Genomic DNA, 60,948 nt, shown 5'->3' on the forward strand with positions numbered 1-60,948 from the left:
CACGAACCGCGAGATCATGACCTGAGCTGAAGTCAGACGCTCAACCAATTGAGCGATCCAGTGCCCCTCTACCTGTACCTTAAATGCTGGAATTCTCCCCAAAGCGCTCTCCTTAGCCCTCTGCTGTTCTCTGGAGTTTACCCAAATCTATAGCTTCAACTGCCACTGAAATGTTCGTAATTCCGAATTTCTGCCCTATATATCACTAAAGCTTAAAAAAAAAAAAGTAGTTTTCTGTAAAGACCACACATATGTACATAGGAAAACAAATTCAAGGGGCGCCTGGGTGGCGCAGTCGGTTAAGCATCCGACTTCAGCCAGGTCACGATCTCGCGGTCCGTGAGTTCGAGCCCCGCGTCGGGCTCTGGGCTGACGGCTCGGAGCCTGGAGCCTGTTTCCGGTTCTGTGTCTCCCTCTCTCTCTGCCCCTCCCCCGTTCATGCTCTGTCTCTCTCTGTCCCAAAAATAAATAAATGTTGAAAAAAAAATTTTTTTAATTAAATAAATAAATAAATAAATAGCTGGTGAAGCACAAACCCTGCTCCCCCCCCACTTCTGCGCCTTTCCACGCCCTTCCCTCGGTGGTTCCCGGGCTCCACTGGCCCCTGGAATCCTCTGCTTCGGTTCGGAAGCGTTTGCTGTTTGTGAGCAAGGACAGGTGCGTCTGTTTCTTTAACGTGCGTTTCACTCTCCCCGCGCATGCTACCCCTCACCCAGTCCTGGGAAGGTGAGACGCAGAGGGCTGGACAAACCCTTCTCTGGCGTCTGGATCGGTTCCCCCCGTGGTCGAGATTGTCCGTGAGCCTCGGGGCTTGAAAGCCTGTCTCGGGGCCCCAGCAAGTCCTGTTTGCCTTGAAGGATGCATAATGCACGCATTTGTTCAGAGGTACCCAGTGAGGGAGCCACCATCACGATGCAGGGGGTGGAGTAATTCCATCGCTAACCCTTTTCTCAATCCGTCCCCCTCCCTCTGGACCCCCCTGGATTCGGGCAACCAACGCCCGATCTGCTTTTTGACTCTGTAATTTTGTCTTTTCTAGAAATTTATGTAAACGGAGTCATGCGGTCTGTGATCTCTTGTGTCTGACGCCTTCCGCTGAGCATCGTGCCTCGGAGAGCCCCCCACGTTTCCGTGAGTGTTCGTGGCTGGCGTCTCCCTGGTGCTGAATAACACTGCCTTGTGTGGATGCAGCAGAGCGTGATTGTCCACCCACCAACAGATACACTCGAGCTGTTTCCCGATTTGGGCTGTTACACATACCGGTGCCACGAACACGCGTGTCTTCGTGCGGCCACGTTTGCTCAGGGCTGGGACCAGGGTGAGGCAGGGAAAGCGTCAGGTGCAAGCTTTAAGGAGGCACTCGCTCTCGGGGTCTTGCAAGAGCAGCCCCGGGTGGGGGAAATTTCCCTCCCTGGACACCGATCTCGTCTCCGCTGGCCTCAGCCTTGGTTTTCATTTCTTTGGGAATAGGACTTTGGAGTCGACAACCAAGAGTGAGGTTTTCTGACTCATACAGTCCACGTGCATTTAAAATTATGAGAGACGGGACGCCTGGGTGGCTCAGTCGGTTCAGCGTCCGACTTTGGCTCAGGTCATGATCTCCCGGTTCGTGGGTTCAAGCCCCGCTCTGTGCTGACAGCTCGGAGCCTGGAGCCTGCTTCAGATTCTGTGTCTCCCTCCCTCTCTGCTCCTCCCCTACTCATTCTCTTATCTGTCTCTCAAAAATGAATAAACATTACCAAAAAAAAAAAATTAAAAAAAAAAGCTCCGGTTTGCGTGGCTCCATCTGTCCATAAGAGGTCCCTCTCTGCTGTGCTGTTCTTTTCGCCGGATCCCCAGGGTCTCCCTCTTGTGGGAACACTTTAGCTGCCAGGCAGGGGGTTGACACATTGCTTTCTGATTTGGGGTCTCAGTCCCTCTAGATTCTCACGCTTTCTGATTTTTCCTCCAAACTTCCAGCTGCTTGACAGCCCTGAACTCTGGCCTCTGGGACCTTTAGCGGCACGTTTGTGGGTTCTTTTGGTGTTGTGTCCCAGGGTCCAGCTGGGGAAGGGGCCACCAGGTGCCCTCGGGCCCAGTCTTCCCCTCCGGTCCTTCCCAGCAACCACAGGCACAGGCCCAGCCCAGGGTCTTGGTCTGCGGCTCCAACAGGCAGAAACAGGGGACACGAGGACCCTGCAGCCAGCACACCAGCAGAAATGCTCTGCTCCTCCTGCTGCTGTGGCATGAGAGGCCACGGCCTGGTGGCGAGTGACCTCGTAAAGCGGCCGACTGCCCTCTGCACCCCAGTTCGGAGCCCTCTGATCATCCCGTTCTCAAAACTGAGCTGAGGTTGGGGCAGGAGAGGAGCTTCTGGTACCTGGGCGTCTGAATAACCTGCCTCTTCTCCCAAACCGGAGCCTTCCAGACACTGAATCTCTGGGAAGGGGGGCTCCTTCCAGATTGACTCGGGTTTAAGTTTGCCTCTGCAGGGAACTGCGGGAGGACCCAGGTCATGGGAGAGCACCTGCCTGCTTGGGACAGGTTGAAACATTAAATGGAAGAAAAGTGATCACTGTGGAGTCCGGCACACAATAGTGCACCTGCTCCTGCCCATGCCGGGGGGAGGGGGGATGAGGGGTGGGGGGGCGGGGAGGGGGGGAGGGCGGGCTGGCTGGTCCCTGGCGACACAGGAGCTGCTGCTGTGGAGCAGGACGAGTGGCCCCAAACGGAAGGACGTGCACGGCTCCTCGTCCGCAGGGACAGCAGGTCCTCACAGGCTCTGGAAGAAGGGGGCCGTGGCCCCTCCGGTTCCCCCAGGCGTCACTGAGTCCTTAGTAGTTTCTCCCTCAGGGACCCTCTCTCCGCAAAATGTAGTGATCTCACCACCCAAATATGACGGGATTTTCCAGTGGATCATGTTCAGGGATGAGTGTAGAAAATCAGAAAAGAGAAAATACAAGCAGCTCGGAAACCTGGGCTCATGTTCCGAGTTGCTGGTGTTCTAGACACACAAGGGCGGTGAGTAGGGAGGAGTGTGAATTGTTCCCAGCATGTGCCTCGTCACTCACATCTGTGAATAAATCCCAAGGCGGAAAAACCAAAAATATTGGGAACAATTTATGCTCAAAAGTTGTCCACAGTGTTCTCTGTTAAAGACCCTCCCTTTAAAAAAAAAAAAAAAAGAATAAAAAATTAAATTAAATTAAAAAAGATCTTCCCAGTTGTGGGAATAATACAGAGAGATCACAGCATAAACCTATAGGGGAATGAATTAAAGAAACACTCCACATAAGCAGCAGGGGTCAGGACAGGGACGCCCGGCCCCCAGGAGTCTCCCTGTGGCCTCACGAATCCCAAAGTCCCCGTCCCCAGACGTGAGCCCTTGCCGCCTCTCTCCAGTTGGACCACCTCCGTAGGCAGCAGGAACGGGATGGCCGACTTGGCCTGTTCTGGGGGTGCACACGAGGCCGGTCACAGAGCCTGTGGTCTGTCACCTGTGGCCCCTCCCACTCGGATCCCGACCTTCTTCCCGCGAGTCCTGGTGAGGGTGCCGGCACCTCTGTAGAGCAGGTGGGGAGGAGAGAACCGCGGAGCCACAGGGGGTCCTGGAGAAGGCGCGGAGCCCCCTGCACAGGGCCCTGCACGCGGGGGACGCTCGAGGCCTGTGCCCCGCCCCCCTTAACATGACGAGGGCCGGGCTCCCCAGGAGGCGGGACGTCCCCACTCTGTCTGCTCCGTCTGTGGAACTGACCTGCTTCCCAGCCCCCTCCTACCACCCCTTCCCCCAGCGAGTCCGGGCCCCTTCCCCCGGGTCCCCAGGGCCACAGCTGTGTCTGCGGTCCACACGGCTCCCCTCCCGGGAGGCTTGCTCAGGATCCCTTCCAGGAACAGGACCAGGTTCTCCCAGGGGAGCCCCGCTCTGGGTCCCAGCCCGATTCTTCACCAGGACCCTCCCGGACAGGACGGGGCTGCTGCAGGTTCAGCCGGTGATTTCACACAAGCACGTGGGACAGGTTTAATCTGACTTTCAGAGGCAGAGGAATACGGAGGCTCTTGGGACATTTCTTCAAAGAAACCGAGGCAAGGACCGTGAACTTGGAAAGTGGAGGCAGAGGGAAGTACAGGGTGGGAAAAAGGGAAAATGTAGAGTCTGGACGGGGAGCTGCTGGGAATCTGCTCAGGAGTAAGCCAACACATTTCGGACGCAGGAGGTTTATCCTGGAGACGGGCATTCTGGATACAATTGGAGGCTTTCCGGAGCATTGATGACCTCACTGGCCCCACACAGTCCCGGAGATTAACCCAGTGACCCCTGGAGCGTCTCCAAATCCCTCCGTGTTAAGAGCTCACTGGCTCAGGTCCGTGGAGCCATTTGTCCCCAGACATGCAGGGAATGAGTGAAAAAGATGAGATTCTCACTGGGTCTGGTCCTAAAGCCGCTCTCCCAGCAGCTGACTGTGGCCCCGGCACGTCCAGGAGGGTTTCAAGCCCGAAGCCCTCGGGTCAGCACAGAAACCATGTTGCCCAGGGCGCATTCTCCAGCTCAGGGTCATGATCTAAATTAGCTGCTGCCAGTCTGGTTAGAAAGTTCCGGAAGCGGCTGAGTGTGGGAGAAGTAAGCCCCACGGTGAGCAGGGCTGGAGGCGCTGGCCCACCTGTGACGCAGGCAGTGCAGGGGGGTGGCTGTGGTCAGCAGGGGCCTCTTTGGACCTCAGATGCTGCAGGGTTCAGGCCACAGGGCCTGTTTCCTCTGCCTGGGGGTGTGAGAAAGGAGAGAGGCTGTCCGGGGGCAGGCCTGGACTCCCTCCCCCTTCCCCTCCAGTGGGGCTTCTGAAGGTCAGGAGGGACTGAGGTCTGGACAGACCAGTGGCCTATGAGCCTGAGATGTGGGCCTGGCCCCGCCATGTCCCGGCTTCCAGACCGTGGGCCCATCAAATACCCTAAATGGGCCCCGACGTCGCTCATCTGTAAAATGGACGCTAATCTTGATATCCGCCGCCTCTCGCAGGGACCGAGCCTGGGAACCGCAGAAACCAGACACGCTGTGCACGGGTGACGTTAGCTCTTGCTGGCCAGGACGGCGGCGAGTGACAGAGATCAGTATGTGGGGTCGAAATGTCCGTGGTGGGGTGCCGGCGTGGCACGTGTGTTGGCGGCCCCTCCCGTGTCCTGACCTGCAGCTGCTGGGGGTTCCCTCTTGGGCCCTGGGCCCCGCCCTCCACACAGTGGTTTTGGTGAGCAGACACTCTTCCCCCGAGGCGCTCCCCGGGGTGCAGGGACAGGGACAGGGGCATTGCCGACTTGCTCCCCATCACGCCGAAGTGACCAGTGGTGAGCTGCCCGGGCGTGGCCTCCGTCCGAGGAGTTTCTCACCGCGAGGCCAGGGACTGAGCCTTCTGAAGGACTGTCCCCCTTACGGGACAGGAGCGGGGGAAGAAGGCGGTGTTGATGCTCTCTTGTCCGAGAGCACAGAGCAGGTCGGGAGCCCAGAGTGGACGGGGTGACTCTCGGAAGCCACACGGTGGGAAGGGACGGGGCTGGGATGTTGGGCCTCAGAGATCACGGTTAGGAGTCCAGTTTCTGCTCCGCCCTGCTGAGTGACCTGCGATGGTCGTCCACACCCTTAGGATGGGCTTCCGCATCCCCAGAAGGGACTTCCCAGCCTATAGGCTGACTGCCTTCAGTTCGTGTCCCTGGCCATCCTGGGGTCCAGCCTTAGGATCCGAGGCTCTGAGCAGCTGGGGGGAGCCTCCGTGGGCGGGGAAAGGCCACGGCCGGCGGGGAGTTATGGGGCTGCTCCCCCCAGGGTCCACGGGAGACAAGGTTCTCAGAGGTCGTGGGGCCCCGTCTGGGGAGAAGAGGCCTGACCCTCAGCAGGTGGCCGTGAGTCTGAGGCAGCCGAGCCTGTGGACGGAGGAGCCCGTCCCTGCCCCCTGCCTGTGTGTGAGAGAGGGCCCAGGGCTGGCAGAGCCTTAGGGGGACGCGCTGGTGGGGTGCTGCCCTGTTGGGGGGGTTGCCTTGTGGGGGGGCAGGGCGGGTCCGGGTGCCCGGAGGGCCTGGGGTGCTGGCAGTAACGAAACGCCCCTGTTTGCACTGGGGTGTGGGGGGTGGGCCCTTCCCACAAAGCGCTTTGTTCTTGTGCTCAGAGCATCTTCCTTAGACACCCGACAGTTAAGTGCAGAGAAAATCAGAAAGGAGATTTGACTCGTTCAATGGTGTTAAGACAGAGGACAGGCCCAAAGCAGGGGCGACACTGTGTCCCTAGTACAGTGGTTTGTGCAACTTTGGGCCTGGCCATCGGCTGGCCCTGGGGAGCAGGGCTGCCTGGGTGGAGTGTGAACCCAGGGAAACAGGTAAGGGGTCCCAGCAGTGCCGGCTGCGGAGCTGAGATCACCAGGCTGGTCGTGCCCACAGGTCGGGGCGTCTCCCACACAGCGCCTCACCCAGGGGGGGTTCCTATGTTTATTACACCATCGTTCCCCGAGGGTCCCTGCAGGTGCCAGAGAGAAGAGGAAGCATCTGAATGGCTTATCTAGAGCAGCCAGCTTGTCCTAGACAGTTAGCTCCGCCCTTGGGGTGGGAAGAGCCTAAGAGTGTTCTGAGCAGAAGCTCGCCTCTTCTCTTGCCTCTGCCTTCTGGATGTTTCCTCCACGGCCAACTCGGCCCAAACCAAGCCTGAAGGAGGCAGCCTGTGATGGGAGCCCACTCAGAAGACCCCCACCTGTGCTGGGCCTCCCGGCTCCTGGGGTTCAGCAGCCTCGTCCTCAGTGAGTGGCCCGGGCTCCCCGGGTGGGAGGCCGGTGTGCGGGGCAGGGAGGCGGGGGTCCCGTGTGTCTGATGTCTGTGGGGAACAGCCCGAAATACCAACTCTGTCAGGGAGCCCGAGGGGGGCATCTGGCTCTGAGCCGGGACCCGCCTGGCACAGGGGGAGGCTGCCTCCGCAGCTGTGAGGGGAGCAGGGGGCCGACCCAGGGTCCCCGTCGGAGCTGGAGGACGCGGGTCCCGCTTCTGGGGCGAGAGGAGGGCACGGACACAAGGAACCAGGAAGGGAGGGCGGCCTCCGGAATTTGAGGGTGTCTGCGCCCACTTGCTGGAAGGGTGTGGATGGAACCGAGGGCGCTGATAATCAGGGCCCCGGGACAGGGTGAACGGGGCGACGGGAAGGGAAGCAGCAGGTCCCCAAAAGGGAACTGAGAGAAAGACTGTCCTGAGGAAACCCGGATACCCCCGTTCGCACTTCCCCCGAGACCATCCGCCTTCGTGAAACAGACGAAATGAAAACAAAGGACAAGACCGAGGTCTCGAGAGCCGTGGATTCCTGGGAATTTCATTTCCTGCCGTGTTTTGCTTGAGTGCCCTGGCCTGTCCGGGGAAGGGGGGTGCCGGGGTTCTAGGAAATTCCCGACTCCGGGGCATCTGTAAGCAGGGCGTTTCTCATCAGACGTGAGGTTTGCGGGGACCTGGGGGCTCAGTTGAGCGTCCGACTCTTGATTTCGGCTCAGGTCATGATCTCATGGTTCACGTGTTAGAGCCCCGCGTCGGGCTCTGTGCTTTGTCAGCCTAGAATTGTCTCTCCTCCCGTCTCTGTCCCCACTGCACTCATGCTCTCTCTCTCTCTCAAAATAAATCAATCCATTTAAAAATTTATTTAAAAAAAAAGAGAAGAGGAGCTTTGAAGGCGTTGACATCTCTCTGATCTCAGTATTTTGGCCACAACAAAGCGTAGGCTTTCTCTTTCTTTTGATTTTAATTAACTGGAAAAATACGTGAGATGACGTAGAGTTTTCTCTGTCAACATCTGGGTTGGAAGATTATGTAGGAAAGAAGGAAAGAGAAATGGAAGAAAGAAGGAGAAAGGAAGGAAGGGGGGAAAAGTAAAAATCTATGTTCACTGCTGAATATTAAATTTTATCTTCTTCAGGGCCTCCTGGGTGACTCAGTCGGTTAAGCTTGGGACTTCAGCTCAGTCATGATGTCACCGTTGGTGGGCCTGAGCCCCCAGTGGGTCTCTGTGCTGACAGCTGGGAGCCTGGAGCCTCCTTGGGATTCTGTGCCTCCCTCTCTGTCTGCCCCTCCCCCGCTCTCACTCTGTCTCTGTCTCTTGAAACTAAATCAATGTAAAAAAAAAAAAAACCAATAAAATAAAACAAATGTTATCTTCTTAAATAAATCCTGGCTCTCTGGATCACAGCCACCTGTGTCCCTGGCCATCTGTCTCTCTGTCCTTCTGTCCTTCCTCTCTGGGATTAGCACCTTCTGCTGATCTGAGAGCCCTCACTGCCTTCCTCCCAGCTTGAGTCGGCTTCCAGCCTCCTGAAGCCCAGGCTCACCATCCAGCCTGGGGGGCAGGCCCCCCCCCCTGCAGCCTGAGGGCTGAGCCTCCTCCCTCTCTGGTGCCCTCCTTGCCAGCAGGTGCCCGAGGTCTTGCCCTGCCCCAGGCGGACAGGTACCTGGGTGCCCTTTGCCAGGAGAATAGCTGGGGCGTGAGAGCCCAGGACTGCTGGGAGCCTCTGAGAGTGAGCCCCTGTGCAGGGCAGGGTAGGGTAAGGGGAGAGGTGCAGGCAGCTCCCTGCAGGGGAAGCCCTGGGCTGGGGGAGAGGGAAGCCGGCTCCATGGGCAGCAGCCCAGTGGAGAGAAATGGGGAGATGCCCCCACCATGTGGAGCCACAGTACCCGGCCCTCCCTCGTCTCTAGGACGCTGCCCCCCCCCTGCACAGGTGTGCTCAGTTTCCTGCTGCATGGACTTGACCGGGACCATGGAAACCAGCTGCCGTGGACATGGCTCTGAGAGCTTCATGGCTCTGAGCGGAAGGCCCCGGGGGGACTTTGGCTCCCGTGGCCGCCTGTGGGGTGGCACCATGGGTGTCTGTCTCCCGGGAGCCCGTCCCTGATCCCGGGAGGAGACCCCGAGAGGGCAGCTGGTGGGGAGCACAGGGCTCCATCCGGGACGTGGGATGTTCGGGGCAGACCCCAGCTGTGCTTGCCAGGAGCAAGCATCGTCCTGATGGGAACAGCTCATGCCTAAGGGAAAGCTCTCGCCTTCTGACACCCTGGCAATGGTTCCCTGTGGGGAGCACGGTCATTGTCTCTGCATCAGAGACTCAAGGAGAAGGCAGGGAGGTTACTTGACTGCCCGAGGCCACAGACTGCAGAGAGCGGAGGACTCCCGCCTACCAGACCCTGCCCCGGTCCTCACCTCCCTGCTGCAAGGGACCTCCTGTTCTGAGACCCAAGCAGAGTCCCTTCCGGTCACATTCACACACCAACACTGCAACCGCAAAAGTTCTAGGAGGCATCCAGACCGAGTACAAAGCACACCTTTGCTGGGGGGGTGATGTTTTCCGGCAAGACGTAAAACCAATAAGCCTTACACGTAACGGATACATCCAGCTTCTTGAGGCTGAGAGCAGGGCCAGAGTCCACAGACAGAGGTGATGTGCACGTTGGAGAAGAGTTACGTTATGTGTGTTAGAAAACAGGCTGATTCTCTTACGACAGGTGCGGCGGCTCCTCTAAAGTAATGGGACACAACAAGCCAAGGACACAAGCAGATCCAAACCACAATGGGACGCAGCAGCTGGCACGTGGGGACAGGGACCTGCCGTCCGGGCCGGGCAGCGTCAGGCGGGATGCAGCCGCCTGCTGTCGGAATGAGGGAGTTAGTGACGACATCATTGCGTAGAAGGATCTGGAATCTTCTACAAGCACTACTGGCCTGAGCCCTTCTCTGGGTTCTCTGCTTCCTAGGAGAGCCAGGAACGATGTGAACACAGCGAGGGGGCAGGCCCCGCGTGAGGACAGCTCACGGACCTGGAGAGGGGTCTGGGGCCCTGGCAGGCAGCGGTCCCCCAGGCGGTCCTGCCCTGCTGCAGGGGACACATGGGTCTTCCTTTCAGGACAAGGTCGTTCTTTGCCCGTCCCCTTCTTTCCTATCCCGGTCTCCAGAAGGACCCAGGGTATCAGGTCCCCTGGGCTGTGCCGCATGGGGCATTTTGGGGTCTGGAGGGGCGGCCCGGAAGCCCTTGCCTTCTGGTCACAGCTCTGCAAGAGGTGACTGAGGAAGGACATTGAGGGTGTCTCAGGGACCGGCTGGGGAAGCATGGTCTTCGTGGCAGGCACAGCAGAGCTCACCTACCCATCATTACTTCTCCCACATTTTCCAGTTCTGGGTAGGTAGCCAGGGCCCTGTGACTAGGTGGCCAAACCCATGAGCAGAGATCAGGCCACTTCTGGAGGGAGAGAAACCCCCAAAGGCGATTCCCCTGTATGCCTTCCCTGCTGTGGCCCCGAGAGGTGCAGCCACCAGGCCGTGATGACTCTACCTTGTGTGACAGGAGCCCCCTCAGTCTCAGAATCTCCCCTTGTCTCAGCCCCTGAGCGACTGGAGTGCGGGTTCCCGTAGCACAGCCTCCCTGAGCCTGACCTTGGGCCACTCCGCTCCAGAGCAAGTCACAGGGCGCGGCCCCCACTCCAGGGCCAGGGCTCCCACAGCCTGTGGGCAGCCACTGTGAACGCTGCCTCCTAGGCTGGGCACTTGGCATCAGCCCAGATATGCTCGGGGCTCTCGATCCGTGATGTCCTCATGTCCAGACTCTCAGAGTTAGGTGGCGTGGACACTGCGGGACAGCAGGACGGTACCGGGTTCAAGGGGACGCCCCACGAGGACCAGGACCTGATTCCAGCATGACTCCAAATTCTTGCTCTGTCCCGCCTCCCGGAGTCAAGGGAGTCTACTGGGAGTCTACTCATGAGCGCCATGGGTTCTAGGGTTTTCTCCTTATTCTCAATGACCAAACACTCACCGTGTCTGTTTCCAATGCCCTAGGCGCCTTCAGCACTGTGGTCAACGGTTCTGGAACTCATGGATCTCAAGTGGAGGATTCTGGAAACGTGGTTTCTGTGAAGGGAACTCAAGGAAGTTCTGTGTCGTTTCGTGTGACCCGAAGTCCAGAATCACTTCCAGGAGTCAAGCTGGAGAAGATTTCTTGGGGCATTAAAAACAAGTCCGACTACCTAGTCCTCCTGCAAGTGTCTCCTGGGGAAGATGTTCCAAAATGGGTCAACTTCCAGGACAAGTTCGAGAAGAGGGTCCATGTGCTCAACACCACGACCCTGAGGATTGACAACCTGACCCTTGAGGACAGTGGGCAGTACTGGGCTCGAGTCTCCTTAACAGGAGGAAGAGAAACTATCCGGTATTTCCACCTCACTGTCTACGGTAGGTGGTGGCTCCTCCCCCAATACATACTTACCCCTTTCTTTTGTCCCTGGGAGTGTCCCTGGCCCCCCTCGCAGGACCCCTTCCAGACCCCACACTTGAGGCTCTGGCTTCTCCCTTGAAACTGGACGCAGTGTGTTCACCACAAGTCGAGGCAGAGCTGAGATCACGCCTGAGGCTTCACGCAGTGGCTCCTGTCCTCATAGCCACTCGCTGTATATTTGGGTCAAGTCCTGTTATCTGTAAAGTGGATTCACCATCCTTGGGGGGAGGATGCCAGGGTGACAGTGAGATTCCGCCCGAGAAAGCATGAGGTGTGATGCTTCCCACTCACTTGACCCCGTGTCCTCTTGTCCCTCTGGCCCCAGAGCCCGTGCCCCACCCCCAGATCCTGGCCAAGACTCCATCCTTCACACCAGACTGGTGCAATGTCACCCTGGAGTGCCACGCCCCGGGAACCAGAGAGGACGTGAATGTGTCCTGGGAGAACAAGGGCCTCCCCAGGGAGCTGGAACAGAGAGGGGTCCCAGGACCGGCCCCCAACCCCTGGACCCTGGCTCTGAAGCTGCCCCTGAGCCAGCCCAGCCCCAACATCACCTGTGTGGTCAGCAACCCGGGGGACCGGAAAACTGCCACCCGGGACCTTGGGGAAGTCTGTGCCCACGGTGAGTGCATCCTGTCAGAGGGGTGGGGAGTCCCGGGGCTCAGGTCCCCCTGGGGGAGGGTTCCGGGTTCTGTCCCCCATGTTTAGGTCACCTCCTGCCACCCGTCACCCGTCCAGGAGGCTGGCAGGCACATCCCGCTTGCTTCTGTCTTTCGGTGTCTCTCTCCTGCTCCTCTGCACCCCTCACCCCTGCTGGTCCAGGCAGCCCCCTCGGGTACCTCACCCCTGCCTCATCCTTCAGTCCTTGTGTGTCCCGGGAGGTCTCCAGCCAGCGAGGGGGGAGGGTCAGTGGTCGGTGCCACCTGACGGAGGCCGAGCCAGCCGCTGCCTGCAGGGTTCAGGCGTCGGGGCTCGTGTGCCCGTCTCCGGTCTCGGGGACACGCTTCCCGCCCCAGTGGTCGCCTGGATTCCCGGCTGTGTCCTGGGCTCCCCAGGTTTTAGCCTCTGGCCAGGCTGCTGCTTCTTCCCCTAGACCTTCCAGTCCCGCGTCCTCCCCTTCCGCACTTACTCCCGTCCAGGGACCCCTTGCCTGCAGCTGCCCCACCGTGGGTGACCCCTGCTGGCCCACAGGAGGCCATGCTGGGGTCCCGTCCAGCAGGCACTGACCTCGAGCAGGGCTCCTCACCTCGTTTGCTCAGGGCCCTGCAGGAGCCCCTGTTGAGCCGCCCTCACCCCTCGCCTCCTCTCGGGAGCACAGGGGCCCCCCCACTGAGAGCTGATGCTGTGGCCAAGGGGACCGGAGTGGGGGGGGGGCCTTGGCTGCTTCTGACTTGCCTTCCTGTCCCACCTCGGCCTCCCCACCTGACTTGCTCACCGTCAGCGTGTCCCCGAGTGAGCAGTGACCGACTTCCCCATGTGCCGCCTCGTCCCTCCACCCCATTGTCCCCTGCTGCCTCAGCATCCCTGAGTCCCCGGGGAAGCTCGTCCCTCAGTGACCCCTACCCCTCTGGAGGATCCTCCTGCCTCCCACTCACCCTCCTCCCTCCGGCTCCTCCCTCAACTCAGTCCGGCCCTCCCCTCCTCCGGGAAGCCCTCCCTGGAGACCCGTGTACTGGCTGTGAACCTCTAGTGCACCGCCATGGCCCTGGCTGGCTGCCTTCGGCCTTTTCCCAGCCCTCCCCCCGTGGCTGAGCCCCTCAGGCGCCTGGACCCTGTCCTGTCCCTCTCAGCACCCCGGTGCCAAGCAGGGCCCGGCGCTGGTTGAGCGACAGGACCTGCCGTGTTCCCCCCTCTCCAGCCGAGACCAGGTCCCTTCACATGTCTCCACATGCCTGGCAACGGGCATGTGACGTTGTCTCTCTCTCATCCTTCTTCACTGTCTGTGTGGGGGACACACAGGTCCACTTGCACAGGCCGGTGCTGGTTTCTTGAGAGACATCCTGGGGGCTCTTGGCATCACGTTCCTGATCCTTGGAGCTGGACTGTACCTTCGGTGCTCACGTGGGAAGAAGCAGAGCTTGGAGCCTGGGAGAGGCAGGTGCACTTGTCCTTCCCGTGCCCACGTACCTCCCCCCGCCCCCTACTGACCCTCAATTCCCTTCCCCCTGCATCTTGCTGCTCAGGGATGTCCCTGCAGAAAGCTGGTGGGTGTGGGCGTGACCGAGGGGGGCATGGTGGGGGAGGGTACAGGTTTCCAAGGCTCAGATTCAAGCTCCATCCGTGGGACTCTCGTGCAGGATCCCAGGAAGAGCACAGGGACCGTTTTGGTGGCGTCCACCATGCGGGGAAGATGTCCCGAGACCACAGGAAGCAGGTGAGGCCTGGGTTCTCCCACGTCCCTTGCCTGGGTGTGAGTTTGTCAAACCCAGGGATCAGCAGTTTCTGGCCTTGTTGCCTCTGTATCCCTCTCCAGACAGTGCAGAGTTAACACGGGGTCCGTGCAGTGCTGGGCGCTTTGGGGGGAGGTCAGGTGAGCGGCATGGCATCTGTGCGGGTCCCTCTGGGGCCTCTGTGTCCCTCAGCTGTGGCAGGAACCCTCTGTCTGCGTTCCAGAGTTCAGGGGAACCACATCTCGAACAGGAGACACCGCTCACGACAGTCTACAGTGAGGTCCGCCACCCAGGCCAGGGCTCGAGGGTGATTTAACAGGAAGGAACAGGGAATCCAGCCTCCCCCCGACACCTCTGTTGTGCGCGTGATGCCTGCGGCCCTGGTCCTGCCCCCTCCCCCTCTGGCTGCTCTCAGCAGGGACCTGATTCATCCACCCTCCGTGAATCTCTACGCGGACACGTCGTGCCCAAGTTGAGCAGAAGACACACATCGCGGCAGATCGAGGGGGACTTTCGTCGTTAAAAGAGTCCAAACTGTGGTCCGGTTCCGCTCAGCCTCAGCCCCTTTGGCAACCGTCAACGGAGCCCACTCTCCCCATGTCTGTGCCCCGTCCGTCGTCCTGTCCGGACCCTCGGCCTCTGGGACCCATCGACATGCGGCCTCAACTTCCAGCCTCGACCGTCTCACCACCAGCCAATTGTCAGTATGTGCATTTTCCTTCTGTCTCTCTCCCCAAATATATGTGTAAATAACCACTTTAAAAAAAAAACAGACTAAATTTGTCTAAGACCTATTATGGCTTAGTAATTTCAGGTTTAATTTGAAAAAGTTTGATTTCACTCTGACCCTTGTGACTCAACTCACAGCAGGACCCCGGCCCCTCCCTATCCGTCTCTTACTGCCCCCACCCCTCCATCCTCTGCTGGTCCCCAGGGAGCCCTCCTCTCTCCCCTGCTGCCACCTCTCCCCCGGTGACTCTGGCTGAGTCTGAGGCCGGAGCCGGGCCGCGCTGAGCCCGCGTCTCCAGTCCTGAGCCGACACCCTCACGCGGCCGCCTGATGAACATGGGCTCTGGGAGGCACAGTCACCTGTGGGAAACCCGATTCCTGTCTCACGGGGACCCTCCCCCTCCCCGGCTCCTCCATGGGCTCTGATGACCTTTCCAGCTCCCTCGGGTCCCACCGTCTGCCCAATGGCTTCAGCAACACCTGGAGGTCCCCTTTGCTCCCTTGTTCACTCCCCGCTGGCGTCCACACCACCGGCAGCCCGTGGGTCCCCGTATGTGCCCTGGTCTCTGCACGAGGTCCTCGCTGAGCGCCCGCGTCCTACTCTGGCACTCGGCCCCAGCTTCCTGCAGGTCCAGAACGCAGACCAGAACCCGGTACCGCCTCGTCCCCGGGACCTACCTGTGGGGCCGGCCGTGGGCGCCCCCTTCCCAGCATCGGGGGGCCTGGGGGGCTGACCTAGCAGCAGAATCCAGGCAGAGGAAGGAAGAATTCGAAGAGGAAAGACTGAGGACCCTGAGGGCACCCCCCCCCCCCAGCTCTGGGACCTCAGGTCCAGGGACACTGGTTGTTCTGCACACAGGGCACAGGCAGCCTGAGAGATGCCTTATTCGTAGCCTCGGGCCAGCTGGTAAGACACACCAAACTTCAGAGCTGCAGGGGAGGCCTCAAGGCCCAGAGAGCCAGGCCGGGTGGGGGCAGGAGAGAGAGGAGGCGCTGGGCTCACGGGTGGGAGACACCCCATGCTGACCTCCACCTGCGTCGCCCTGTCCTGCCCGTCCCTGTCGTCAGCTGTCCAGCAGTGAGGTGGACGAGGTGTGGGCCGCCTCTGCTCTCCCAGCAGGTGTGTGCAGGCGGGTGTGGCCCGGACCAACAGCCTTGATCAGGGGGTGTGGCAGCAGCAAGGCCCGAAACCCAGTGTGTCCACAGAGCAGGGCCGGAGGGGGGCGTCCTCCACACGACTCTCATCCAGGACACGCAGGAATGAGGGGCAGGAGAGGAGGGCACCTGGCAGCCGGCCCTGTCCTCTGGTGCCTCAGTTTCCCCTTCCTGGGCTATGGCCCTTGGAGAGGGACAAACCCTGTGAGTGGGGGTGGGGCCATGGCACCTTTCCCAGTGTTTCTGGCAGGTTAAGGGCCGCCTGTCACCCCACTCTTCCCTGCTCTCTACCTTGCCCTCGCCCCCAGCACCCACCCCCTGTTCCCCGGCTCCCAATGAGCTCCCGGGGACCCGCAGCGGCACACACAAGAGGGACAGACAAGGTCCAGGGAGCACGGGGGACAAGCTGACTGTGCACCCTGCATCCGGCCCCCAGGAGTCTCCCTATGTCCTCATAAACTCCAGTGTCCCCGTCCCCAGACGTGAGCCCTTGCCGCCTCTCTCCAGTTGGACCACCTCCGTAGGCAGCAGGAACGGGATGGCCGACTTGGCCTGTTCTGGGGGTGCACACGAGGCCGCTCACAGAGCCTGTGGTCTGTCATCTGCGGCCCCTCCCACTCGATCCCGACCTTCTTCCCGCGAGTCCTGGTGCGGGTGCCGGCACCTCTGTAGAGCAGGTGGGGAGGAGAGAACCTCGGAGCCACAGGGGGTCCTGGAGAAGGCGCGGAGCCCCCTGCACAGGGCCCTGCACGCGGGGGACGCTCGAGGCCTGTGCCCCGCCCCCCTTAACATGACGAGGGCCGGGCTCCCCAGGAGGCGGGACGTCCCCACTCTGTCTGCTCCGTCTGTGGAACTGACCTGCTTCCCAGCCCCCTCCTACCACCCCTTCCCCCAGCGAGTCCGGGCCCCTTCCCCCGGGTCCCCAGGGCCACAGCTGTGTCTGCAGTCCACACGGCTCCCCTCCCGGGAGGCTTGCTCAGAATCCCTTCCAGGAACAGGACCAGGTTCTCCCAGGGGAGCCCCGCTCTGGGTCCCAGCCCGATTCTTCACCAGGACCCTCCCGGACAGGACGGGGCTGCTGCAGGTTCAGCCGGTGATTTCACACAAGCACGTGGGACAGGTTTAATCTGACTTTCAGAGGCAGAGGAATACGGAGGCTCTTGGGACATTCCTTCAAAGAAACAGAGGCAAGGACCGTGAACTTGGAAAGTGGAGGCAGAGGGAAGTACAGGGTGGGAGGTCCGGGGTGGGGGTGCAGCAAAGCCGCCTGGCTCAGGGAGGGCAGTGGGGGTAGAGGGGGGGTGGACAAACAGCCAGGTGCCTCAGTTTCCTCTCTTTGTTTCTCTGTCCTTTAAATTATTTTTAAATTTATTTTTTTTAATGTTTATTTTTTTTTTATAAGCACATAGTGCTTTATTTTTTTTTCAACGTTTTTATTTATTTTTGGGACAGAGAGAGACAGAGCACGAACGGGGGAGGGGCAGAGAGAGAGGGAGACACAGAATCGGAAACAGGCTCCAGGCTCTGAGCCATCAGCCCAGAGCCCGACGCGGGGCTCGAACTCACGGACCGCGAGATGGTGACCTGGCTGAAGTCGGACGCTTAACCGACAGCGCCACCCAGGCGCCCCTAATGTGTATTTATTTTTGAGAGAGAGAGAGAGAGAGAGAGAGAGACAGAGAGACAGAGCGTGAGCAGGGAGGGGCCAGAGACAGAGGGAGGCACAGAATCCGTAGGAGGCTCCAGGCTCCGAGCTGTCAGCACAGAGCCCGACGCCGGGGATCGAACTCACGAGCCGTGAGATCATGACCTGAGTTGAAGTCGGTCACCCAACCGACTGAGCCACCCAGGCGCCCCTGTTTCTCTGTCCTTTAAAAGGGCACTTTTGTGTCCCCACTGCTGTTTCCAGGGTCTTGTGCCATTTTGCAAGGTGGCTCTCTTAGTCGTGCGCCAGGTTTCAGGAGGAATTCCTGAATATACCTGTGGGTTAAGGAATAGGCTTTGACGGCTGAGTCACCTGGAGAGGTTGGCAGGAAGAGAAAGGGACGTGCCCCAGCCCCCTGCTCATCCCGGGGGAGGTGTGGCCGGGCCTCAGGGATTTGCTGGACACACAAGGGGGCTGCGCTGCCTGGACAGGGGGAGCACGGGTGATCACTGACCCCGGAGGCCAGGCTGGGCACAGCGGGCGTGAGAGGTCTGGGGGTGCGGGCTGTCCGGCACAGGGCCCTGGGGGCCTGGAGCACCCACAGACCCTCTGTCCTGGAGAACGGAGTGACGACCTCATGGGAGGTTGAGTGGGGGGGCAGACCCATCGGGAGGAGGATGGGCCCCCAAAACCAGTAGGGGTGGGTGGTGTGCAAGACCCAGAATGAGCCTCAGTCTTTTCTGCTTGTTTTTCAGCTAATGTCTGGGTGACCTGGCCACACTCCTCCAATGTTCGCTGAGTCCCAAGGTGAGGTGAGGGCTCAGGGTCAGAGAAACCCCAGGCACAGAGCCCGCGGTCGCTGTCCCCATCGTGTGCCTGCGCCGGGTCCTGGGTCTGGGCCTGCCGGGGCAGGGGTGAGGCAGGTGCTCACCGGGGTAGGACAGGGGTGGCGGGAACAGGCAGCCTTCTCTGGCCGGATCTGTGGGAACTGGGTGGTCAGAAGCCCAAGGAGCAGAAGTCAGGCGGGCAGGGCCTCTGAGCTCTGACCTGAGTCTAGAAAAACCTTCAGGGAGAGGTCAGCTCAGAGCCTCAGGCCTTCATCTCTGGGGACACCTGTGGGAGGCATCATCTGCTTGTATCTGGTGCGGTGTGTGACCCACGTCGAAGCTTGGTGCCCAGAGAATTGTCCCAATTCCTCTGTAAGGTCTGTGGGAGTAGAGCCTTCCTCACATCCAGAAAACATGCATTGCGTGCCCACTACCCACATGGCCCGCGTGACACCTGAGGACGCAAGATGGAAAGACCTTCCTGGACCTCAGGAGCCCCGATTCCCTTCGGAAGCTCCTGACTTCGCCCCCCGCCGGACGGGGACCCCCCAGCCGGGGAGGAGGGGGTCCTGGTCCTGCTGCTCTGCTTGTCCATGATGCTCGGGTGCCCTGAGACACGGGACACCGTCAAGTGAGGCGCCTTGGCACCTGGCATACAGTAGGCGCTCAATAATGTCAACCGCCCGAAGATGAAAGGCAGCACTGCTCGGGAACACACAGTGCCAGATGTCCCCGGCCCACAAGGCCCATTGAGACCCCACAGGTAGATTCTGTTAGGACAGTAGAGTTGGGCGTCTGCTCCGGGATGTGGGTCGAACTATTTCCAGGTCCAGATATAACGACAGGTTGGTGGCATCCTCAGCGGTAATTTTCCCCCAGGTCAGGTCGGGGCCCTGCTCCGATTGTCAGAGTCTGGCAAGCAGGCCCTTCTAGATCTGGGGACCCTACAGACAATGGGGACAGTGACTTGCCTCCCCCCTCCCCAGGATCCCTTGGCAGGGGCCCAGGAAAGGAAGGGGGGAGGGGACAGAGTATTGGACCCTCACCAGCTAGAAAGGGCCGAGGCCACTGTCACTGGGCCTGGAGGGTCGGGGGCAGGTCTGAGTACGTGGCCAGGGTCCGCCCCCGGGTTGGCCATCTCCAGGAGGGAGGGGCCCTTCCACGCCGGGGTGGGGGGGTTTTGAGGGGTTTGGCAATAGACGGCAGTGTCATGACTGGGGTCCTGGCCCTGAAGGTCATCGGGGGGGGGGAGGCTCCCGTGCCGTGTCAGAGCCGGTGTCCCGAGGGACGACAGTGCAGGCAGGACCCGGCTGCTCACACACCCCAGGGTGGGAGGGCCTCATCACTAGCCCGGTTCCCTCTGGGATTGCTGTTAGAGACGCCAGGCGCGTGGCGCCCCTGTGCACTCAGGATCCACCCCGCGGTGCGACCTTGGGGTGCACATGACTCAGTATCTCGTGTTTGTTTCTGGCGCACGCGGGAGGTAGACGCATTTCCCGTTCCTCTTCTGTCGGTCCCCGTCCGATGGCCACACGTGCGCGCGTTATGTTTGGGCTCAGTGGCCTCCCTCTCCTGGGGGAGAGACTCCATTATGCTGTTGATGAGCGTCTACAATATACCCTCACATTTCTCTGTTGGGAGCCAGCCGCGGGCTCCTGACCTGAAATGCTGACGGGAGCTGGAGACAGAAGGAGTTTCTATCCTCAGGGGTTTCCCGTCCTCAAGGTCAGTCCTATTTCTGTGAAAGGAAATTAGGGAAATGTAGAGTCAGGACTGGGAGCTGCTGGGAATCTGCTCAGGAGTAAAGCCAACACATTCCGGACGCAGGAGGTTTATCCTGGAGACGGGCATTCTGGATACAATTGGAGGCTTTCCGGAGCATTGGTGACCTCACCGGCCCCACAGAGTCCCAGTGATTCACCCAGTGACCCCTGGAGCGTCTCCAAATCCCTCCGTGTTAAGAGCTCACTGGCTCAGGTCCATGGAGCCATTTGTCCCCGGACATGCAGGGAATGAGTGAAAAAGATGAGATTCTCACTGGGTCTGGTCCTAAAGCCGCTCTCCCAGCAGCTGACTGTGGCCCCGGCACGTCCAGGAGGGTTTCCAGCCCGAAGCCCTCGGGTCAGCACAGAAGCCATGTTGCCCAGGGCGCATTCTCCAGCTCAGGGTCATGATCTAAATTAGCTGCTGCCAGTCTGGTTAGAAAGTTCCGGAAGCGGCTGAGTGTGGGAGAAGTAAGCCCCACGGTGAGCAGGGCTGGAGGCGCTGGCCCACCTGTGACGCAGGCAGTGCAGGGGGGTGGCTGTGGTCAGCAGGGGCCTCTTTGGACCTCAGATGCTGCAGGGTTCAGGCCACAGGGCCTGTTTCCTCTGCCTGGGGGTGTGAGAAAGGAGAGAGGCTGTCCGGGGGCAGGCCTGGACTCCCTCCCCCTTCCCCTCCAGTGGGGCTTCTGAAGGTCAGGAGGGACTGAGGTCTGGACAGACCAGTGGCCTATGAGCCTGAGATGTGGGCCTGGCCCCGCCATGTCCCGGCTTCCAGACCGTGGGCCCATCAAATACCCTAAATGGGCCCCGACGTCGCTCATCTGTAAAATGGACGCTAATCTTGATATCCGCCGCCTCTCGCAGGGACCGAGCCTGGGAACCGCAGAAACCAGACACGCTGTGCACGGGTGACGTTAGCTCTTGCTGGCCAGGACGGCGGCGAGTGACAGAGATCAGTATGTGGGGTCGAAATGTCCGTGGTGGGGTGCCGGCGTGGCACGTGTGTTGGCGGCCCCTCCCGTGTCCTGACCTGCAGCTGCTGGGGGTTCCCTCCTGGGCCCTGGGCCCCGCCCCCCACGCAGTGGTTTGGGTGAGCAGACACTCTTCCCCCGAGGCGCTCCCCGGGGTGCAGGGACAGGGACAGGGGCATTGCCGACTTGCTCCCCATCACACCAAAGTGACCAGTGGTGAGCTGCCCGGGCGTGGCCTCCGTCCGAGGAGTTTCTCACCGCGAGGCCAGGGACTGAGCCTTCTGAAGGACTGTCCCCCTTACGGGACAGGAGCGGGGGAAGAAGGCGGTGTTGATGCTCTCTTGTCCGAGAGCACAGAGCAGGTCGGGAGCCCAGAGTGGACGGGGTGACTCTCGGAAGCCACACGGTGGGAAGGGACGGGGCTGGGATGTTGGGCCTCAGAGATCACAGTTAGGAGTCCAGTCCCTGCTCCGCCCTGCTGAGTGACCTGCGATGGTCGTCCACACCCTTAGGATGGGCTTCCGCATCCCCAGAAGGGACTTCCCAGCCTATAGGCTGACTGCCTTCAGTTCGTGTCCCCGGCCATCCTGGGGTCCAGCCTTAGGATCCGAGGCTCTGAGCAGCTGGGGGGAGCCTCCGTGGGCGGGGAAAGGGCACGGCCGGCGGGGAGTTATGGGGCTGCTCCCCCCAGGGTCCACGGGAGACAAGGTTCTCAGAGGTCGTGGGGCCCCGTCTGGGGAGAAGAGGCCTGACCCTCAGCAGGTGGCCGTGAGTCTGAGGCAGCCGAGCCTGTGGACGGAGGAGCCCGTCCCTGCCCCCTGCCTGTGTGTGAGAGCGGGCCCAGGGCTGGCAGAGCCTTAGGGGGACGCGCTGGTGGGGTGCTGCCCTGTTGGGGGGGTTGCCTTGTGGGGGGGCAGGGCGGGTCCGGGTGCCCGGAGGGCCTGGGGTGCTGGCAATAACGAAACGCCCCTGTTTGCACTGGGGTGTGGGGGGTGGGCCCTTCCCACAAAGCACTTTGTTCTTGTGCTCAGAGCGTCTTCCTTAGACACCCGACAGTTAAGTGCAGAGAAAATCAGAAAGGAGATTTGACTCATTCAATGTTGTTAAGACAGAGGACAGGCCCAAAGCAGGGGCGACACTGTGTCCCTGGTACAGTGGTTTGTGCAACTTTGGGCCTGGCCATCGGCTGGCCCTGGGGAGCAGGGCTGCCTGGGTGGAGTGTGAACCCAGGGAAACAGGTAAGGGGTCCCAGCAGTGCCGGCTGCGGAGCTGAGATCACCAGGCTGGTCGTGCCCACAGGTCGGGGCGTCTCCCACACAGCGCCTCACCCAGGGGGGGTTCCTATGTTTATTACACCATCGTTCCCCGAGGGTCCCTGCAGGTGCCAGAGAGAAGAGGAAGCATCTGAATGGCTTATCTAGAGCAGCCAGCTTGTCCTAGACAGTTAGCTCCGCCCTTGGGGTGGGAAGGGCCTAAGAGTGTTCTGAGCAGAAGCTCGCCTCTTCTCTTGCCTCTGCCTTCTGGATGTTTCCTCCACGGCCAACTCGGCCCAGACCAAGCCTGAAGGAGGCAGCCTGTGATGGGAGCCCACTCAGAAGACCCCCACCTGTGCTGGGCCTCCCGGCTCCTGGGGTTCAGCAGCCTCGTCCTCAGTGAGTGGCCCGGGCTCCCCAGGTGGGAGGCCGGTGTGCGGGGCAGGGAGGCGGGGGTCCCGTGTGTCTGATGTCTGTGGGGAACAGCCCGAAATACCAACTCTGTCAGGGAGCCCGAGGGGGGCATCTGGCTCTGAGCCGGGACCCGCCTGGCACAGGGGAGAGGCTGCCTCCGCTGTGAGGGGAGCAGGGGGCCGACCCAGGGCCCCCGACGGAGCTGGAGGACGCGGGTCCCGCTTCTGGGGCGAGAGGAGGGCACGGACACAAGGAACCAGGAAGGGAGGGCGGCCTCCGGAATTTGAGGGTGTCTGCGCCCACTTGCTGGAAGGGTGTGGATGGAACTGAGGGCGCTGATAATCAGGGCCCCGGGACAGGGTGAACGGGGCGACGGGAAGGGAAGCAGCAGGTCCCCAAAGGGAACTGAAAGAAAGACTGTCCTGAGGAAACCCGGATACCCCCGTTCGCACTTCCCCCGAGACCATCCGCCTTCGTGAAACAGACGAAATGAAAACAAAGGACAAGACCGAGGTCTCGAGAGCCGTGGATTCCTGGGAATTTCATTTCCTGCCGTGTTTTGCTTGAGTGCCCTGGCCTGTCCGGGGAAGGGGGGTGCCGGGGTTCTAGGAAATTCCCGACTCCGGGGCATCTGTAAGCAGGGCGTTTCTCATTAGACATGAGCTTGGCTTATAAGGCTTTGACGTCCCTGTTATCCAAATAATTTTGTCAATAAAAAAACGTAGGCTTTCTCTTTCTTTCAATTTAATTGACTGGAGAAATATGTGAAATTACATAGAGTTTCTCCATAAACATCTGGATTGGAAAATTATGTAGGAAAGAAAGAAAGAAAAAAGGTAGAAAGAAGGAGGAAGGAGGAAGGAAGGAAGGGAGGAAATGGAAAATTTTATGTTCACTGTTGAATGTTAAATTTTATCTTCTTAAATAAATCCTGGCTCTCTGGATCACAGCCACCTGTGTCCCTGGCCGTCTGTCTCTCTGTCCTTCTGTCCTTCCTCTCTGGGATTAGCACCTTCTGCTGATCTGAGAGCCCTCACTGCCTTCCTCCCAGCTTGAGTCGGCTTCCAGCCTCCTGAAGCCCAGGCTCACCATCCAGCCTGGGGGGCAGGCCCCCCCCTGCAGCCTGAGGGCTGAGCCTCCTCCCTCTCTGGTTCCCTCCTTGCCAGCAGGTGCCCGAGGTCTTGCCCTGCCCCAGGCGGACAGGTACCTGGGTGCCCTTTGCCAGGAGAATAGCTGGGGCGTGAGAGCCCAGGACTGCTGGGAGCCGCTGAGAGTGAGCCCCTGTGCAGGGGAGGGTAGGGCAGGGGGAGAGGTGCAGGCAGCTCCCTGCAGGGGAAGCCCTGACCTTGGGGGAGAGCGAAGCCGGCTCCAGGTCTGTCTCTGCCTTTCATGACCCGGGGTAAGTTCACCCCTGACGGAGCCCCTTCCTCTGTGAAAGGTCCCCTCAAGGCCCTCCCCACTATAACATCCTGAGCCTGGGTGCCCCCATCTGGACAGGACTCTCCTTTGGCTTCTCCAAGGCCTGTGCTCTCTGTCTCCATCCTGTCCTAGTCCCGGGTGCTGACAGGGACGAACAGCTGAGGACCCTTCAAAACCAGGAGCCTAGGCTTTCCGCCGTCAGTGTCTCAGCCCCCCCGGCCGGAAGGATATCGTCTCTTCGAAGCTCAGCTCACAATCCTTGACCCTCTGCTCTCTCTGTCTCCACTCCTGAGCAGGGTCTTCTAGACCATGTGTGAAGGCCAGCAGCCCCTTCCCCGGTGTTTGCAAACTCTGTGTGCACGGCAGGCTCAGGACACGAGCCACAGCGGTGAACCGACAAGAAGCCGCTAACCCACGGCCCGGCTAGAGACGTGCAGGCCCGCCTGTGGTCAACACAAAATGCCACCTCCCTTCTCTCCACTTCCCTGGTGCTGAGCCCCTCTCACCAACGCTGGGGGCACCGAGACAGTCATTGTTGGCTCAGAATTGCTGGCGAACAGCCCTCGGGGAGGTACCACAGTGGAGGCTGAATCGCAGTCCCTCCGGGAGCCCAGTGCACCGTCCCCACCCCCACCCCGGTTGCAACAAGGGCTGTTTCTCCGAATTTCATGGAAGTTGCAGCCAACTTTGCCTATTTCCACATCAGCTCAGCCCTGACCGTTTGGCCGGGGAGCTGCTTTGGGTCTCCCCGGACACTTCATTGGGCCCATTCATTCCTGAGGGAGCCAGCAGGTGCTCACAGCCCAGTCAGAGAAGGATTGGAAGGATCGAGGGTGCACTGGTCCCGGCCATCAGGAAACTCAAAGTGCAATTACCAACATATGCTGCGTTCGCTCGGGCGGATGGTGTTTGCGGCTGCCTGAACAAACATACACGCCCTGGGCATCTGACTCCTGGAGGAGCCTGAGGGGGGGACCCACACCTACCTTCTGCTTCGACCAACTGCACCATCCGTAGGCTAGCTGTGATGAACACACAATATGTTAGAGCCACGAGGAAGCCCGGTGGAGAGAAATGGGGAGATGCCCCCACCATGTGGAGCCACAGTACCCGGCCCTCCCTCGTCTCTAGGACGCTGCCCCCCCCTGCACAGGTGTGCTCAGTTTCTTCCTGCTGTGGACTTGACAGGGACCGTGGAAACCAGCTGCCGTGGACACAGCCGGGAGCTTCATGGCTCTGAGCGAAAGGCCTGGCGGGACTTTGGCTCCCGTGGCCGCCTGTGGGGCGGCACCATGGGTGTCTGTCTCCCAGGAGCCCGTCCCTGATCCCGGGAGGAGACCCCGAGAGGGCAGCTGGTGGGGAGCACAGGGCTCCATCCGGGACGTGGGAAGTTCGGGGCGGAACCCAGCTGTGCTTGCCAGGAGCAAGCATCGTCCTGATGGGAACAGCTCATGCCTAAGGGAAAGCTCTCGCCTTCTGACACCCTGGCAATGGTTCCCTGAGGGGAGCACGGTCATTGTCTCTGCATCAGAGACTCAAGGAGAAGGCAGGGAGCTTACATGACTGCCCGAGGCCACAGGCTGCAGAGAGTGGAGGACTCCCGCCTCCCGGACGCTGCCCCGGTCCTCACCGCCCTGCTGCAAGGGACCTCCTGCTCTGAGACCCAAGCACAGTCCCTTCCGGTCACATTCACACACCAACACTGCAACCGCAAAAGTTCTAGGAGGCATCCAGACCGAGTACAAAGCACACCTTTGCTGGGGGGGTGATGTTTTCCGGCAAGACGTAAAACCAATAAGCCTTACAAGTAACGGATACATCCAGCTTCTTGAGGCTGACAGCAGGGCCAGAGTCCACAGACAGAGGTGATGTGCACGTTGGAGAAGAGTTACATTATCTGTGTTAGGAAACAGGCTGATTCTCTTACGACAGGTGCGGCGGCTCCTCTAAAGTAATGGGACACAACAAGCCAAGGACACAAGCAGATCCAAACCGCAATGGGACGCAGCAGCTGGAACGTGGGGACAGGGACCTGCCGTCCGGGCCGGGCAGCGTCAGGCGGGATGCAGCCGCCTGCTGTCGGAATGAGGGAGTTAGTGACGACATCATTGCGTAGAAGGATCTGGAATCTTCTACAAGCTCTACTGGCCTGAGCCCTTCTCTGGGTTCTCTGCTTCCTAGGAGAGCCAGGAACGATGTGAACACAGCGAGGGGGCAGGCCCCGCGTGAGGACAGCTCACGGACCTGGAGAGGGGTCTGGGGCCCTGGCAGGCAGCGGTCCCCCAGGCGGTCCTGCCCTGCTGCAGGGGACACATGGGTCTTCCTTTCAGGACAAGGTCGTTCTTTGCCCATCCCCTTCTTTCCTATCCCGGTCTCCAGAAAGACCCAGGGTATCAGGTCCCCTGGGCTGTGCCGCATGGGGCATTTTGGGGTCTGGAGGGGCGGCCCGGAGGCCCTTGCCTTCTGGTCACGGCTCTGCAAGAGGGGACTGAGGAAGGACATTGCGGGTGTCTCGGGGACCGGCTGGGGAAGCGGGGTCTTCGTGGCAGGCACAGCAGAGCTCACCTACCCATCATATCTTCTCCCACATTTTCCAGCTCGGGGTGGGTAGCCAGGGCCCTGTGACTAGGTGGCCAAACCCATGAGCAGAGATCACACCACTTCTGAAGGGAGAGAAACCCCCACGGGCGATTCCCCTATGTGCCTTCCGTGCTGTGGCCCCGAGGGGTGCAGCCACCAGCGCGTGATGCCTCTACCTTGTGTGACAGGACCCCTCTCAGTCTCAGAATCTCCCCTTGTCTCAGCCCCTGAGCGACTGGAGTGTGGGTTCCCGTAGCACAGCCTCCCTGAGCCTGACCTTGGGCCACTCCGCTCCAGAGCAAGTCACAGGGCGCGGCCCCCACTCCAGGGCCGGGGCTCCCACAGCGTGTGGGCAGCCACGGTGGAAGCTGCCTCCTACGCTGGGCACTTGGCATCGGCCCAGATGTGCTCGGGGCTCTCGATCCGTGATGTCGTCACGTCCAGGCTCTCAGAGTTAGGCGGCGAGGACACTGCGGGACAGCAGGTCGGGACCGAGTTCAAGGGGACGCCCCACTAGGACCAGGACCTGATTCCAGCACGGCTCCAAATTCTTACTCTGTCCCGCCTCACGGAGTCAAGGGAGTCTACTGGGAGTCTACTCATGAGCGCCATGGGTTCTAGGCTTTTCTCCTTATTCTCAATGACAAAACACTCTCCGTGTCTGTTTCCAATGCCCTAGGCGCCTTCAGCACTGTGATCAACGGTTCTGGAACTCATGGATCTCAAGTGGAGGATTCTGGAAACCTGGTTTCTCTGAAGGGAACACAAGGAGGTTCTGTGTCATTTCATATGATCAGACATCCAGAATTAGCTCCAGGAACCAAGCTGGAGAAGATTTCTTGGGCCATTAAAAACAAGCCCGAATACCTACTTTTCCTGCTCGTGTCTCCTGGGGAAGATGTTCCAAAATGGGTCAACTTCCAGGACAAGCTCGAGAAGAGGGTCCATGTGCTCAACACCACGACCCTGAGGATTGACAACCTGACCCTTGAGGACAGTGGGCAGTACTGGGCTCGAGGCTCCTTTACAGGAGGAAGAGAAACGAACCGGTATTTCCACCTCACTGTCTATGGTAGGTGGTGGCTTCTCCCCCAATACATACTTACCCCTTTCTTTTGTCCCTGGGAGTGTCCCTGGCCCCCCTCGCAGGACCCCTTCCAGACCCCACACTTGAGGCTCTGGCTTCTCCCTTGAAACTGGACGCAGTGTGTTCACCACAAGTCGAGGCAGAGCTGAGATCACGCCTGAGGCTTCACGCAGTGGCTCCTGTCCTCATAGCCACTCGCTGTATATTTGGGTCAAGTCCTGTTATCTGTAAAGTGGATTCACCATCCTTGGGGGGAGGATGCCAGGGTGACAGTGAGATTCCGTCTGAGAAAGCATGAGGCGTGATGCTTCCCACTCACCTGACCCCGTGTCCTCTTGTCCCTCTGGCCCCAGAGCCCGTGCCCCACCCCCAGATCCTGGCCAAGACTCCATCCGTCACACCAGACTGGTGCAATGTCACCCTGGAGTGCCACGCCCCGGGAACCAGAGAGGATGTGAATGTGTCCTGGGAGAGCAAGGGCCTCCCCAGGGAGCTGGAGCAGAGAGGGGTCCCAGGACCGGCCCCCAACCCCTGGACCGTGGCTCTGAAGCTGCCCCTGAGCCAGCCCAGCCCCAGCATCACCTGTGTGGTCAGCAACCCGGGGGACCGGAAAACTGCCACCCGGGACCTTGGGGAAGTCTGTGCCCACGGTGAGTGCATCCTGTCAGAGGGGAAGGGACTCCCGGAGCTCAGGTCCCCTGGGTGAGGGTTCGGTCTCTGTCCCCCATGTTTAGGTCACCTCCTGTCACCCGTCACCCGTCCAGGAGGCTGGCAGGCACATCCGGCTTGCTTCTGCCTTTCGGTGTCTCTCTCCTGCTCCTCTGCACCCCTCACCCCTGCTGGTCCGGGCAGCCCCCTCGGGTACCTCACCCCTGCCTCATCCTTCAGTCCTTGTGTGTCCCGGGAGGTCTCCAGCCAGCGAGGGGGGAGGGTCAGTGGTCGGTGCCACCTGAGGGAGGCCGAGCCAGCCGCTGCCTGCAGGGTTCAGGCGTCGGGGCTCGTGTGCCCGTCTCCGGTCTCGGGGACACGCTTCCCGCCCCAGTGCTCGCCTGGATTCCCGGATGTGTCCTGGGCTCCCCAGGTTTCAGCCTCTGGCCAGGCTGGTGCTTCTTCCCCCAGACCTTCCAGTCCCGCGTCCTCCCCTTTCCCACTTACTCCCGTCCAGGGACCCCTTGCCTGCAGCTGCCCCACCGTGGGTGACCCTGCCGGCCCACAGGAGGCCATGCTGGGGTCCCGTCCAGCAGGCACTGACCTCGAGCAGGGCTCCTCACCTCAGGACCCTGCAGGAGCCCCCCCGAGCCACCCTCACCCCTCGCCTCCTCTCGGGAGCGGAGGGGCCCTCCCACCGAGAGCTGATGCTTTGGCGGAGGATCAGTGTCTCGTGTGGCCTGGTCACCCGGAGGGAACCACTGCGGCTGCTTCTGTTTGCCTTCCTGTCCCACCTCGGCCTCCCCACCTGACTTGCTCACCATCAGCGTGTCCCCAAGTGAGCAGCGACCGTCTTCCTCATGTGCTGCTTCGTCCCTCCACCCCATCGTCCCCTGCTGCCTCAGCATCCCTGAGTCCCCGGGGAAGCTGGTCCATCAGTGACACCTACCCCTCTGGAGGAGCCTCCTGCCTCCTGCTCACCCTCCTCCCTCCGGCTCCTCCCTCAACTCAGTCCGGCCCTCCCCTCCTCCGGGAAGCCCTCCCTGGAGACCCGTGTACCGGCTGTGAACCTCTAGTGCACCGCCATGGCCCTGGCTGGCTGCCTTCGGCCTTTTCCCAGCCCTCCCCCCACGGCTGAGCTGCTCAAGCGCCTGGACCCTATCCTGTCCCTCTCAGCACCCCGGCCCCAAGCAGGGCCCGGCACTGGTTGAGCGACAGGACCTGCTGTGATCCCCCCTCTCCAGCCGAGACGGGGTCCCTTCACACGTCTCCACGTGCCTGGCAACGGGCATGTGACGTTGTCTCTTGTCTCATCCTTCTTCACTGGCTGTGTGGAGGGCAAACAGGTCCACATGGGCCGGATGGGTCTGCCCACCTGCCAGCTATCCTGGGGGCTCTTGTGGTCGTGCTGCTGATCCTCGGAGCTGGACTGTACCTTCTGTGCTCACGTAGGAGGAAGCAGAGCTTGGAGCCTGGGAGAGGCAGGTGCACTTGTCCTTCCCGTGCCCACGTACCTCCCCCCGCCCCCACTGACCCTCAGCCCCCTTCCCCCTGTGTCTCGCTGCTCAGGGATGCCCCTGCAGAAGGCTGGTGGGTGTGGGCGTGACCGAGGGGGGCATGGTGGGGGTGGGTACAGGTTTCCAAGGCTCAGATTCAAGCTCCATCCGTGGGACTCTCATGCAGGGTCGCCGGAAGAGCACAGGGACCATGATGATGGCATCCAGTATGCAGAGCTGAGCCAGAAGACTTCCAGGGAGAGCAGGGACCAGGTAAGGCCGGGCAAGGCGGTCAGCCTGGGTTCTCCCGCGTCCCGGTGCCTGGGTGTGAGTTTGTCAAACCCAGGGATCAGCAGTTTCTGGCCTTGTTGCCTCTGTATCCCTCTCCAGACAGTGCAGAGTTAACACGGGGTCCGTGCAGTGCTGGGCGCTTTGGGGGGAGGTCAGGTGAGCGGCATGGCATCTGTGCGGGTCCCTCTGGGGCCTCTGTGTCCCTCAGCTGTGGCAGGAACCCTCTGTCTGCGTTCCAGGGTTCGGGGGAACCACATCTCGAACAGGAGACACCGCTCACGACAGTCTACAGTGAGGTCCGCCACCCAGGCCAGGGCTTGAGGGTGATTTAACTGGAAGGAACAGGGAATCCAGCCTCCCCCCGACACCTCTGTTGTGCGCGTGATGCCTGCGGCCCTGGTCCTGCCCCCTCCCCCTCTGGCTGCTCTCAGCAGGGACCGGATTCATCCACCCTCCGTGAATCTCTACGCGGACACGTCGTGCCCAAGTTGAGCAGAAGACACACATCGCGGCAGATCGAGGGGGACCTTCGTCGTTAAACGAGTCCAAACTGTGGTCCTGTTCCGCTCAGCCTCAGCCCCTTTGGCAACCGTCAACGGAGCCCACTCTCCCCACGTCTGTGCCCCGGCCGTCGTCCTGTCCGGACCCTCTGCCTCTGGGACCCATCGACATGAAGTCTCAACTTCCAGCCTCGACCGGTTCACCATCAGCCGGCTCAGTCTGTGCTTGAGAGCTGCAAAGTCGCACAGCCAGGGCTTGCCGAGTCCCGGCCCCGTGACGGGCACTGATCTCGTCACCCTCCTCGTTCGTCACTCACTGGGCCCTCGAGACACTGTGTGAGCTGGGTGTCGTTGTGCCCACTTTGCAGATGGAGAGCAGGAGGCCAGAAAGGCTGAGTCTCAAGGCCGCACAGCTGGGGGAGCCCGAGCCGCACCGCAGCCAGGGCCTGGGTCCCAGCCGTCATCTGGTTTCCCGCGTCCTGGGAAACCTCCTCCCTTCTGTGCGGACGTGCTGGCACCTGGCACGGCTCCTGTTTCTCAGGAAAAAGCAGAAGTTGATGAGTGAGTTCTCGTTCCGCCAGTTAACTTTTCCCTGACCGCTTACTGACCTCTGCCTCCCTCTCTCTCCTGTCCCCACGGGGGACACTGAGCTCCTCCTGTCTAAGAAGGACCTTTCCCTACACGTGAGGCCCCGTCTGAGGCACCCCTCCTCTGGTCCGTCCCCCTGACCCGGCTGGCTCCCTCCCTGCAGCCTGCACCCTGGCTGGGGCTCCGCCTACTGAACGGCTGATCCCGCACCTGGGCCCCACCTCACGGGACCCCTAGAGCCCCCAGGGGTGACCCCCACGCATCAGCTGCCACCTCCACCCACAGCAGGTGCCCCTTCTCAGGAAATGGGCCACACCCTGGACTCCTTCCTTCCTGCTCAGGGGCCCAGATCCGGTGCCTCTGAAGCCCCAGGCCTGTGCCAAGCGCCTCGGGTGCAACAAGTTTATTTTGTTGTCGCACTTGTAAGAGGAAAGCCGGAGGCGCTGAAGCCTTAGCGGTTTCTGCCACTTACTCAAGAGGACACAGGACCAGTCCCTGGGTTGGCACACGTGCTTTTCGGCTCCCCTTCCCACCTACTGGGGATGTGGATTCGGCTCCCCCTCTTCACCCCTGCGCTGTGTCCTCCCCCCCCCCCCCTCACAGCCCAGCTTCCCTTCTTGTAATCCAGGGGCCGGGCAACACAGAGCAGGAGCTCGGCCCCCACAGGAGGGAAAGTGTTTTCAGGCCATGAATGTGCGTGTTCCGTTCGGAGGAGAGGCTGGTCGCCTACCTGAGCCTCAGGTCACCTCTTGGACGCACAAACTCTCTCCTTCCATCTCTACCTCTTCCCCCCCATGCATACAGAGTGGCCTGCTATTTGCCGGAATTAGTAATCCAAGCAGGACAGAAGTGGGTCTCAAATGTCCCTGCCTGTCCGTCTCCCCAGCTCAGCCTGAGGCTCCACCGGAAGCAGGTGGATCCCCCGAGATCAGAGGAAAGCAGACGAGCTAATCGCCCCGAAAACCTCAGCTTCTGCAAGGGAGCATGCACACACCAGCCTCCAGCCAAGCAGCTGCGTGTGCCTCAGAACTAAGGCTTCCAGAAACATCCAGATTGCAACTGAATGGACAATTCTAAGTATCTGAGAACGGTATCCGCGTCCGGAGAGGGGGCAGAGCCGGGCTGTGTCTGAACCTTGCAGTAAATGTTGTGAAACAAGCCGCTTCCCCCCGCCCCCCACCCCGGGGTCCTGAAACCTCACCCCTGCTGGTGGGCAGGGACCAGGTGAAAGCATCTCCTGGACGCTGGGCTGCATGAACTATAGCAGGTGGCTGGTATGATTAACCTCACTGCACACAGTCAGGGAGAGAGGAGCCCCGACCTGAAGTCTGAAATGATTCTTATTTTCAGTGTAGACCAGTCAGGGGCATGAGGTACACAGGACCAGGGTACCACCCCAATCGTGATGGGGCTCCCTGGCACCGGGGACCACCCCCTCTTCATCCCCTTGTGCGCGACCACATGCCCCACCTGCCCCCGCACACCTGCTCAGGGCCTCCGTGACCGCCCCCGGCCTGGAGCACAAACTGTTCCATGTCTGTTCCATCCTGCTGGTACAATGGCCCGTCAGTCCCCTCCCCGTTGGCCTCTATCCTGCCCTCTTGGCAAACTCGCTTACTTCTCTGGGGAATTTTCTGTAGATTCCTGGGAGTTTCTACGTAGACAAACATAAGTAATGTCTGTGATCAAGACAGCTTTTCTTTTCCTCTTTCCAATCTATATCTCACTTTATTTCCTTCTCTTGCCTTAGTGCATCTGATGAGACTTTCCCTAGAGCTGCAGAGGAGCGGTGAGCACAAGCACCGTTGGCTCGTTCCCAACGTTAAGGGAAACCATCCAGTTTTCCGCCTTCAACAGTGATGTTCGCTGTCGGCTTTTCCGTCAATACGTTTTATCACGTGACTCAGTTTCATTTTCTCTACCTTCGTTCTTCTTATTTCCTCTCTTCCACTTGCTTTGCATTTGTTTCGCTCTTATTTGTATAGGTTTGTAAGATAAATGCTTAAATTATAAATTTGGAGCATTTCTCCTTTGGTAAACTATGCTTTGAATCACGTTCACTTCCTTATAAGCACCTCGTTCGCGTCTTTTCCCACGTTTTGATGTCTTGTATGTGCATTTCCGCTCGCTTCAAATGTTGAGACATTTCCCTTCAGGCGCCCTCTTTGACATTTGGCTATGGAGACTTGTTCTGTTTCCTCTGGAAGTGTTTGGAAATTTCCCGTCATCTTTCTGTTATTAAATTCTACCCGAGGTCTGTCCCAGTCCGAGAAAACACATTATTTCAGGACGCGGAAAATGGTTGACGTTTGTGTTCTGGCCCAGGGTGGGACACTGTCTTGGGGGCTGAGAGGAGTCTGCAGGCTGCTGGTGGGGCCGAGTGTTCCTCAGACATCGGCCGGGTCAGGCTGGTTCGTGGTCGTGTTCAGCGTCGCGTGTCCTTGCTGACCGTCCGCCTCTCGCCGCGCTGCCGGGACGGGAGTGCTGGGCCCTCTGGCTGCGATGGTGGACGCACCTGTTCCTCCTTTCAGTTCTGCCATGTTGCCACGTGTATTTGGTGCCGTGGCACCACGTGCCGTCCTCAGGTGGGCACACGTCGGGGGTTCTCGTCACGTCTTGCCGAACTGACCTTCCGTCGTTGTTCACTATTCTCCTTTGCCCCTGGTAACTTCCCGGGCTCTGAAGTCTACTTTCTCTGATATAATTTAGCCCTTCTATGTTTCTTTGGATTCGTGTTTGTGCGATCTGGTGGTTCATTTTATACGTCACCCGGCTGGGCCACAGTGCCGAGAATTGCGGCCAAGTATCATTCTCGATGTTTCCGTGAGGACATGTGGGATGAGATAAACTGAAAAGGATAAACTCTGAGTAGAGCAGGCTGCCCTCCACAATGTGGGCGAGCCGCATCTCATCAGGTGAAGGCTGGAAGCTGCCAAGTCTGACCTCCCCTGAGGAGGACAGATTTCTGCAGCAGACGGTCAGGGGACGAGACCTCCAGCACTGGCTCTTCCCCGTGTGTCCAGGCTGATGACGTTGGCCTGAACCTCAACAGCAGGCCTTCCCTTGTCTCAGCCTGGCTCCCCCACCCTGCAGACTCCAGGCCCGCCAGCCTCTCTAAGAATGTGAGCCAAACCTGTACAATGAATCTCTCTAGACTTGCAAGCATCCCTTTAACTCTGCTTCCCTGGAGAACCCGAGTGACACCACGGCATGTCTGTTCCTATCCTTTGACTGTGAACCCAGCTCTGTCGAGCCAGACGGGAAGTGTGGTCGCAGAGGGAGCTGACCCCCAGCCGTGCGTGCAGCTGCCCGTCCGTCCCCGGCCGAGGGGCCCCCTGGCCATGCCCTGCCTGTCCTGCTCCCACCCCGTCCCGGCGCCCACACTGAAGGCCCCACACAAATCTCTCTCCCCGCTGCGCACTCGGGCCTTTGGTCCTCCCGGCGGCTGATTTTCCCGAGATCCTCTCCTCGCCCTCTTTTCTCCCTGCTTTTCTCCCACTCTGACTGACCGTCCCAGCGAGAGTCACCATTCCCTTGTCCCAGGCGTCCACCCAGCCTGAGGGGACTCCCGGGGGACCTTCTGTGCCGGCGGGACCTCGGCCGCTGCGTGAAAACCGTGCCCTGGAACTGGAGGAAGAGGGCGGAGGGGTGAGGGGAGGGAGCCTCCAGGTCACGAGGGGACCGTCCTGCCCTGCCTGCTCCTGCTCAGCTGTGGGACAAGGAGAACGGAGGCGATGGTGTTGCTGCTGCTCGCGGGAGAGGATGTTCCTGTGCTGAGTGTTTTAGAAAACGCTGCTGAAAACGGTCAAAGGGGCGGCAGCGAGAGGGGGAGGCAGACGAACAGGAGGCCTGTGGCCAGCCCTGCGCTGCTGGGGGCCTCCCACCTGCTTCCCCTGATGCAACAGAGTCTCCTGAAGACTGACGGCCACTGGGGGGAGCCGCCCCCAGGCCAGGGGACACCTGGTCCCCTGAGCAGCAGACACGGGGCCATGCCAACGACCGAAGGCACGCCACAGTGTGGTTTGGAGGAGAGGGGGGCGGGTTAGAGAAAGGCTGAAAGGTCCGTATGAGAGACCGTGTCTCGGTTAATTTTTTTTTAAGTTTATTTATTTCTTTAGAGAGATTGAGAGCGTGAGCGGGAAAGGGGCAGAGAAAGAATCCCAAGCAAGCCCTGTGCTGTCAGCACTGAGCCGGACGCGGGGCTCGAACCCACGAACAGTGAGACCGGGCCCTGAGCTGAAATCAAGAGTCGGACACTTAGCCGACCGAGCCGCCCAGGCACCCCCATGTCTGGGTTGCAAGTTGTTAGGTTTCTTTTTAAATTTTTTTTTAACGTTTATTTATTTTTGAGAAAGAGAGAGACAGAGCATGAACGGGGGAGGGTCAGAGAGAGAGAGAGGCACAGAATCTGAAGCAGGCTCCAGGCTCTGAGCTGTCAGCACAGAGCCCGACCCGGGGCTCGAACCCACGAACCGCGAGATCATGACCTGAGCCGAAGTCGGCCGCTTAACCGACTGAGCCACCCAGGCGCCATAAAAGTTGTTAGGTTTCTGACCACACATCAACCACAGGGCAGGAGAGGCCTCCACACATGCAGAGGTCAGAGGGATTTGCTTACTGGAGACTGACAAAAAGTCACGTAGCTTTGTGTAAGAATCTGCAAGGGAGTCTGACGGAGGAGTCCCGGACCTCACCAGACGGGCCTCCAAATTACTGTTCTCAGGGCAGCTGTTTGAGGAGGAAGAAAGGTTGGTGGTAATTCGTCGATGGCTGGGTTGGGTGGGGACATCGGTCGGGTTCAGGGACCGGGGCGGGGCGGGGAGGGGGGCACCGCGGGTACATTGAGCCCCTGAAGTTACATTTGTGCGGAGCAGCCTTCTGAGGGAAGGACGGACAGCGTCCACCTCCGGGCCCGGAAGGGGCCTCAGACCCACTGTGGAAGGGGTGCCGTCTGATACAATGGCCGCTAACTCGTCTCTGTGCACGCGGGCTGGGGCACGGAGCTGTCACGGGACGGAGCACTGCTCTCAGCGCCTGGGAGTCGCGGGGTATGTGGAGTAGATTCGGACAACCCGAGCCCTGCCTGCAGCTGGGAAGGCGGAAAGTCCCTAATGGCTTGTTTTGAGTCAAGGCAAAACAGGGTGTTATTAACACCGACACCGGAAGCAGACCCCACCTGGGAGTCCAGGAATCCAAGCCAGGAAACGGGGTGTCCGAGTGAGGGGTAGTTTCAGACCGACTGGTAAAAGACCTTAGTCGATAAACTCTTCTCCCCCTGAAAGGGGAAGAGCATCTACCAAAGGGCACCCTCTGCCGGTGCACGGGCTGTGATCCCAGGGGTGGCCCTGACCTTCCGCAGGCAGGCCGTGTGAGCGACCGGCTCTAAGGCCCGGGAGCTGCCGGGTTGGATCAAACGACAGTTGCACACGTCACAGCTTGAACCCCCAGCCCCTCCTGTGGGTACAGGGAGACCCCGCCAGGCTGGGTTGGACAGATAAAGCCATATTTGACAAGCCAGCGCCCCTCAGGGCCAGAGCCATAAGGGACCACAAAGTTACAGGACCGTGGCAGGTGCCCAGAGAAGAGTTCTGCACCGCCCTTGGAGAGAGGACAGAGTGCGAGATCCCACAGGACAGGGCAGCCCCGTGTCACAGGCGAACATGGTGGTCGGTCGTCCCCTCTCCCCCCTCGGGAGACGGAATGTACAAGGACCTACAGGACTCCTCCACGAAGACGTGATGGGACGGAGAGAATGGCGTCCACCAGGACTGCAGAGGTTGAAGAAGGCTGACCGGCTGGAAGAGGAGACAAGCAGTCAGAGTGCGGAGGCTGGACCGCCCGTGAGGAGGGCCACTTGTCGGGAGGGGTCGCCCTGGCACCGAGGCGGTCAGGCACGCGGGCAGCCCCCCCCCCCCCCCCCCCGCCCTGCCGCGGCCTCCAGATGCCGCTGGGGTCACCACACCAGCCGGTGGATTAGCCCAGGCGAGCACTTCTGCGGGGTGCACACGGGGCACCCGTGCAACGCGCGTACCTGGGGCCCGCAGCGGAGAAGCCACGGGCAGGACAGCGAGGCTGCGGACCTCAAACATTACCGGTCTGACGGCCTGTGGTCGTCTCAGGCTGTGAAAGAGGGATTCAGGCCAAGTTCAATCAAGTTCACGTCTGCGTTACATTAAAGATGACGTTCCAAGAGGCGCTGGAGGAGATAAACTCCAGGCATTGGTTTTTCAGTGACACACGTGTCATTCATCGGGGTGCGAGGGCTTTTATGTTGGAGAGGAGCTCAAAAGGCGCCTGCTTACCATCCCCCCCCTCCCCTGCAGGCTGGATGACCCTGCAGCAGCGTGGATCAGCCAAGCCTTCAGCGGGGACTGAGCTGACGTCCTCCCTCCTCCCTCCATGGCCGCTCCTCCCCGCTGGGGACATGACCCCAGACAGACCGGCTCCTCAGGAACCACATATGGGAATGGAATCAAATTTCCCAGAACCTCGTAAACAACCACTTCTCTGTCTCTCCTCACCCAGAGTTCGTGACTCCGCCCAGCAAGCATCGCCCTTGGTCTTTTCTCCTTAGTTTGAATTTGACTCTGTCCAGAAGAATCTCAGTTTCTCCCTCAGAGGCTTTGTCACAGAACCTGTCCGCCTTGCCTCAGTCCACTTGTCATACGTCCCCAGGCCTGAACACCCTCTACAAGTCAAGTCTTGTGTGGCCAGTTGGGATGGGGGGCGAGGGGGGGCATGGATGGTGGAGGAGAGAGGAGGCTTTTCCCTGCACAAATTCCTTTTTGCCAGAGACAGCAAGCTGACTTCCAAAAACATGCTCAAATTCACGGATCATCACCGAAATAAGAAATGAAAGACAGGGGCACCTGGAGGGCTCAGTCGGTTGATTGTCCGACTGCTAATTCTGGGCTTGGGTCATGAGCTCACAGTTCGTGAGTTCAAACCCCGAGCTGGGCTCTGTGCTGATAGTGTGGAGCCTTCCTGGGATTGTCTCCCTCTCTCTCTCTCTCTGTCTCTTTCTCCCTATCCCCCACTCATGTGCATGCTCTCTCTCGCTCAAAATAAATAAATAAACTTAAAAAAAAAAAGAAGTGGAAGAGAATACCACTTCCATATATCAAATTGACAGTCAGGATAATCATGTTCAGCGTTGACAAGGCTGTGGAAAAAAAGGGAACTCACACCGTTGGAAACTGACATTTCCCAGACCTTTGTACGACAAGGGAGGGCTGATGAAATACAGGAATTCCGTGGGGGGAGCTCGAGGAAAAGCCCTCTCACCCTCCCCCTCTTTTCTTCTTTGTGGCGTCTGGAACTTGCAACAAGATGGCTAGAGTTACAGCAGCCATTTTGCGACCTTGAGAACAGAAGCCACACACCGAGGAACAGAAAAATACAAGTAGCCTGGGACCTCGATGCTTCGCAGAGTCACCACTCCTGCCCTGACCTGCTTGCCTACAGGCTTTTTCTGAACACCAGAGAAAAACAACCCCATCATTTGTTTAGGTCACCACGATTAGATCTCTCTCACGGCAGCCCACGAGAGTACAGTAGAGAGAGTCCAGAGTACAGAGAGTATAGTAGGCCCCCTTGTTGGTGGTTTCACTCTCTGCCGTCATCACAGTCGGGAGGCAGATGACTCTCCCTGTGACAGCCGTAGCCCAACGCCATATCACAACGCCTGCGTCCTTTGCCTCCCTTCCCCTCGTCACATGGGCATTTCATCATCTGACACCATCCTCAGAAGGAGGAGAGTGAGATATTTTGAGAGAGAAAGCACATACACGTAGCTTTTATGATAGTACAAGGTTATGATTGTCCTGCTTTCATTAGTTAGTATCGTTAATCTCTGTGCCTGACTTGTAAATCAACCTTCATCACAGGTGCGTGTGCACAGGAGCGAATACAGTCTCCATGGGGTTTGGGACTCTGTGGCCTCAGGCATCACCGGGGGTCTCGGGACGCATCTCCCGTGGGTGAGGGGGCACTACTATATTTCTAAAGGACACAGATATTGGTTGTAACATTGCTTTAGAATAACGTTAGCAGCCTAAACACCCCTAGCTCCCACTTTCCTGAGGCTTTCCACGTCCGACCCCCAGCTCAGCACGCAAGATCCTGACCCTCAACCTCTGTCTCCTAGCGAAACTTGAGCATGGGTCTAGTTCAGCACGTGCCTCCCCGGCTGCTAGGGAACCAGACGTGTAATTCTCATATTTCGAAATGTCTGGAAAGGAAGACACAAAGTACACAAGACTCAAGAAGTATAAACTGTGTAAAACCCCAAGTTACATCAGCAAAAACTGAGAAGTAGGAGAAAGAAAATGGAATTCGTTCTCACGAAACCCAGGAACAGAAATAGAGGTCTGTTCGCAGCGTCGATAACGAGAGACAGAGTAGATTTAAATTCCTTATTTATTATTTACAGGACACCACTAGTAAAATTAAAATTAAACTAGGAAGGGCGCCCAGAGCATCAGTCAGTTAAGCATCAGACCCTTGATTTCTGATCAGGTCACGATCCCGAGGTCGGTGAGATCGAGCCCCATGTCGAGCTCTGCGCTGACGGCTCAGAACCTGCTGAGGACTCTCTCTCTCTACCCCTCCCCCTCTTTTTCTCTCTCTCTCTCTCTCTCTCTCTCTCTCTCAACATAAATAAAACAAATTTTTAAAAAATTGAAAATGGGATGTTAACCTTCCAAACCTTTAGGAGGTAGAGAGGAAAAGAAATAAAGTCTATGTTAGTGGTTCATCAATTTTATGGCAAGATTGCAAAACGTACGTTAAAATATTTTAAGCAGACAATCTCACAATATATTTGTCAATTTGGGAATTGACCATTTTAAAGCATACACCAAAAATTACAACCTAGAAAATATAAGATATCCATACCCAGGAAACAAAGAATATGTTAAGATCTTACAGTTTGTGATGGCTTCGTACAACATTAGCTAATCCCTCAAGGCTCAGAATGGGTTTAGAAGAGACGTATGACGGGAGTAGGGGCACAGCCATACTTCCGCCTTCTTGAATATTGTGCAAGTTTGGATTTTTGAATTCAAGGATTCAGGCCAGGGGAAGGTAGGGAAGCTTAGACTGTTTACATTCCTCGTCTATTTTAAGGCAACGTCACAACAAACATCCGGGCTTGTTAGAAATACATTTGGGGGCTAGTCAGAGAGATCTCATCCTGGAGATCTAAACAAGTCTGAATCTGTGATGAGCTCCTTGTCCGACTCAGTTGGTGGTCTGTGTTGCATCATAGTGTGCAGACGGAGAGCTCACGCCAGGCGTGGGACAAGCCAGCTCTGGTTTTCCTTCTTCTTCGCTTAGGTGTGCCGTCTTCAAGCCATGAATCCTGGGAGGGGATCTTTCTCGGCAACGCCATCTTTCTGTGCTGGTTCGGTCAGTGATATCCGTGCCCCCCAGACAGCAAGAATCTGGAGTCCAGCCAGTGGGTGGGAGAGCTCCTCCCGGGGCTGTTTGCTGTCACTGGGTAACAGACAGATCAGGCCAGGGTGCCAGTGAAATTCTATTACATGCTCGAAGTGGGTTTTTTTCCCCTGATCAAAATGAAAGTATAAATAGACATTCTTGTATTTTCTTTGCATCCCTCACTGGATCATCTCGTATAACGCACTTTGGAGACCAGGACTTTATCTAAAAGGCTAACTTTTTTGTTTTCATTTTATTTTAAAATGTACAGGAAAACATACCCAGAGGAACTGTATGTGAATGCCTGCGACTGACTAAATAATGGGCAGAGGCCCTGAGGAGCACTGTTCTGAGGGGACATCCAGACGGCCCAGCTCAACATGCATTTCCTCGGGGAAACGCAAATCAAAACCACGAAATCACCTCCCGCCCAGTAGCGTAGCTGGAATCAAAGACCCAAGGGGCAAAGAGCAAAGACCCAAGGGGCAACGAGCAAAGACACGAGGGGCAAACTGGCACAGCCACTGTGGAAAACACTGTGGAGTTTTCCCAAAAACTAAAACATAGAAATGCCGTATGACCCCACAGTGTCACGTCTGGCTATTTACCTGAGGGCACTGGAATCCAGATTTCGGAGACTCTGCCCCCTCCCCACATTCACGGCGGCACAGTCGCAACGGCCAAGACGCGTGCGCACCCCAGGGTCCAGACCGGGATGGGCAGATCACGGGGCATACACACCACAGGGAGTCCTAGTCAGGAGGTGGCCGTTTCATGACCACACAGACGGACGTCGAGGGCCATGTGTTAGGCGAACTAAGTGCGACAGAGAGAAAGACAGACTCAATGCGCCCACTTACGTGTGGATCCACACCTGTTATACTCACCTGTGATCAGCACCGGGGCCACGTAAGGAAACGTTGAATCGCCACATTGTACACCTGAAACCAACAATACACTGTGTGTTAACCAACCGGAGTTTAAATAAAAACTTTTTTAAAAAGCAAGACTAAAAGCGGAACGCCCAGCCCTAGACTAGAGCGTGGCTGCCAGCAGCACGGGCTGGGGTGGGGAGGCAGCTCACACTTGCAGGGCTGAAATGAGTAAGTCCCGGGATCTAAGGCACAGCCTGGTGACTAAAATTAATACCGCCGTGTTATAGGGATGCCTGGGCGACTCAGTCGGTTGGGCGTCCAACCTCAGCTCGGGTCACGATCTCACGGTCTGTGGGTCCTCGCCCTGTATCCAGCTCTACGATGACAGGGAGGAGCCTGCTTGGGCTTCTCTCTCTCCCTCCCTCTCTCTCTGCCCCTCCCCTGCTCGTGCTGTCTCTCCCTCTCAAAATAAACAAACTTAAAAAAAATAATAGCCAGGGTGCCTGGGTGGCTCAGTTGGCTCAGTCCAACTTCAGCTCAGGTCACGATCTCACAGTCCTTGAGTTCGAGTCCCGTGTCAGGCTCTGTGCTGACAGCTTGGAGCCTGGAGCCTGCTTCTGATTCTGTGTCTCCCTGTCTCTCTGCCCCTCCCCCATTCATGCTCTCTGTCTGAAAAATAAATAAACATTAAAAACATTTAAAAAAAAATAATAATAGCCGACATTAAGAAAAAGAAAATGCCACTGCACTACAAACCAGAAGGGCACCGAGAGGGCGGATCCTACGTGTCACGGCACCACCATGACGCGAGGTGTGGAGGTGCTAACTGTCCTCGTGTGGTGACATTTTCACAACGTGCATACAGTCACCACGCTGTGTGTCCATTATGACTCAATAAAGATTGGCTCTGGGAGGCGTGATAACAAGTGGTTTTCGTTCTTCTGTGTCAGTTTCTATGTTTTTCCAAATTTTAAATAATCAACATGGATTATTCTCATCAGAAAAACAAAAACTTATTTTTCAAATCCGTACACCTATAGCTCAGCAGGTGGGGGGAGGCCAGTTGGTGCCACCGGTTGGTGGCAGCAGATTCAAAGTGGGGGGTGGGGTGGGGGGTAGGAAGCGATGGCAGGGCGGGGACAGCCAGGGCGATAGGGGCAGGGGGCTGGGGGGGACGGGCACAGGGAGGGCCAGGGGCTGGGCAGGAGTGGAGCAGGTGTGCTGGGTGTCCCTGCACTCAGGAGTGTCAACAAAACAGACCCGACTGTGCTCGTTTGCTAGGCAAACAGGGCGAGCAGAATCTTATTTGCATGGGTCTGCACCTGTGAGGACGACCGTCCTTCCTGCTCGTGCACCCGACCCGTTTCTGCTCGCTCCACGCACCCCTGCCCTTTGCGTGCGCGGAGGACAGAGGCGGGGGGTACGTAGGAACGGGGGCGCCGTCCCTGTGTCACCTCAACCCCTCAGGCCCCACGGGAACCCCTTCTCTATTCGTAAACTGCTGGATCATGAGTAAAACTGTCAATAAGGAAACGACATGTCACTCCACACACACGAGGGAGCTGGGTCCCCGTGTCAGGCCCTGCTCGGAAGCTGCATTTGACGGGTCAGGCAAAACAAAGCTCAGGAAGGGACAGCCGGTGTTCCGGGATCTGGGACAATGTGCCCCAAATCTTAGGGCCAAAGGTGGCAGAACCAGACTTGGGGACCCAGGGGGTCTGACTGCAGAGCTCAGCCCCTCTCTCCACCCTGGGGGGGGGGGCTCTGGGGCCAAGGGCGGGGGCCAGGTTACCAAGTCTGGGTCACCCTACCCTGCTTCTGCCTGTGAGGAACCGAGGCTCGGGGAGGCCAGGTAAGAAGCCTGAGCTCAGAGCTACTAAGTGCACACAGGGTCCCAGTAGCCCCGAGATGCCGTCCCCCCTGGGACGCACAAAGCGGGGGACCCTCTGTGGCGCTCACTGTCCTCCCCCACCCCATGCAAAGTCTTCCGACCTCCAGTTGGGGGCTGGAAACACGGCCACTATTTGAAATAATGCTCTTCTCTCTGAGCTGTGCCTCCTTCCTACCCGGGCCTCAGGGAAATGATGACATGAGTATTTCTCAACGGGGAGACAGCCACTCTGCTAGGGTCTTCCCCCAGCCTGATTCTCTCCTGTTGGCCACCCAACGGTCACTGTGGCTTCCTGGTTAGGGTCAGGGATCCCGTGGGGCAGGGAGCCGTCCAGGGAGTCCTGCTGTGTTTTTTCCTGGAGACACGGAGACATCCACACCGGCTCCCCTGCCCCCAGACCACACCACTGTGGTGCCACACAGAGTGTGACCCCAGCATTAGGCACCATTCTCAGAGAGCCCTGAGGGTGGCTGCACAAGGGGTGCCCGGAAGCCACCTTTCTAACTTCTTATAAGTCAGTGGGTTTCGCCAGGCTTCCTGCCCCTTCTTAAAAGAGTTTTGCCAGTACGATTTCCTAGAAAGGCAGTATTTGACTTACATTTTAAAATGGATTAACGTGTAGTCACACATAGTGTTTCCCTGTGATTGTTAATGTTGTGTCCATACTCTCGTTCCTGTCTGCAAACTGGTAAGACCAGAACCTGGACCAGAACCCGGTAACGCCTCGTCCCCGGGACCTACCTGTGGGGCCGGCCCGTGGGCGCCCCGTTCTCAGCATCGGGGGGCCTGGGGAGCTGACCTAGCAGCAGAATCCAGGCAGAGGAAGGAAGAATTCGAAGAGGAAAGACTGAGGACCCTGAGGGCACCCCGCCCCCCAGCTCTGGGACCTCAGGTCCAGGGACACTGGTTGTTCTGCACACAGGGCACAGGCAGCCTGAGAGATGCCTTATTCGTGGCCTCAGGCCAGCTGGTAAGACACACCAAACTTCAGAGCTGCAGGGGAGGCCTCAAGGCCCAGAGAGCCAGGCCGGGTGGGGGCAGGAGAGAGAGGAGGCGCTGGGCTCACGGGTGGGAGACACCCCGTGCTGACCTCCGCCTGCGTCGCCCTGTCCTGCCCGTCCCTGTCGTCAGCTGTCCAGCAGTGAGGTGGACGAGGCGTGGGCCGCCTCTGCTCGCCCAGCAGGTGTGTGCAGGTGGGTGTGGCCCGGACCAACAGCCTTGATCGGGGGGGTGTGGCAGCAGCAACGCCCCCCTACCACCCCGCCCGAAACCCAGTGTGTCCACAGAGCAGGGCTGGATGGGTGTCCTCCACACGACTCTCATCCAGGACACTCAGGAATGAGGGGCAGGAGAGGAGGGCACCTGGCAACCAGCCCTTTCCTGTGGTGCCTCAGTTTCCCCTTCCTGGGCTGTTGTCTTTGAGAGGGACAAGCCCTGTGAGTGGGGGTGGGGCCATGGCACCTTTCCCAGTGGTTCTGGCAGGTTAAGGGCCGCCTGTCACCCCACTCTTCCCTGCTCTCTACTCTGCCCTCACCCCCAGCTCCTCCACCCTGTTCCCTGGCTCCCAATGAGGCCCCGGGGACCCGCAGCAGCAAACACAAGAGGGACCGACAAGGGCCAGCCCCAGGGAGCACGGGGGACAAGCTGACTGTGCACCCTGCACCTGCCCAGGCCGCCCTGGGGACGCCCTTCCTCATCCCCCTCCCCGCTCCGCCCCGCAAACCAGGCTGGCTGCCCTCAGGCCTCTTCCCGGGGCCCAACCGGAGGCAGACACGGAGACCCGGGCAGCGAGGCTGGGAAGGGCCCTGCGCACGGGCTGGGCTGCGGTCAGGGTCAGGGTCAGGGCGCGGGCCAGGGGCGCCCCTGAGTCTCAGCCTCAGCAGGTGCAGGGCCTGCGGGCAAAGCTGTGCCGGCAGCGCCCCCTGGCGGAAGGAGCTGCAGCGGCGGCCGCGCGCGGCCCGGTCTCCCAGCCCCGCCTGCAGGGCCCAGGGAGCAGGTCTCTCCTGGACCCTGAAGGTGGACGGCACAGCCCTGCACCGGGCCAGGCCAGGTCAGCTCCGGCCAGACCCGGGTCTGAGCAAGGCGTTCAGGGGACAAGTTCCCTCCGGGTGCCTCGGGGCGTGCGTCCCTCCTGTTCCCTGGTTCCTCAGCCGTCCAGCGGCTGGTGGGTTATGGGGCAGCTCCGAGGCCCTTCTGGCCCTGGGATCCCAGGATTCTAGGTCAGGATGGACCCGATCTGGCTCCCAGATACCTGTCTGATCCCAATCTCCCAACTGTCCTGTCTTGGCTCACGTATGCTCTGGGCACCTGACCTCTGGCTCCTGGAACACAACAGCCCAGGTCCCGCCTGAGGCCATGACACGGGCTGTCACCTCTGCCCGGAGAGCAGCTCCCCAGATGTCCACGGTCACTCCTCACCTCCTCTGGTCTCCTCTCAGAGGCGTCGTGGGGAGGCCGCTCCGACCTCCTGGTGTGACCTGGAAACCACACTCCCAGGCCCTGAGCCTCCCCCCACCTGCTCTTTTCTCCAGAGCCCCTCCCCCTCTGTGTTGTGGGCACCGCCCACTGCCTTTCTCCTCCCAGTACAGTGAGGGGGGCGGAGCCCGGGCTGGGTGCTTCCTGCAGGGGTCTGTGCACCCAGTAGGAGCTCAGGAGCAGGCGCAGGCGTGGAAGGAACGAGTCCACCGTGGGAGGGTCCGGTTGGGGGCAGACGGTGCACCCTGGACAGCTCGCGGTCGGTGCCTGCACGTGGTCCTGCCGCTGAGACCAAACAGGGGTCACCAGACAGGAGCGGGGGGGGGGGGGGAGGGGGGGGCGTCCAGGAGCTGCCCTGTGGGGACAGAGAGAAGGGGCTGGAGGGAGAGCCGGCCCCGGCCAGGCCGCTGTGGCTCAGCGTGTCCACACGCCGGCACCCGGGTTACCTGCATCGGGGACTCCGGGTGCGAGCGGGGAGGGTGAGTTCTGCGGGAGGCTCCTCAGAGTGGGGGCGGGGCACGAGGTCAGAGAAATGGGGGAGACGCAGCAGACGGGTCCCTGCTGACCTGTTCAGGGTCCGACTCCAGCGGGAACGGCGGCAATGCTCTCATCCGGGTTTCCCGTCATGGGGGGCGCGGAATTCTCACTCCTGTCTTTTGGAGCAGAGGTGCTATGGGCTCCTGCTACGCCAGCGTCCGCTCGTCGCCTGCCTGGGAGACGCCACTTTCAGGACAAAGCTCCGCGCTGAGCCGGGCACCAGGCCTTCGGGGTCGCTTCCCGTCTCTCCAATCTAGCACCCCCCCCCCCCTCCCCAATGGCGATGCTTCTCCTTCCCGGGGATTCTCTGTGAGTCCCTGGACATTTCCGCCCCTCCCACCCCTGGAGCCAAACTCAGCTCTCACCCCCTTTCCGCACCCCTGCCTGAGTGCTGTCTCCCCCATCCCTCTGCTTACTCCCCCTGCGTGAGGTGTGTCTTTGCTCCATTGCCCCCCACCCCCCACCCCGTGCACCTGCTCCTGCCCGGGGTAGGGGCGGGGGGGGGGGGCGGCGGTGCTGGCGGTAGGCCCGGGAGGCACAGGAGCTGCTCCGGAAGGAAGTGCATGGCTCCTCGTCCCCACCCTGGGGAGGGACAGCAAGTCCTCACAGGCTCCAGAAGCCCCTCTGGTTCCCCCAGGCCCCCCTGAGTCCTTAGTAGTTTCTCCCTCAGGGACCCTCTCTCCGCAAAATGTAGTGATCTCACCACCCAAATATGACGGGATTTTCCAGTGGATCATGTTCAGGGATGAGTGTAGAAAATCAGAAAAGAGAAAATACAAGCAGCTCAGAAACCTGGGCTCATGTTCCGAGTTGCTGGTGTTCTAGACACACAAGGGCGGTGAGTAGGGAGGAGTGTGAATTGTTCCCAGCATGTGCCTCGTCACTCACATCTGTGAATAAATCCCAAGGCGGAAAAACCAAAAATATTGGGAACAATTTATGCTCAAAAGTTGTCCACAGTGTTCTCTGTTAAAGACCCTCCCTTTAAAAAAAAAAAAAAAAAAAAGAATAAAAAATTAAATTAAATTAAAAAAGATCTTCCCAGTTGTGGGAATAATACAGAGAGATCACAGCATAAACCTATAGGGGAATGAATTAAAGAAACACTCCACATAAGCAGCAGGGGTCAGGACAGGGACACCCGGCCCCCACGAGTCTCCCTGTGGCCTCACGAATCCCAAAGTCCCCGTCCCCAGACGTGAGCCCTTGCCGCCTCTCTCCAGTTGGACCACCTCCGTAGGCAGCAGGAACGGGACAGCCGACTTGGCCTGTTCTGGGGGTGCACACGAGGCCGGTCACAGAGCCTGTGGTCTGTCACCTGCGGCCCCTCCCACTCGGATCCCGACCTTCTTCCCGCGAGTCCTGGTGCGGGTGCCGGCACCTCTGTAGAGCAGGTGGGCAGGAGAGAACCGCGGAGCCACAGGGGGTCCTGGAGAAGGCGCGGAGCCCCCTGCACAGGGCCCTGCACGCGGGGGACGCTCGAGGCCTGTGCCCCGCCCCCCTTAACATGACGAGGGCCGGGCTCCCCAGGAGGCGGGACGTCCCCACTCTGTCTGCTCCGTCTGTGGAACTGACCTGCTTCCCAGCCCCCTCCTACCACCCCTTCCCCCAGCGAGTCCGGGCCCCTTCCCCCGGGTCCCCAGGGCCACAGCTGTGTCTGCGGTCCACATGGCTCCCCTCCCGGGAGGCTTGCTCAGGATCCCTTCCAGGAACAGGACCAGGTTCTCCCAGGGGAGCCCCGCTCTGGGTCCCAGCCCGATTCTTCACCAGGACCCTCCCGGACAGGACGGGGCTGCTGCAGGTTCAGCCGGTGATTTCACACAAGCACGTGGGACAGGTTTAATCTGACTTTCAGAGGCAGAGGAATACGGAGGCTCTTGGGACATTCCTTCAAAGAAACCGAGGCAAGGACCGTGAACTTGGAAAGTGGAGGCAGAGGGAAGTACAGGGTGGGAAAAAGGGAAAATGTAGAGTCTGGACGGGGAGCTGCTGGGAATCTGCTCAGGAGTAAAGCCAACACATTCCAGACGCAGGAGGTTTCTCCTGGAGACGGGCATTCTGGATACAATTGGAGGCTTTCTGGAGTATTGATGACCTCACTGGCCCCACACAGTCCCGGAGATTAACCCAGTGACCCCTGGAGCGTCTCCAAATCCCTCCGTGTTGAGAGCTCACTGGCTCAGGTCCATGGAGCCATTTGTCCCCAGACATGCAGGGAATGAGTGAAAAAGATGAGATTCTCACTGGGTCTGGTCCTAAAGCCACTCTCCCAGCAGCTGACTGTGGCCCCGGCACGTCCAGGAGGGTTTCCAGCCCGAAGCCCGCGGGTCAGCACAGAAGCCATGTTGCCCAGGGCGTGTGTTCAGGCTCAGGATCATGATCTCCTGCCACCAACCTGGGGATCCCCCCAGAAGGGGGAGGGCAAGAGCACTGGGGCAGGCTGCTGGGGTCATTTGAGCTGCTTCTGGAGGGGTGAGCAGATATTCAACCCGAGTGGGAGGGACGGGCTTAGCCCAGGGGGTGGGGGCAGGTGGGCAACGGGGCTGCAGGGGGTCCCTCTCAGGTGTAAGGGACCGGGATGGACCCCTCCGAGTGGGGAGCTATTTCCCAGTTAACTCTCCTTCTGGGTCTCTTGTCCCCTCTGTGTCCCCATGGAAGGGGCTCAAAGATCCACGGGCACGTTCTCAGGGGCTGCGGGTAGGGATCCATAGAGCCCACCCTCTCCCTGAGGGACCCTGTGATGGGGCCTGCGCCCCTGGGGTGGGCAGAGGCCTGAAGGGGTGTCATGGTCTGCCCTTCCCCGCCCCGCGAAGAGAGATGCCGAGAACCCGCCCAGCCCAGACCCACCAGAATCCGGTGACAAAGGAAGCAGGGCAGGAAGGGCTGGTGTCCCGTGTGGGTCTCCTGCATGGGGAGCAGGCACCGGTGGGCTTCTCTGGGTTGTGAGGAGATGTCGCCGGAATGGCTGATGGGTGGTTGAGAGCAAGGAGGAAAGTGGCCTGGGAGAACGGCCTTCAAGCCCCCGGTGGAGGGAGAGCAGTTTCCCCGGGGCTCCTCCAGCTCACCGTCTCTCAGGGTCCCCGGGGCCCTGTGGGGAGACCAGCCTGGGCTTCTGAGGTCAGCAACCTTGCGGGTCTGGGCCGCCCTGGAGGCGCCGGCCCGTTCGTGGCCCGTTCGTGGCCCGTTTGTGACGCAGGCTGTGCAGGGGGGCGGCTGTGGTCGGCAGAGGGCCTCTGCGGACCTCAGAGGCTTCTGACTTGCAGCCACAGGCCTGTTTCCTCTGGCTGGGGGTGTGAGAAAAGAGAGAGGCTGGCCTGGGGCAGGCCTGGCCTCCCCTCTCCCCCACTGTGGCTTCTCAAGGTCTGGAGGGACTTAGGGCTAGAAAGACCAGAGGCCCAGGAGCCCGGGGAAGAAAGAGCTGCACTGGGGTCGTGAGGAGTGATTAATTATATACTTAGGTGTTGGAGGAGGTAAATAAAAAGGGAGGGGGAGGTTTCCAGAAGGACTTTTTTTTTTTTAACCTTTAATGTTTTATTTAGTTTTGAGAGAGAGACAGAGACAGAGCATGCGTGGAGGAGGGAGACATCTGTGTCCAAAACAGCTCCAGGCTCCGAGCTGTCAGCACAGACCCCCACGCAGGGCTCGACCTCAGGGCCAGCGAGATCATGACCTGAGCCAAAGTCGGACGCGTAACGGACTGAGCCACCCAGGGGCCCCTCCGGAAGGACTTTGCTGAGCTAAAGAGGACTCATATAAGATACCAGAGTCCTGCTGTTGTCAAGCCAAGGTTGCTTTCCCTCTGGTAAGACATTAACCTTAGGACAGGAGGGTTCCTGGAGAAATGTTCTACTCTGTATTTGCCTCAAGTATTCATCAACGGGCTGCAGGTTATAAATTTAATTTTATCTACATTTTCTTCCTGCCTTTGTTCCCCACAGCACTGCGGAGGGGCGGGTGCTGTTAGGGCTCCAGGAAATGGAGTCTATAGATTTCTGGAGATCGCCTTTTTTCTTGTAAATATTTTTTTTTCTTAAAGAGCGTAGAAAACTTTATAATTTTTTAACCTTATTTTTTTATATATAATTTATTGTCAAATTGGCTAATATACAGTGTTACACACACTAGTATTTTTTTCCCTTTCCCCTCCCCCATGGTCTTCTGTTAAGTTTCTCAAGATCCACATAGGAGTGAAAACATATGGTATCTGTCTTTTTCTGGCTGACTTATTTCACTCAGCATAATACCCTCCAGTTCCATCCACATTGCTGCAAATGGCAGGATTTAATTCTTTCGCATTGCCAAGTATTATCCCGTTATATATATAAACCACATCTTCTTTATCCATTCGTCGGTTGATGGACATTTGGGCTCTTTCCATAATTTGGCTATTGTTGAAAGCGCTGCTCTAAACATTGGGGTACAAGTGCCCCTATGCATCAGCCCTCCTGTATCCCTTGGGTCAATTCCTAGCAGGATAAATTCCTATTGCTGGGTCGTAGGGTAGTTGTATTTTTAATTTTTTGAGGAACCTCCACACTGTTTTCCAGAGCGGCTGCACCGGTTTGCATTCCCACCAGCAGTGCAAAAAACAAACAAACAAAAAACAAACAACAGTGGAACAGATCAATGAAACTAAGAGCTGGTTTTTTGAAAAAATAAACAAAATTGATAAACCTCTAGCCAGGCTTCTCAAAAAGAAAAGGGAGGGGGCGCCTGGGTGGCTCAGTCGGTTAAGCTTCCGACTTCAGCTTGGGTCACGATCTCGCGGTCCGTGAGTTCGAGCCCCGCGTCGGGCTCCGGGCTGATGGCTCAGAGCCTGGAGCCTGCTTCCGATTCTGTGTCTCCCTCTCTCTCTGCCCCTCCCCCGTTCATGCTGTGTCTCTCTCTGTCTCAAAAATAAATAAACGTTAAAAAAAAATTTTTTTAAAGAAAAGGGAGGACCCAAATAGATAAAATCGCAAATGAAAATGGGTTTATCACAACCGATCCCTCAGAAATACAAACAGTTATCAGAGAATACTATGAAAAATTATATGCCACAAACTGGAAGAAATGGACAAATTCCTAGACACCCACACACTATCAAAACCCAAATGGGAAGAAATAGAAATGTTGAACAGACCCATAACTAGTGAAGAAATGGAATCGGTTATCAAAAATCTCCCAACAAATAAACATCCTGGGCCAGATGGCTTCCCTGGGGAATTCTACCAGATATCTAAAGCACAGTCAATACCTACCCTTCTGAAGCTGTTCCAAAAAATAGAAATGGAAGGAAAACTTCCAGACTCATTCTAGGAAGCCAGCATTACCTTGATTCCCAAACCAGACAGAGTCCCCACGAAAACGGAGGATTACGGGCCAATATCCCTGATGGACGTGGATGCAAAAATTCTCAACAAGATACTAGTAAATCAAATTCAATAGCATATAAAAAGAATTATTCGCCATGATCATGTGGGATTCACTCCTGGGCTGCAGGGCTGGTTCAACATTCGCAAATCAATCGATGTGATACGCCACATTAGTAAAAGAAAAGATAAGAACCATACGATCCTGTCAACGGATGCAGAAAAAGCATTTGACAACATTCAGCATCCTTTCTGAATAAAAACCTTCAAGACAGTCAGGATGGGAAGGAATATATTTAAACATCATAAAAGCCATACATGAAAAGCTCACAGCTAATATCATCCTCAGTGGGGAAAACCGAGAGCGTTCCCCCTGAGATCAGGAACACGACAGGGATGTCCACTCTCACCGCTGTTGTTTAACCTACTGTTGGAGGTCCCAGACTCAGCAATCAGACAACGAAATGGAAAAAAAAAAAAAAAAAAAAAAAAAGCCTTCTTGTAAATATTTAAAACAGTAGCAAACTGATGGAGACTCCTGTCCCCCAGGACTGTGATCTCTATCGTTAGCCATTGTTCTTCCCTTCTCCTTTGTTCTTGGGCAGTGGGACTGCCTGAGGAATGTCACCCGCATCCCACCCAAGGAGGGAAGGAGGGTTTGCAAGGGGTTTTACGGGTCTCAGCTGGCCTTACGCTCCCTCATCACTGGGACCACAGGAGGAGGCAGAGGGAGCCCAGAGCTGCAGGACAGAGGCCACCCAAGTGGCTTCAGTGTGGTTCCAGCCCCAGGAACCTGTGTGGGATACAGGCCCTGGGTGTGCCCTGAGCAGGACATCCTGTGGCATTTGTGAGTGATGGGTGGTTGCAGCCTTGAGTCACTTCCTCACTAACTACTGCTTCTCAGCTCGACTGCTCTGCATGACTGGGCAGGCATGCCTGTCTGTCTCTCTCTCTCTCTCTCTCTCTCTCTCTCTCGCCATGTGTCTCTGCCTAGCCCTCACCTCCCTGCTGCCCCCCACTCACAGCACTCTGACACCAGGCGTGGGGGGACAGGTGTCTCTCCCGCACCAAGCACTGTGCTGTGACCCCGGGTGTCTGTCCTATAGTTCAGTTCAGTTATGACACTACCTACACGGACAGAGTGTCAGATCCCACAGGGTAATGATGAGGTTTGGGAAATGGGGTGTGGGGGGGAGGGTTGGAGCTGAGGGCCAACAAAGAATTCTTGAGACAACTTTGGTGCAAAAAGGGATTTTATTGGGGCCTGGGTGGCTCCGTCGGTTGAGCGTCCGACTTCAGCTCAGGTCATAATATCACAGGTTGCGAGTTCGAGCCCCTCATCGGGCCCTGTGCTGACAGCTCAGAGCCTGGAGCCTGCTTCGGATTCTGTGTCTCCTTCTCTCTCTGCCCCTCCCCCACTTGTGCTCTGTCTCTCAAAAGTAAATAAATGTAAAAAAAAAATTTTTTAAAGGTGATTTTAGTAAAGCACAAGGACAGGACCTATGGGTAGGAAGGGCTGCACTGGGGTGGTGAGGACTGAGCAGTTACGTACTATGGAGTTGGGGGAGGAAAAGGCCAAAGGGAAGCCTCCAGAAGGACTTTCTTTCTTCTTTTTTTTTTTTTTTTTTAATTTATTTTTGGGACAGAGAGAGACAGAGCATGAACGGGGGAGGGGCAGAGAGAGAGGGAGACACAGAATCGGAAACAGGCTCCAGGCTCCGAGCCATCAGCCCAGAGCCTGACGCGGGGCTCGAACTCACGGACCGCGAGATCGTGACCTGGCTGAAGTCGGACGCTTAACCGACTGTGCCACTCAGGCGCCCCGCCTCCAGAAGGACTTTCATCTGCTAAAGAGGACTCTTATGATGCCAGGGGCCTTGCTGTGGTCAGGCTAAGGTTGTTTTCCCTCTAGTGAGGCATTAACATTAGGACAGTAGGGGCTTCCTGGAGAAATGTTACGCTGGGCATTTGCCACAAGTATTTGTCGAGGGGCTGCAGGTCAGAAGGAAATTTAATTTCACTTGCCATTTCTTTCTGCCTTTGTTCCCACATCACTGTGCAGGGGAGGGTGATGTTGAGGCTCCAGGAAACTGAGTCTATAGGTTTCTGGAGATTAGGCCATTGATGGGATTGCCTTTTTCTTGTAATTTACGAAGACATTTGCAAAGTGATAGAGACTCACTTCCTGCAGGACTGTGATCTCTACCAGCTAGCGGTTTATTTTCTGTCCTTTCCTTTGTCCTTGGGTGGCTAGGAGAGCCTGAGGAATGTCACACATCCCACCTGGGGGGTGTGGGTAAACACACATCCCACTTGGGGTGGGGGGGGGCGGGTGGTATGGATACCTATAAGGAGGGGGCTAGATTGTGTTTGGCCCTCAGTTTGCCTTATGCTCCCTTGTCAGCAAGGGCTCAGTCCCACCAGACCGCCCCCCACTCCAGAGGCCAGCAAACATCTAGGGTGTTTCCGGTGTTTCTGACTGATCACTTATAAATTAGAAGTTCCCGTGACTCCTTCCTTGGGTTCAATTAATTTGCTAGAACAGCTCACAAGACTGAGAAAATAATTACCGTTCACCAGCTTACTAAAGGCAACGATACAGGGTACCAGAAGAGATGTGTGGGGCGAGGTGAGGGGGAAGGGGTGCAGGGCCTCATGCCCTGTCCAGGCGGCCCCTCCCCCCACTCCTCCAACTATTCACCCACCTGGCAGCTCTAGAACCCCATACCTCTGGGATTGTATGGAGAGTTCCTCAACGCAGGCACGATGGATCATTAAGTCCATTTCCAGCCCCTCTCCCCTCTCTGGAGAAACAGATTAGCAGCTTCTAATCAGGGCTCTGTCTTTCTGATGTGACCAGCCCCCACCCAGGAGCCCTCCCAGAGCCACTTCGTTAGGACAAAAGACACTCCTCTCACCCAGGAAACTCCGAGGGAACCCAGGGCAGAGACGACACATGTATTTTCTAGCATCTCACAGTCGCCAGCATCGGTGGTCCTGCAGACCCTCACACTGAGGCCCCAGGCTGGGGCTGCCCTCCTGCCCAGGGTCCCCAAAGGTCAGCCTCCCTCCACTGGATAGGGCGTCCTTGCCTTCCGTCCCCACGCCCTGCCCCTGCCAGTGACTCTACTGTCCCCGCATTACTCTGTCCTACGTCCTGTGATCCCAGGCTTCCAGAACTCCCGAACCAGATCTGCTTTTGAAGAAGGTGGCCAAGTGAGTCAGGTGCACATTCAGGCTGGTCGGATTTCTTTCTAGCATGTGTGTGATCAAACGTAGCAGCTATACGAGAGCGTAAATATACAGTGCACCACACCATGCACGGGACAGCAAACGCGTACTTACAACCCTCAGGGTCCTGCTGGCCCCAATCCATCTTCCCAGAGGCAACCACATGTCTTGTTTCTGGTTTCAGTTGTCTTGTGGTTCCTTCTGTGTCTCTAGATAACGCTTCTCAGGCTGTTGCTGGAGTTTTCAGGCTGAGGCCTCATGGAATGGGACCCCGCTGGGCTGCAGGGATTTAACCCCCTGATGCACCCCCTGGGGCCACTGGCCAGCGGTTGCAGAGGATCCTTGGATCCTCATTGCCTGCCTTTCTCACGTGTGTGGTGACCCCTGGTTTTCCTCTTACGTAAAAAGGAGCCAGGCAGCCCTGTGAGTCCTCAGGCTCCACCCTAGGGTGCAGGCAGGGAGGCGGCTCTCGGCTGGGGAAGCCCTGAGTGCCACAGCCAGGAGGCTGCTGGAGTTCTCTGCAGGGCATTTGGGGGGTTTTTGAAAAGCGCTGCTTTCTTGGCTTCCAGGCTCCATCACACTCCGTGCCTGGAGTGGGCAGTGGGCCCGGGCCCTTCCAAGCACAGACCTCCCGGCCCCGCCCCTGTGTCCCCCGAGAAGCCCTCCCGTTCCTCGCTGGCCTGAGCCCAGAGTCCCTGCTGGTTCCTCCGGGCGGACGGCTCCAAGCTGTGCTGCGTGTGTATTCCAGGAGGGTGCTCTCGGCCCTGGCTGCACAATGGGCACACCGCGAGGGGTCATTAACCGTTCCCTGGGCACTACCCCAGAGATCCTCGTGTAACCGGTCGGGGGTCGGGCTCTGCCGACCCAGGCAGCCCTCTTCCTTCTCTCTGAGACTCCAGGCATCTCTGGTCTGCTGGTCAGGTGTCTCCCCGTCTCTCTCTGCTGTGACTTATACCCTTAAAATAGACTTACTGTAGTTTTAAGGTTCTGGGGAAGGACAGGAGACGCATGCGTTTACACGGTTTATGAACATCTTGAACAAGAAACCCAAAACCTCGTCCCAACCCCCACGTGCAACCAAATCTCCAGCCACTCCTTTGCCCCCTGTCACTGGCAAGTAGAAACAAACGGGCCAACGGCTCCACAGTCAGCCCCTGTCACTCGGCCCGTGAGCACCTGCCCCTTCCCGCGGCTGTGACACCCTCGCGGCTCCCTGGTAATTTCTAGGCCGAGAGGTAAACCGCACTGGGTTTGGATCAGCGCTCGGCGACACCGGGGCTCCGGGTCAGCCTCGGCCATCTCCTGACCTCTGCTCGGGGGTGGCTCCGTCGGTTTCCAGCCCCCCCTTCTCACACAGAGGTTCAGGGGCAGGAGCCGGGGAGCCACGACAGCAGGGACCCCTCTCCCTCCTTCCTCTTATCGGGATGGAGGTCATCCTCAGAAACCCCATGTGACCTCCTCTTAGGCACCACTGGCCAGAATAGGGTCACATGCCCACCGTGGTGACAGGGGCACAGCCATCTGTCCTTGACCGCTGAGCCGAGGGGGGCTCTGTTAGCAAGAACAATGGTTTGGGGACGTTCCTTCTATCCCTTCTCCGGGGACCGAGTTTTCTATGTTCGGTCTCTACTGTGATTTCACGCCGTTCTTCTAACTTTTCTCTTCTGCTCACCCTGTCCCCACGTCACTATTTGGTTTCCTGTAGTGTTGGTTCTGTTCTTTTGCATTTTTTAGGGTTTGTTGTTTTGTTTTTTTTTTTTTTTGACAGAGAGAGAAAGAGAGAGAGAGAGCACCAACAGGGGAGAGGGGCAGAGGGAAAGAGAGAGAATCTTAAGCAGTCTCCACGCTCAGCACAAAGCCCAACATGGGTTCGATCCCACCACCCTGGGATCATGATCTGAGCCGAAATCAAGAGTCAGAATCTCAACCCGGGTGCCCCTGTTCTTTGCATTTTTAAATTCTGCAGAAGAATCCCTTTTCTCCCTGATTATCTTCTTAGCCCTGCCCCTCCCCCATCACACTCTGACGTCTCAGTCCACCTTTCATCTCTGACTTGCTCGGGTCTTTTGCAAACGCTTATGTCTTTCCTGCGTTTGGGAAGACCAAACATGTGTGGAGGTCTCTGGTCAGGGTTTTCCTTTTTCTTACTTTTTCTGCTTTCCTATCTTTGGGTATTGCTGTTTTCCTTCGCAAACATGTATTTGGATCCCTCAGGATGTTGCCTTCTGGACGCTGAGCCCTTGGCACAGGGGTCAGGGAACCAAACAGGATGGCTTGTGTTTGACGGGCGTCTGCCCGCTGCCCGCGGGGTCCCAGGAGAGTGGGAGCACCCAGCAGCGGTGAGAGGATTTTCTGCTCCAGCTCTGGGGTCTGTGAAAGCCACAGAGAAACGGTCTCCACTGGGCAGGGTGTCCCTGCTCACGAGGCCCCACATGACCCTTCTCCCTCCGCATCAGTCTGGGCCAGCCGTGTGGCATGTTCCTGTCTGGGTCTGTTGCCCCTGGAAGGGTAAATCTCAAACTGGATTTGCAGTCTCAGGGGCTGGCAGGTGCTGTCAGAATGTTTAGATTTCGTGATTTCCCCCGACGAGAGTCGGGACAGGAATGTGTGCACGTGCCGGGTCCTGTACACTAGAGGAAAAGCATTTCCAGGGCCGTGTTCACGTCAGGGTGAAACGTCTTACAGGAGAACACAATGAGGGCAGGGAGCAGAGCGTGGTCCTGAAGGGGACCGCCACATGCACGGTTCACCTAGAGGAGACAGGCGGGGAAAGGGCCACCGGACGGGGCCGGGCAGAGTGCCAATGGTGGCACCTACCGGGCCCGTGCGAGGCCAACGCTCCCTGAGTCCCTGAGCGCCGCGAGGGTGTTAATACGGTGACTCTTGCCACAAGGCCACGAGGAAAGGCCTCTGATGACTCCGCTTTTACGGCCGAGGGGGCTGAGGTCCGCGGAAGCCCAGGGCTTGCTTCCAGACCGCCGGGAGGTGCACGCGGGTTTCACACGGGCAGCTTGGCCCCAAAGCCACATTTCCTGCCCATCAGCTGTAAAGTTCACATCAACTTGCCCACAGGTCAATCCATCTAGAACCTGTTTGCTGAAAGACACTTGACAGAAGAATCCGTTTCTTAGATGAGCAAATCCCTGAGCGGGCAACTTACTGCATTTGCTAAACTTACAAAATATCCATTTCTGTCATTACCGATAAAGACTATGTCAATTTGAGTTGATGGATTAAGAGCCTGGGAGAACGCTGGGGAGCAGACTCAGGGCTCGGGCTCCAGATGTCTTCCTTGCCCTCGGCGTCCCCATCCGTCCCCCAGGTCAGGGAACACCAACCCAGGCCGCCTGGGGCACCGACGTCTCTTTCTCCTGGCAGGGAGCTGGGCAGAGAAACTGAACGTTGCCGAAGAAACCATGGAAACCTGTCAACGGACACCACACAAATCTTCAAAAGCTTTAAACTCTTCCGTCCAATTTGAATTGCTTTAAGCTTTATACATAGATGAAAGGAAGAAGTTTCTGGAAAAAGATGGATTCGATCATTTGGGTGTCCTGGTCACTCACTGAGCTGGTGCCCGGCACCCTGGCCCACTTCTGCCCACACCCCCTCCCCACCGAGTGCGCCCAACCCGGAAGTCCCCGGTCTGTGGCTGGCGGGGGCAGATTTGGCTTACAGATGTGGCGGGGTTATGGGATTCTGTCTTTGTGGCCACAGCTCACAGAAGTCCACGAGCACAAGGATAATCGATGCCCACCAGGATAGCAAATCCTCAGCGAGGAACTTTCTTGCTCTACGATTCCGGTAGTAAGTAGATAGGCGCGTCCAGAGCGGCGCTCTCAGCAACCGCGTCGACTTGTTTTCCAAGTGCGTACAACGATCTTGCGCACCTATCAGCTGCCAGCTGGCAGAGTTTCGGTCAAGGTGGAGACGGACCGGCTTGAACCGGTAAATGAGTCGGTCAAGCCTTCTGCAACAAACCTAGATGAACTACCATGGTTCGTTAGAAAGTTTTCAACATTAAATCTAGACCCGGCTGGGAAGCTACATTTTCCCCCACGGTCCTCACATCAATGATTTCGTTTTAGCCAAACGAAAACAGCCATCACGTTAGGTTAAAACCGTAGGCTTGAAGAACCATTCCTTGCTGTCTTGTTGCCTCGTTCTTATTTACTTTATGTATGTTTTGTGGCTTATAGTATAAAAGCCATAAGCACAAGCCATTTTTACGTAGTTGTGTGTTTATGTATCTTTAAGTAGCTTATAATCAAATAATTTAAATCTTGGGGTGCCTGAGTGGGTTGGTCAGTTAAGCATCAGACTCTTGATTTCAGCTCAGGTCATGATCTCACGGTTTGTGGGATGGAGCACCCCCCCCCTCCCCGCCCCCATCGGGCTCTCCAATGACAGCGCAGAGCCTGCTTAGGGTTCTCTCTCCCTCTCTCTCTGCCCCTTCCCTGCACACACACGTTGTGTGCTCTCTCTTTCTCTCAAAATAAACAAGTAAACGTTAAAAACATACAGGAGAATTTTATTTACGAATAAGGATTCAGAAGTCCCAAATAAAACTGTTATCAAACGATAGCACATTAAGAGAATAATACATCCACTGGGGTTGATTCCGATAACACAGGACTGGTTCAATATGAGGAAATCTATTAATGTGTTTGTTATTCATAGAGGAAACCGGGGGAAGACCAGATGATCTCACCACAGATGATAAAAGGGAAAGAATAAACTTTAACATGGTATTCATGGTAAAACTCTTAAAATGGCAATATGAACATACTTTTAAAATGCCTTCTATGCCTTAACCGTAAACATCACGTTTAACAGGGAAACCCGAGGGGCGCCTGGGTGGCTCAGTCGGTTAAGCGTCCGACTTCAGCTCAGGTCGTGATCTCGCGGTCTGTGAGTTCGAGCCCCGCGTCGGGCTCTGGGCTGATGGCTCAGAGCCTGGAGCCTGCTTCCGATTCTGTGTCTCCCTCTCTCTGTGCCCCTCCCCCGTTCATGCTCTGTCTCTCTCTGTCTCAAAAATAAATACACATTAAAAAAAAAAACAGGGAAACCCTAGAAGCACCCACACTGAGGAGGCAAACGAGGTCGTCCTCCAGAATCGCTAGGATTACACAGTCTGGGGGCTATTTGCCCACACAGTGTGACACAGGAGAGGAGCGGGGCATAAAAATTGGAAAGAAGGAAGAAAAATTATCATTATTTGTTGACACTATGGTTATTCACCCAGAAATACAAAGGGATCAAATGAAAAACTGTTACAAACAGTAGAGAAATTCCGCGATGTGACAATATGTGTTATGTTCGTATTATTTTTGTAACGTTTATTTATTTATGTTGAGGGACAGCAAGTGGGGGAGGGGCAGAGACCGGGAGACAGAGGATCCCAAGCAGGCTCCACGCTGTTGGTGCAGAGCCCGACACGGGGCTCGAACCCACGAACCTCGAGATCTTGACCTGAGCTGGAACCAAGAGTCGACGCATAACCGACTGAGCCCCCCTGGGTGCCCCTGTGTGTATTATCTTGAAACTAATTAGACGACACAACAGGAACAAGGTCCTATTTGCAATAGTGGCCAAAATTATGTAATATAATTTCAACAAGACGTGCCTTTGACTTTCTTGCCGTTTACCTACATTAGGTCATAAACATAAAAGAATTGATAAATTACTCAAATTTTGGTGGATCTTGAGATGCGATATTTCCTCTGTTTACAGTGAAGCCTGGCGGGTGAAGGAGCTCAAACCCCCCTGTTTCCTTTCCTTTCCCTGCCTCCCTCTGCTGACCCTGAACCTTATCTCTGCAGCTCTTGATTTTCCATCATCCAGGGCCACCCCTCCTTCTGTCCAGGCTGCGCAGTGACATCCTGACGGCCCCCCCTCCGAGGCCCTCCCGATTCCGGGAAAGCATCACTGTTCCCAGACATGCCTCGGCAGGTCCTGCCTGACGACAGGTGCTCCCTCACGGGGGTGAGTGACTCAGAGGTCAGAAAGCGGACTGCCTGCCGAAGACTTCGCTTCTCATACAACCTGCGAAGTGAGAAAACCCTGGTGAGGAGCCCAGGGACACACTGTACTGCTTTGCTGTCCCTGGGGGTGCGTCGGAAAGACGCGGGGTCTTGTCCTAGCTCTACCT

General features: G+C 57.9%; 2 protein-coding genes across 11 annotated transcripts; both read left to right on the forward strand.

Annotated features, from left to right (window-relative positions):
* Positions 1 to 4,484: 4,484 nt before the first annotated feature.
* Positions 4,485 to 14,421, forward strand: LOC125154994 (SLAM family member 9-like). 2 transcript variants are annotated; one of them, XM_047839733.1, is made up of 6 exons: positions 4,485 to 6,749; positions 10,808 to 11,200; positions 11,569 to 11,865; positions 13,203 to 13,341; positions 13,541 to 13,617; positions 13,857 to 14,421. In XM_047839733.1, the coding sequence occupies exons 1-6, from the start codon at positions 6,677 to 6,679 to the stop codon at positions 13,910 to 13,912; spliced, it is 1,035 nt and encodes a 344-aa protein (XP_047695689.1). In that variant the 5' UTR covers positions 4,485 to 6,676; the 3' UTR covers positions 13,913 to 14,421. The 2 variants fall into 2 exon arrangements, with proteins under 2 accessions (XP_047695689.1, XP_047695687.1); XM_047839731.1 differs by having other exon boundaries at positions 5,995 to 6,749; positions 13,203 to 13,337.
* Positions 14,422 to 17,915: 3,494 nt separating this feature from the next.
* On the forward strand, positions 17,916 to 41,052 carry LOC125154992 (SLAM family member 9-like). Of its 9 annotated transcripts, none has more exons than XR_007148013.1 (7): positions 17,922 to 22,375; positions 27,069 to 27,461; positions 27,830 to 28,126; positions 29,462 to 29,605; positions 29,808 to 29,893; positions 30,151 to 30,972; positions 40,709 to 41,052. XR_007148013.1 is itself a non-coding variant. In XM_047839730.1 (7 exons), exons 3-7 carry the CDS (start codon positions 27,179 to 27,181, stop codon positions 30,241 to 30,243), a joined length of 903 nt encoding a protein of 300 aa, XP_047695686.1. In that variant the 5' UTR covers positions 17,922 to 22,375; positions 25,742 to 26,145; positions 27,069 to 27,178; the 3' UTR covers positions 30,244 to 33,263. The 9 variants fall into 9 exon arrangements, 5 of the variants coding, with proteins under 5 accessions (XP_047695682.1, XP_047695686.1, XP_047695683.1 ...); XR_007148011.1 differs by lacking the exon at positions 40,709 to 41,052 and adding an exon at positions 31,804 to 33,263; XR_007148012.1 differs by lacking the exon at positions 40,709 to 41,052 and adding an exon at positions 31,886 to 33,263.
* Positions 41,053 to 60,948: the final 19,896 nt, after the last annotated feature.

This window comes from Prionailurus viverrinus, chromosome F1 (assembly GCF_022837055.1).
Source record: "Prionailurus viverrinus isolate Anna chromosome F1, UM_Priviv_1.0, whole genome shotgun sequence".
Lineage (NCBI taxonomy): Eukaryota > Metazoa > Chordata > Mammalia > Carnivora > Felidae > Prionailurus > Prionailurus viverrinus.

What these genes read in the sequence shown, in the direction of transcription:
- LOC125154992 (XM_047839726.1), top strand. Translation starts at nt 22,303, where the DNA reads ATGGGAGCCCACTCAGAAGACCCCCACCTGTGCTGGGCCTCCCGGCTC. An exon ending in GAGCTTGGAGCCTGGGAGAG is followed by an intron (nt 29,606 to 29,807) that starts GCAGGTGCACTT and finishes ACTCTCATGCAG; the next exon opens with GGTCGCCGGAAGAGCACAGG. An exon ending in CCAGGGAGAGCAGGGACCAG is followed by an intron (nt 29,894 to 30,150) that starts GTAAGGCCGGGC and finishes TCTGCGTTCCAG; the next exon opens with GGTTCGGGGGAACCACATCT.
- LOC125154994 (XM_047839731.1), top strand. Translation starts at nt 6,677, where the DNA reads ATGGGAGCCCACTCAGAAGACCCCCACCTGTGCTGGGCCTCCCGGCTC. An exon ending in TGGGGAAGTCTGTGCCCACG is followed by an intron (nt 11,866 to 13,202) that starts GTGAGTGCATCC and finishes GGGGACACACAG; the next exon opens with GTCCACTTGCACAGGCCGGT. An exon ending in CCCGAGACCACAGGAAGCAG is followed by an intron (nt 13,618 to 13,856) that starts GTGAGGCCTGGG and finishes TCTGCGTTCCAG; the next exon opens with AGTTCAGGGGAACCACATCT.